Source organism: Sinohyriopsis cumingii, unplaced genomic scaffold (assembly GCF_028554795.1).
Source record: "Sinohyriopsis cumingii isolate HCF-2022 unplaced genomic scaffold, ASM2855479v2 utg000360l, whole genome shotgun sequence".
Taxonomy (NCBI): Eukaryota; Metazoa; Mollusca; class Bivalvia; order Unionida; family Unionidae; genus Sinohyriopsis; species Sinohyriopsis cumingii.
Window position 1 is genome coordinate 2150177 of NW_028315892.1, and position 58281 is coordinate 2208457.

At 36.1% G+C, this 58281-nt stretch overlaps 1 protein-coding gene across 1 annotated transcript; it reads left to right on the forward strand.

The window, feature by feature from the left end:
- The first annotated feature begins 9459 nt into the window (after positions 1-9459).
- LOC149774252 (uncharacterized) lies at positions 9460-47646 on the forward strand. The gene is made up of 3 exons (XM_089945530.1): positions 9460-9616; positions 13646-13778; positions 44769-47646. Exons 1-3 carry the CDS (start codon positions 9581-9583, stop codon positions 44975-44977), a joined length of 378 nt encoding a protein of 125 aa, XP_089801656.1. The 5' UTR covers positions 9460-9580; the 3' UTR covers positions 44978-47646.
- The last annotated feature ends 10635 nt before the right edge of the window (positions 47647-58281 follow it).

Genomic DNA, 58281 nt, shown 5'->3' on the forward strand with positions numbered 1-58281 from the left:
GGGAACTTTCATGTTAGTAATCATTCACAATAGCATTTCTTTCATTATTTCGCTTTGGATCCATTTCTAGATAGCTGAGAAACAGACCAAGCAAATTATTATTATTATTATTATTATTATTATTATTATTTATGTTATTAAAGTGTGACATTTTCATTTCGGGATACTGTGTTAATTAAATTGTCAGGACTAGTTTCCAAGCACTTTTTTCGTACTGTTTAGGTTCAGTTTCATAATAATTGTTTAAATCCACTAAAACGTATTGATAAAATAAATATAAAATATGCCATACCCTGAAAGTTAAAAAGACGTAACACACCACAGCTTACTTAGAATATGTGTTTACTTTCTTAATGCACCCTATAAGGAGGATACTTTTCTGATAGATGCATATGTATTGAATGAGTTGTTTTCATATTGACACGCACGTGCTATCGTATATTTGTGTTTTGCACAAGTTTTTCACATTCTTGTCAAACTATGCATGTCAACAATGATCAAAAAACCCGCCATGCCTATAACGAATAAATTATTTTGCTAAGCATGGCAATAAAGATTGCCAGGTATGTTCATTAATATTCGTCACATCCACATCGACACGCTCCTGAAATTCGAGTTCAGCATACCCCTAAACCTGTAAACGTAACTTCCCCAATGAAACGATAAATAAATAAATAAATAAATAAATAAATAAATAAATCCCTTTAGACCAAAATAATTTGAAAGTTTTAAAATAAATGAAAATACAAATGTAGGGAACTTGATACATCAACACTTTCCCCGGATATGATACCATATGGCAACAATATGTTTAGCACCATAATTTATCAGATAAAATACCCATGGGTTATAAGAAGTTTGACCTGACATAAATCGTGACGATTTTTCGTTTCGTTTTCTCTAATTCATTGTATTGTCTGGCTTTTAAGACTTAGTTTATCTAACATTCTATGTAGCTAAATCTTCAGTCGGCAAAGGAATTAAACTGGCTTTTCCTTGTCAATGTTAATAAAGTATTGATTGAATGTGAAACTCATAGGACGTATTCGCAAACTGCGGCCCACATAAAGCCCATCACGCTTCTTTATTTTCTTCCTTTCTCGTTTTCCCGTATTTTCGTCAGTACATATTTAATGTGTGTTCGAGTAGGGGTGTTGTTATAAGTTTAGAAAGTATACCCGCAGCGTGTTATTTGATGCTAAATATCACTACATACGCCTAACACTTTACTGGGAAAACCGAGAACGCAGCTATGATATCAAATCGACATGTGCAATCTTTTCACTTTATATTGCAATCTGCTTAGGTGTGTAGTATAGCTGAAAACTCAATACATGTTTCGTGTATTAAACTTCCTGTATCCATATACGAATGAATAAGGTACATTGAGTGGTAATGAACACTGACTATCTTGAAACACACTGAAATACATGACAGTGTCCTTAACGTAAATTTGTTCTGCTTTTGTTGAAATTAGTTGAACATCAACTTTTTAAGAAAACCTTGGTGATCTCTTCTAATTTGTAGACATTCTATTTAGAATTTCATGAAGACTCGCAATGTTGACGCATTGTGAATCTCTGTTGAATATATGTTTCAGATCATACACATATTATATTCTACTGTAATGAATCTCAGTTAATTTTGATCATTTTACTTGAGGTAATTGTGCAAACAGTTTATATGTTATCAACATAGCAGAACAGAACAAAACTTCATTTCAAAAAACGTCATCTACGAACAAACATAAGTGGTATACGAGCCAAACAAAACGATTAAAACTGTATTATACATAAAGTTATCATTGTGTAATATAAATAAGATAGTGAAAAACAAACAAAACAGAAAGATATAGATTTGTTGTTGTTATGGGTTGATAGGCTATATATGGCAGCCAGTCTAACTGGCGCAGGAAGATAGGGGAAATCTCCGAAATTTACCGCTGTCAAGCTTTCACATATACCAACACTGGTCCAGCCCGAGGTTCGATTGGGGTTAGATACCAGTGAACAATCGATCATTTATCAATACCTCTTGAGCTGTCAAGCCTAACGCATAGCCTCATCTGGTACGTTAATGCGCATTGGACGTAGGGCAACTCGAGTGACCTACATGTATTGCAAGAATAAAAAACCTGTCACTATAGATCGTCGAAGATCGTAGTAAAGAGTAGCATGCCAGCTTGCGAATATTTGAGTTGAACAATACGTTTTCCTCAAGTACTTTTAAACAATAAATGGGTACCTGTTGCTTTGTGTTACTGCATACTGGCTCTCAACTTAACGTCCCTCCTCCCTCTCCGATAGTAACGATTCAATCAATAATAAACAAGTTAACTTGTATGACTAGCAGCTAACAAAGAACAAAAAAAGACACATCACATATCAAACAATCATCAACGACATGCCTGTAATTTAAAAATTGAAAGTAGAATGAATGTAAGCCCTTTGTTTTTGACGTAACAAGTATGCACCCATCCAATTTGAAACTAATTATATGCTTCTCGACATCGCTTTGCTATTGTATTTAGACAGATATGATGGAGAGAGAGAGAGAGAGAGGTGACTGCGCAGCTTTAACTCTCTTAAAGCCAATTTTAAGCTCACTTAAAGAGAGTATTTCCTTCCCACGTCATGTATTTTAAACTAGAGCACCCCCTCCGACCTACAGTGACTGAGCAGCACATTTCAGGATCGTTTTGCTTTCCTCCATATCATAGGGTCTAAAGAAAGGTGCCTGCTTCACCTTAATCAATCCTAGTTCACATACCATATATCGGTTATGAGTGGAACTCGCGCTGGCGAGAAAGAATAACTCACTGGTGTAGGAGCACGCTATACCTTCTTCTGCAGCAGTAGTATTATGGTAGACCGACCCGAAGCCACTGTCGGGTTTGCCATATATATCAAATCTTCTACAGGACATGAATGGCAGTCTAATTCACACGAGACACCCAATTTCGGGAAGACGGTAAGCACTATTTCAAATGATAACCCTACTATCTGGAGAAAGACATACACTGGTGCACCCACCATAAACAACCCATATGAAATAAAGAACTAGTGATGTGGAGACTTGGAATATCTTTTTGGCAGACGAACCGAAATAAGACAGGCTCAGCATTCTTTGTTACTGTAATCCTAGCGTTGGCACAGTTCAGCTCACAACTGTACTGATCACCAACTTACGTAATAGCAGAATTTCGAACAGTTAATTATATCATATTGGTTTTCGAAAAACAAACAATTGCACTATATATTTAGAATTTGCAAACGGAAGACAGAGGGACAGTGGGTATTCCCTGATGTTTATTAAAAACATATCACTTCGAGTTATATTGTGATTATGGAATCGTAATGGATTTGATCGTCTCCTGCCAGTGTGTGCATGTGTGTGTGTATGTTTGTGTGTGTGTGTCTGTGTGTGTGTGTGTGTGTGTGTGCAGTTGGAGCTTTTTAACAGTGTATGCCTTGTCACGCAAGTTAAGAGAATACAGTCAGATTATTCACCATGTGTCTTAATATCGATGTGCGATCAAATGGTTCCATGCACTTTACTAGATTTGTTTTTGTACATCTGGCATGCAGATAATTATATATCTAAACGATTATCGAAGCGACGTTCGGAATTTTATGAAACCTTCATAACCTGTTAACATATGTTCAAATGCAAACATTTGGTGTAATATTAACTTATAACTCCAGTTGCTGTCATTTCTATCTATCAATATTTCAATATTTCCCTAGATGATCCTACCCCGCGAGCCTAGCCCAGCTTTGAGATGAACGATATCCATACCGATTGTGCGAACGAAACAAACCCAATACGGATGCATATATACCACTAACATCTACACATATTTACATTTATGTACCCTACTATCTCTTACCTATTACGATGTGGTATTGCAATACATGTCAGTTCATGTTTGCATAGTTGCCATGATAGTGACATTTGGAGGGACATAGTTATATTGACCTGTGATATGAATGACTTGTAAACGGGTCTGTACCTAAATTAGAATTTAGTATATATCAAAGTAAATATGCTATACATGTAGACGACAAGTTAGTTAGGCAGATAAGTAAAACTAGATTGGATATTTAACAGTGGTGTACATATGTAACTAGACGAATTTTTCGTTCTTCAAATCGGATGATTGAAGAATGGCGTGGGATTTTGAAGGGAATATGCTTGTTGTATGTAGTACATAACCGCTTTGTTTTAATTTTTACTGCAATACACAGTTTCAAACATTAATGCAACTATATTAATGCGTAATGTCTTGGTGGTGTATATAAAGTGGTACTTCCTACACCTTTAAAATCACCATGCTAATAACAAAAATGATTTTATAATATAGTAGTTTTGTAGTACATCCATCAAACGGTAAGCTAAGTATAAGGCACAACGGAATATATCATTTCCATGTTAAATGGATCCCATATAACATTTATTTTGACTGAAGGAAAGAGTGGGGATTCTGGAAATAAACATACTGCGTATATATTACGTCTGTTGTTCTGAACGATTAATAATTGTATCATTTCTCTAGAATATATTAACACATGATAGGCTCCATGCAAGGTCAACTGTAAGATTCTCAGTACGTTATTTCTCTTACTCTTCGACATTAAGGTAATTATTACAGACAGATTTCATATATTGTTTGAGGATGAAATCTGAACTATATTTTATCTAGAGATGCATACAGTAATAATTGTTTTGTTGTAAGAGAAAATGCGATTAAAATTTGACAAAAATGACAAGTGGCAGACGTTTGGTTCTGTATTTGGGATAGTAAGTGCAAATCAAACAGTGAGCCAGGTTCCTTGTTTGGAATATTTGCCAAAATCAGATAGCAGAAATATATCAACAGTTATGTTGTAAAAGGACAAAATCTTAATAATACAACATCTCTATATTTCTCATTATAAACGCATATGATAAACACGGGTCAACTGCAAATTACAAATGGGATCTTTCATGTTAGTAATCATTCACAATAGCATTTCTTTCATTATTTCGCTTTGGCTCCATTTCTAGATAGCTAAGAAACAGACCAAGCAAATTATTATTATTATTATTATTATTATTATTATTATTATTATTATTATTATTATTTATGTTATTAAAGAGTGACATTTTCATTTCGGGATACTATGTTAATTACATTGTCAGGACTAGTTTCCAAGCACTTGTTTCGTACTGTTAAGGTCCAGTTTCAGAATAATTGTTTAATCCACTAAAACGTATTGATAAAAGAAATATAAAACATGAAATACCCTACAAGTTAAAAAGACGTAACACACCACAGCTTACTTAGAATATGTGTTTACTTTCTTAATGCACCCTCTAAGGAGGATACTTTTCTGATAGATACATATCTATTGAATGAGTTGTTTTCATATTGACACGCACGTGCTATCGTATATTTGTGTTTTGCACAAGTTTATCACATTTTTGTCAAACTATGCATGTCAACAATGATCAAAAAACCCGCCATGCCTAAAACGAATAAATTATGTTGCTAAGCATGGCAATACAGATTGCCACGTATATTCATTAATATTCGTCACATCCACAGCGACATGCTCCTGAAATTCGAGTTCAGCATACCCCTAAACCTGTAAACGTAACTTCCCCAATGAAACAATAAATAAATAAATAAATAAATAAATAAATAAATAAATAAAGAAATAAAGAAATAAATAAATCCCTTTAGACCAAAATAGTTTGAAAGCTTTAAAATAAATGAAAATACAAATGTACGTAACTTGATACATCAACACTTGCCCCGGATATGATACCATATGGCAACAATATGTTTAGCACCATAATTTATGAGATAAAATACCCATGGGGTATAAGATGTTTGACCTGACATAAATCGTGACGATTTTTCGTTTCGTTCTCTCTAATTCATTGTATTGTCTGGCTTTTAATACTTAGTTTATCTAACATTCTATGTAGCTAAATCTTCAGTCGGCAAAGGAATTAAACTGTCTTTACCTTGTCAATATTAATAAAGTATTGATTGAATGTGAAACTCATAGGACGTATTCGCAAACTGCGGCCCACATAAAGCCCATCACGCTTCTTTATTTTCTTCCCTTTTCGTTTTTCCCGTATTTTAGTCAGTACATTTTTAATGTGTGTTCGAGTAGGGGTGTTGTTATAGGTTTAGAAAGTATACCCGCAGAGTGTTATTTCATGCTAAATATCACTACGTAAGCCTCACACTTTACTGGGAAAACCGAGAACGCAGCTATGATATCAAATCGACATGTGCAATCTTTTCACTTTATATTGCAATCTGCTTAGGTGGGTAGTATAGCTGAAAACTCTATACATGTTTCGTGTATTAAACGTCCTGTATCCATATACGAATGAATAATGTACAGTGAGTGGTAATGAACACTGATTATCTTGAAACACACTGAAATACATGACAGTGTCCTTAACGTAGATTTTTTCTGCTTTTGTTGAAATTAGTTGAACATCAACTTTTTTAAGAAAACCTTGGTGATCTCTTCTAATTTGTAGACATTCTATTTAGAATTTCATGAAGACTCGCAATGTTGACGCATTGTGAATCTCAGTTGAATATATGTTTCAGATCATACACATATTATATTCTACTGTAATGAATCTCAGTTAATTTTGATCATTTTACTTTGATATGTTATCAACATAGCAGAACAGAACAAAACTTCATTTCAAAAAACGTCAACTACGAACAAACATAAGTGGTATACGAGCCAAACAAAACAATTAAAGCTGTATTATACATAAAGTTATCATTGTGTAATATAAATAAGATAGTGAAAAACAAACAAAACAGAAAGATAGAGATTTGTTGTTGTTATGGGTTGATAGGCTATATATGGCAGCCAGTCTAACTGGCGCAGGAAGATAGGGGAAATCTCCGAAATTTACTGCTGTCAAGCTTTCACATATACCAGCACTGGTCCAGCCCGAGGTTCGATTGAGGTTAGATACCAGTGAACAATCGATCATTTATCGATACTTTTTGAGCTGTCAAGCCTAACGCATAGCCTCATCTGGTACGTGCATGCGCATTGGACGTAGGACAACTCGAGTGACCTACATGTATTACATGAATAAAAAAACCTGTACTTTTAAACAATAAATGGGTACCTGTTGCTTTGTGTTACTGCATACTGGCTCTCAACTTATCGTCCCCCCCTCCGATAGTAACGATCAATCAATAATAAACAAGTTAACTTGTATGACTAGCAGCTAACAAAGAACACACAAAAACACATCACATATCAAACAATCATCAACGACATGCCTGAGATTTAAAAATTGAAAGCAGAATGAATGTAAGCCCTTTGTTTTTGACGTAACAAGTATGCACCCATCCAATATGAAACTAATTATATGCTTCAAAGATATGTGTAAACCTTGACGTTTTCGTGCGTGTATAGTCATGATGAGTCAACTGAATTACACTTAGATTTGTCAAAATAGTAATTCTGGTCACATAATAAAATCGTCCACCCACCCCTCCCCTTTCAAAAATGAATCATCCATTATTGCATGTCCTATCCAGGACCGCTGTCAGTTTAGGACCAGTTTCTGAGACCCACAACGGTTACGTTGTCTTCTGCTGTTTCAATTTCTAATCCATATAGGCCTATTTGATAATTGTTCCTATTGCCCACTAATCCTGTCCACAACCCTGGTCCAGGGGCCCAGAATGGCCGAGTGGTCTAACGCGCTCTCCGTTACGCATCACTGTCATCTCATCTCTGTCTGCGTGGGTTCGAGTCTCAGATTCTGCTAATGTGGGTATGTGAGAAAGCTTGCCAATAACTTCTCGTGTGTCCGTGGTTTTTCCGTGGTTTTTCCGGGTTCTTCCTCCACCGTTAATACTGGCCGCCATGTATAGCCTATCGTGTTCTCAAAAATTGGTTTAAATCCTGCAACAACAATAACAACAACCCTCGTCCTATCTGATGCAGTTTGTGATCATATCTACTTTTCTGTTTTATGCAGGTTATCGAACTATTCGCTGCAGATTTGCAAACACTCTATGTCTGTAAGCTGTGTACAGGTGTCAGACTTTTATAAATTATCTGAACCTTTCTTCACGAACATACACTATGTTAATGACGATCGCTTAAAAGATGCCCTACGTTGATTGCCGTATAAAAATCGAGATTCGACTTTCGGAAAAGTTATATAAAGTCCAGCACTTTAGACTATTTGGCCAACCGAGGCCCTTAAGAGAAAGAGATAATTGAATATATAATAATTATATGTCAAATAACTATCTAGAGAAACAACATTCACCCTTCAAGTGCTCACTGAGTTCTTTTATATAAAGCTAATATAAGTAATTTAGATGAAAGCTATGTTGATATGTTGATGAGATTTGTTAGCCAAAGTGCACAGGCCTCAGCCTTCCTTGATAGTAACCAAATCAGATTCAAGTACATTGAACTGATTCATTGCATTTGTATACCGTATAAATTGCAATGAATCAGTGTCGATAATGTAACCCCATACCTCCATTGTTGCTTGCAAATGGGGGAATTATTCTCTTCATTCACCCAATATAGCTTGATCTCGCTAGACTTCTTATTACGCGCTTCTCACGTTTACACTGAAGCAATATGCTGACCCAGGATACGAGACATGTAAGGGTTGCAAGTGTACGGCATATTTACGTTATACTGGTGATTTATGGTAGAACCACCAGTCTCGAGTTACTTTATTTAGCTTTGATGAGCAGAGCCAAGCAAAAGATAAATAATGTAACTTTTTTCTGCGATTTCCAAGTCTTGTTGCTAAACGTGATATAGATTGTATGAATCTCCTTGTCAATCCTTAGCTGATTATGTTTATTATATAGTTTTGATCAGTATATATGATAGATTGGTTCTGGAAAATTATGATATTAACTGTTTTCATGCCATTTATATATTGTCTTTCCTCGTCAAATTGAAATAATCGAGTTATTAAGCTACGGTTGTCAATCGTATATACAATTATCGCTGAAATATACCATACTATTCATGAGGAGATAACGACATGTGAACTGAGATAACTAATATGAAGAAAACTCATGAAAACAAAGGAGAATAACAGCAGTCAAGAACAAGTTACACATTATAATATCGTGAGATTTCTTTTGTCATATGGGTGAGAAATTGAATATTTACGATATGTTGTTTAAGAATGTCCCTGATATCGTTTTATGTTGATTTATTGTACCAATAAATCTAATGATAATATTAATATACCAGTCACATCTAAGGTTTTGTAGCATAATATAGAACACGCGCAATTCGCATCAATACAAATTAAACTGAACATGAAACTGTAATAGTCTTTCATACTAATACAAATAAATGTATGCTTTGAAGTTCAGAACTCTTATAAGATTGTTACACATTGCAGGTATAAATATTAATGTCATAACTCGAGTATTTTATGTTTAACCCTGAGAGTCCCACCAACCAAAAACTGCAAGCCGAAAATAGCGCGATTCGGAAATATTCTCTTGGCCTCTCTGAAACCTAACGATTGTGGATATCCTGTAGCGACCATGTACTGGAAGGACAATGATGACGTTTCCAGCACAGTAAGTAAATGAACCCATTTATCGCCTTTTTCTTTTATATATTCAGTGAAACCACGCACGTTAGTTCGGCGGATATGTACTATTACTTTGTTGTTGCTTCCAATGGTTGCATATATTTGATAGTCGGCAAGTCATCTGAGTGTTTAAATGTTGTGCAAGACACCTATTTCCTACATTAGTTGGACGAGGTAAACTAAATTCACTATTGCAAGTAACTACTTCACCTACTAAAATATTGTATTACAATCTTCACCGTTCAATCGTTTGCGCGAGTTTCTAGCATGCTGAAATATGTGTATGCCGGGATGTTATAATAATCCCCAATTCAGACAAATTGCATTAAATATAATTTTTTTTTTAATTGTTTTAACAAATCCTTGCTATCTAAAGTGGTCATCAGCTTCATTGACATCATCATTTTTATAAAATCGTGTGGATGCTGAATTAATTTCGAAATCGATACCAAGACCATTTAAAGAGAAATTTTGCAATTTTCATTATATTCAAACCATTTAATCTATAATGCACTATTTTGTATTTGAAATAGTCCACTCCGATATGAATTTGTTTTTACTGGTCAGTAATATAACTAGATTATGTGTTGTTTGTAATTATGTCTGTTTATCGCTTTGTTCGAGTTTAGTAATTATTTGTTTCATTATGGGGTGCCAGTTTTGGGTACATATTTCTTAAGCCGAGTACAGAGCCAATTTTTAGGAGCAGACGTCGAAATGTAAAGTATTCACTAGACGTTAAGACTAAGACTCCATGGATTAATAAAGCCTTCACCGGACTTCATGATTGCATGGGATAGACTCTTTAAAAATGAACCTTCGCTAATTTCTTAAAGTAGGGAATTATCTGGATATTATTAGGTGCAACTGTTTAGTAATTTGAGACAGGAGTAAATCTTTGTGTTATATGTTTGAGACTTGTTTCGCTGTGTATGGCGTAAACTACTAATCTTCGGCTTGAACACTTTTGCTGATGATTGAAACAAATGTGAAAAAAGAGAAAGGCTGCAGTCTAATACTAGAGTTTCTTGATATGTGGTCATTCGCCCTTCTGGAAGAAAAGCTGTAATTTATGCACCTTTTGCATGACAATGAAAAGAAAACAAATAAATACTAATACTAATAATAATAATACTAATAATAATAATAATAATGATGATAATAATAATAATAATAATAATAATAATAACAATAATAATGATAATAATAATAATTGTAATAATAATAATAATAATAATAATAATAATAATAATAGCATTTAAAGTATCAGCATAGGGGGATATAAAAGTACTGGTGACATTCATGACTATAAGGCAAACAGCGTAACATTGCACACGTTGCCGCTCTGTTAGCACGAACTCTTTCCTCAGAAAGGATATTTGTTTTTTACGTGCAAAGGTCGATACCAACGCACTTGATTACGTGTCGTTTCCGTGTTTGTTCTTTTGTGGTTACAGCAGATTATGTGATTTTATATTTGAGAATGTTATTTTCGTTGAAATATCGAATGTGGAACGTGCTAAGTTTTACTGAAAACTGACTCAAATTTGAAAAACTACTCAAAGCATAATCTTCCATAACCTAATTCATGTGAGAAGTTTGTCAACATATTAAATATTTTTTGAGAAGAAGTAAACATATGGAAGATAACAAATCCACAATTCTCTAATTACCCAAAATATAACTGTATTAAGATATTACCCTGATGTTGAACTAACTTTTGAGAGTGCACTTAACCTCACTATGGATGCCCAACATTCGGACGAGATATATAATACGAATGCCAGATTTACAATCGGTTACTCAGACATATTGCTCATGAATGGTAGAATGATCACCGATGTGTTCGCTTATTGGTACTCTGTGAGGTGAAAGTCCATGGTCTATCACAATCTTTCACTAAATAGATAGGTGAACATACAAATCCGTGATTAGTATTTGGTTCCGCGTGATTTTGAAATGGATATTGCACACGATATAAGACTCCCACTGATACACCGGACATATCATCTAAAGGAAGCATTGATATACATTGTCACGACGCATATATGCCCTGTTACGCAAAAGAGTTTTACACGTTGTTGTTGCGTTGTGTAGATGGATTGATGAGACTAAGAGTGTCAGAAGATGAGTGCAAGTATCTACAGGCATTGTGCATATACATATACTTGACATTCAAGAGGTATTTTTAGACTGGATGCACTCAACGAAATGTAACAGAAAGAACATAGTTTGTGTTTAATGCTGGAGCAAACGGGCAGCCAGTGAAGGGTACGTGGGGGGGGGCAATCTGAGCATCTGTGGTTTTAAATTGTTTAAAGATTCTGATATTGAGAGGAACCGGATAGAAGATAAATACAACAGTCAAGTAGAGACAATATTTACAGGATGATACTGTAACAATGTAAGATGACAAAATCACATCCATGTATATATTACACCCCAATATGTCTTCAGGAGATACGAACACAATAATATCTAATGAGAATAATTATATCAAGGATGATATAGTTCGAATGATTAAGTGGAATTTTGACAATACAATTATAGGTTATATAACCAAATTTTCTTCCTTTATTTCAACCACTACATACAATTTTAAACAAGCAGGGATGCAAAAATAAGTGATATATTTTAAATATAACGAGCTTTCAATATCAAACGGAAGGTTTTGTAATTATAGAAATTTGGACATATTAACCTAGATGAACATTCTGTATTGACACTTTATATTTATATGAACGGTATACTGAAACTCAACCAAGCTCAGAGTCTTAACGGATTTTTAAAATACTGGGATGTAAGAGAAGAAAGAATAATTTTGCGCCAATATCTACGACATTGACATGGGCTAGTAATTATCAAGTATGAAAGCGAAATATATCAGTATTATATATGTATATTAAAATGGTTTCAATCTTCTTATCGAGTAATTATAATTCATCCCTAAAGCAAAAATAAACATTTCAAATGAAATGCATGATTGTTATTGATAGTGGCCACAGCTGACCGATGTTTGTTAGTGCATGTCGAAAGATAAGGATAGAACAGAATACGACCAACAAAGTGTTTAACATAAACCCAGCACAGACATATTAGGAAAGCAATGAAGCAACAAACACGAAAATAACTATGTAAAAATGCACATCAAGATAATTACCGTCTAGCAACTGCATTAGTTTCTTTCGGAAATAATTTCACATCAATCTTAAATAAATCTTTACAAATGTTAGCAACACATTATGTTTTTGTTACGGAAAACAAGACAAGATATTGTTGCATACACTAACATACATCATGAAATGAAATATGACATTTTGTGTCTGAAGACTCGACTCTCAAAAAACATATCAGTTACTTTGTATAGACACTCCGTGGCATAATATAATTAAATACAATATTGATATAAATTTGTGTAGGGTTCTAATAACACATACCAGGCTTAAATTCTTGGATTCTTTGGGGATTCACTTCGCAATATCAAAGTTATCTGTTCTCATTTTCTCTTTGTATTCTAGGGAAATAAATTATTTGTTAAATTGTACAAAGTTTATTGTCGCTCACTCTTCTGTTACTTATGTTTGGAGCATAGGCTCCTAACAACATGTAACATATTACTCTCATACTGTCCAGATTAACAATTACTTAGTGCCTTAGGCAATATACCGTCGATAAGTTGATACGTAACAAGATTAATTTAATCTGTATTTTGTTTGAACGTATTTTGAAATACTGACTGGAAGTCAGAATTATGGATTTTACGAGCGTACACAATTCTTGCGACTGAAAAGAAACCAAAATCCTAAGGATAAACAATATGCACAAAGAATAAAATGATCAAATAAATGCATTTGATAAATGATGCGAATTAAGCAAGAAACATGCTTTGTAAAATTTCTAAATTAATGCCTATTGTTTAATAATTCTTCGCGGCGACTCATTGATATAGCATTGGAATTGATCCACAACATTTGAAATTATGAACCAAATGCTTTATAAATATGTTATATTACAGAACAAAGAAAAGTTAAAGCTTACACCAGGGAAGGAAGCTGGTATATATCATGCCTGCATTGAAGGTCCGTCCCTAGCTTGTGTGAGAAACATAATGCCCCAGGACTACTGTAACAGCATCACAATAGAAGGAAGTAAGACATATGTAGTTCTGTTCCGTCACATAATTATATCACAATGTTTATGCCTGGAGGTAAGACCCACCATTATTCCTAAAACTAGAACAACCTTGATATCACTTCCTTGTTGATCCTTCCGATAATGTTTGTTGATGGGGATGGTGGCTTGTGAAATGTAAGTGCACCAGAAATCAAACCACAGCATGAATGATCCTGACTAATAGGCATTAAGTGAGACAAACGTAATTAAACCGCCTTTGTACAATAAGGTCCAGTAGATTGAAAGGAATATCGAATGCTGACATATTTCATAAATATCATAACACGATGACTGAACTAGTATTTGAAACACATTGAAAGCAATGTAACTAAGCCTTATACATTCTTCTTTTATAAAATCATCGGAATGGAGTACTTTGAAAAGTGATTTGTTCTCTTTGATTTAAGTATTAAACTCTTCTGAACTGTTTGGAAAAGCAAGATACTAGAGCCATATTACAGCAAAACATGAAATCATTTCTAAAACATCTATATAGGGTGTCATGTGTTTCTTTCAGTTTTCTTTTAGAGAATGCTCATTGCTATGATTACGATTTTGATAAATGTAAATTTCCTTAAGAAACTGAAGTCGGAATCGCATCATTGCGCGTACAATATAGCACTAATATTTATCTAGTTTATAAACAAATAAAAATCTAATAGCGTCATTATGATAATACTCTAATATTATAATCAGATGAATTACGTAATATTCCTTCAGACTACTTGTACTTATCCTGAGTGGTAATTGTCTATGGTAATTCATCATTTGCTAAACAGTAGTCAATAACCTTCACATTATGATTTATATATATATATATATATATATATATATATATATATATATATATATATATATATATATATATATATATATATATATATATATATATATATATATATATAGATATATATAGATATATATATATATATATATATATATATATATATATATATATATATATATATATATATTATATATATATATATATATATATATACTACAGAGAAGGGAGAGAGAGAGAGAGAGAGAGAGAGAGAGAGAGAGGGAGAGAGAGCGAGAAACGTGCAAAGAGTCCATCCGTGTATGTTCTGCTGGACATGCACATAAATATAAGTATGTAATAATACAGATATGATTCGGCTAAATAGAACATCTGTGATCCAGGTCGGAATTCTTTTTGCAATACTTCATATCAATTTTGGACTCTTCATATTGTTTACTACCATTTTCCGTTATCGTCATCATCATCATCTTCTTCATTATTGTCGTCATTTCTTGTTATTTTCGTCTTCCTGTTCGTAACAACATTGCGAATCTCGTGGATGCTATAAAGTCCTGCATAGGTCAAAATGATAGCCTGGATGTAAAATCTAGAATCTACAATATGCATGTCAAAGATACCATCTACCGGTAATTGTTAAATCTTGTAAACCTATAATTTATGTGGTTAACGCGTATAAATAGTATGCTATCGTCTAAATGCTTACTATCCACACTAGAATACTATTCTCATCATAAAACTAAATACTCTTGACCTTTTTATGCGCACTATAATACTATTCTTACATATATCATGTAGGTTCTAGGCACAGGAAACCAGTATGAGAGATTAGTAGTGTTTTATTGTAGTTCATCTCCTCGCACCAATTCTCACACAATCATGACTAAGTATAATTCCCCTTGCACATGTGGTATATACGTATGTAGTCGCTGTAGGCTCTCCGTGTTGTTGAAAATAAATCATAAGAACTGTCATGGCAGCTCAAGGTATGCAACACATGTTATTTCGTCGGGAATGGCGCCCTAGAGCTCTCTCTCTCTCTCTCTCTCTCTCTCTCTCTCTCTCTCTCTCTCTCTCTCTCTATATATATATATATATATATATATATATATATATATATATTGTATATCTTGTGGAGTAAATGATATTTGATACTAGGATTGGTGATGTGATGAGCCAGGTATTCACAGTCCTATTTAAATTACTTTTTACTGCATTTTGATATTGTTAAATATTGACTAGATATTGGTGAAAGACGACATACTATTATCTACCTCCAGACCCTACCCCGAAGACCACAACATATTTGGGCTACGAGTGTATAGAAAAATGCATTTTGATCAAAACATTTTTCGTGTCTTAGTGTTTAAAAAAATACAGTTTGTGTCGATATTACTATACTTGATTGAATCAGGTGTGACACCTAATACAGTTGATTCGGATGAAAGTGCGGAATTGGTAAATATAAAGTACAAATAAAATTGAAATGTGATATGCGATGAAAATCGTAGGAACTGTTTCGTTCAGACACTATATACAATGGAAGTGAAATATATCGTAAATGCTGACAAATTGGCATCCTAAATTATTATTCATGGCACATTTTCGTGCGTCAACGAGAGAGATTAAATCATGGGTTGCCTTCAAGAGGGACTGAGTGCCAACTGGCGGAAAGAGATGCAGTTTCCTACTGAAATAAATTAGGAACAACACTGTAAGGTGACTGTGGCAGTGCCAGTCTCAGTATGGTAGCTGTTTTAAGGTATACTGGTTTGCTTCTGCAAATGCATTATACTTTCAGATTCCGAACCCACTGACAGTGTCAGTATAAAATGATGAACTAATTGGGAATTTTACTTATTAGGTCATCATATGTACCAGACATTAAAGGATTATATATACATATGCGCTATGTTTTCTTCTCATTTACAAAAATGCATTAAACATTTCCTTAACAATTCTGTGTTAAATATACTAGTCGCCGTCATCAAGTTAGGGCTCGTTCAGATTTCGTCAGTATGACATAGCAATACAACTCCTCGTGTATAATGCAAGAACTAAAATTATATATATAAATATATATACAGTTGATATATACATGTTGTGGTATTTTACAGACAACTCTTCAATAAAGTCACCTGAGTCATCTGGTATGAATGTCTATATCATTCTTTCTGTATGTCTTGGTATCCTATTCATTTTGGCGATAATGGTGATTGCGATACGTGTCCTAAAAAGGCGCAGAAACAGTAAGTTATAATTTTTTCATGTACTTGAAATAATTGAAATAAATACTGTATTATCTTATCCAAACTTTGTGATACATTGTTCACTACACAGGTCTATTTGCGAATTTGAAAGAGAAAAATGAAAAAAATATTTAAAGAAAACATTCCAGCCAGCGCAAACACTTTTCTGAAATGAAAGGGGTTAGTCATTTTTGATAAGTATTTGGGTCGATGTTGCCATTAAATTGGTGCTAATAAATTTTTAACGCTTATTTGTAATAAAGGAGTGGATTTCTAGACTGCAAAATGGCAACGTGCAGACCCAGCTAAATGATAGTTTCATAAGCAGACTACGCTGGAAATGAAATTTCAACTCATGTGGTTACCGATAATGAAATATTTACAAGGAGCGCTACAAGAACAAGCAGCAGAGGGGCTGTACAGACCGAAACTTTTTGCACAATAAACCCCTCCAGGAAACTATTCCTCGATAGAGGGCTTATTTCGACGAAATAAACCCTTCTATTCAGAATACAGGACAAAAAAAAATGTCCCCCGAAAACTCGAAGAGTTTCCAGGGACAAACTCGTTGAGTTTGCACTGACAACTTGGGTTACTTCAATAAATCTGAAACAGTTTCCGTGGCGGGGTCGTTATTGAAAAATCCATGGGTCGGGTCCATCCCCTCTGCTGCTCTGGGAAATGAGTTTCCAAGGAAAAACATTTTTATGTTGCAAATAGTGTATCAAGTCCAATACGGTATCTTGTTCTGGGATCGTGTAAATTTATTGTCACAAATCCGTGAGGTTTTCTTTGAGCATGACTGAAGAAATTTTTAAATTTATTTAAATCCATATCGCCACCACACCAGGTTTGATGAATATTTCTCAGTGTATGTGTATCAACTCCATTGAATATCGCAAGAAGATTACAATTATCCCTGATTACTTTAGGAATTTGTGTATAACGCTGAGTAACATAAATCACATCAGTGTTTTTGTGACGTCCCCGGGAAAATATTCTTGCGGGATTTTTTTGCTTGTCCAACATAACATCATCATACACTACTAGGTTGTTAATTGATTCATCAAGATCCTCGACGCTGGGGGCTTCTTCGATATCAGTGATAAATTCAACAACATCCTCACCGTCTTTACTCAGCGCGCTTGCACTCTCATTAAAATCTTTTATAACGTTATAGCATCGTTGATCATCTACAGATGGAGCTATCAAATACAGTTTATCCCATTTCATCCACTTCATTATCAAGTTCAGCAACAGCTGTGTTTTACCTGAACCGGATGGCCCAATTATAATCGCGCGGATAGAGTTTGGTAGCACTGAATTATGCTTAACTGGCTCTTTCTTTTTTGTCGCAGAAAAATCTGTAATTTCCATTTGTATATAAAGAATAATAATTATGGATCTATATTGTGTGAAGTGTAAGGCACGAACCCCTACGAATGATCTAACAACCATTACAACAAAAAATAACAGACAAGCACTTTCTGGTAAGTGTACGCGATGTGGCACAAAAAAATTTAGATTTCAAAAAAAAAGCGAGAATTTAGCGGAGGTGACATTGCAGCCAAACTTGGAAAGCTCCCCGGAACTCCCTGGGCAAAGTATCCCGGAGAAAAACATCTCCCAGGATACAATTACTGCGGTCCAGGGACCCGACTAGATATCAGACTTGATGAACAATCTAAACCAAAACCGGGAGAGTATCCGATAAACGCTATCGACGCAGCGTGTCACATACATGATGTTGCTTATCGAAGTAAAGATCTACAAGACAGGCATATCGCGGATGTGAAATTAATTCATGCACTAAGCGCCATAAAAAATAAATCATTTAAGGAGTCACTCGCTAATTGGTTAGTAAGATCAGCGATGAAATCTAAATTAGTATTAGGCGCTGGATAATTAAATAAAAATGCAAGCGATTTATTATTCCCCAATCGGATACTGGAGAGGTAACTCAGCAATTAATAAACTCGCCAACGCGGCATCAGTAACACGCGAGGTTGCCAAAAATTGGCTATCAAAACAAGCAATATGGCAAATCTACTTACCACCACCTCGACAAATCAACTTTGCACATTTTGATGTTAGTGTGCCCAATGAAGTTCATCAGGCTGACATACTATTCCTGCCTCATGATACTGTCCGTAGAAAAATATACAAATACGCGCTAACAGTAGTTGATGTTGCCAGTAGATACAAAGAAGCAGAACCGTTAGCGACTAAAATAGCGTCCGAAGTCGCCTCTGCGTTTAAACGAATTTATCAACGAGGACCTCTAAACTGGCCACGATTATTACAAGTTGATCCTGGCAAGGAATTTCAGGGCGCGGTGTCATCACTGACAAAGCAGCATAACGTTACCATACGACGAGGACATACTGAAATTCATCGGGATCAGGCAATTGTTGAGCGATTTAATAGAACACTCGCTGAGAGATTATTCGGATACCAGTACGCGAGGGAATTCATTTACGATACGAGATCTCGTGAATGGGTTGCAAGACTGCCAAACGTGATAGCCGCACTGAATAATGAAATTACCAGAACAACAAACATGAGACCTGTAAATGCAATCACAACAAAATATATACCCCGCGTCAGTGAACGCGGACAACAGCAACAAAATGTTTCAACGCAGCCAGGGACGCTAGCGTCCCCACTGCTGGGTAATGTCACCGTTAGGTATTTATACGAACCAGGCGAACTAGAAGGAGGAAAAAAAAGAGCAACCGATCCCACATGGAGTGTTACTACACATAAGATATCCAGCATAACCAGATCAACTGGGAGAAACGCAATCTACAGATTAGATTCGACTGCTCCTCAACGCGGATTTAAACGCGAGCAACTTCAGGTGATTCCCGAGGATACACAATTACCACCCCGATCACTAAAGTGATCCGCACTGAAGTGATTCAATCATTTAAATAACTGCAGCAACACCTCTGCGTCGGTTACACTCAAGACAGGTCAACATCACATTTTCACGTGTATGACCGCGACTGCTATCTATTCTATCTACGGTGAATTGCCTTGGGTCGTTTTTCGAATACTGCCACAGCAATAAACAATTACAACTCGCACAGTGATTATTCTGCTGTTGTTGTAATTGTATTACAAATTCAACATCCAAACTTTGTTTGGGATCAAACTCTCTACCATTTTTTTGTCGCTCTGTTTGTAACCGGCTAATTTCTTTCTTATTGTGTCATCAGCGATTGAGCTGTCGTTGACAACATCATCTAATACAATTCTTCGTAACTGACCTATCCTTCTTACTCTTGACACGGCTAAATAAACTAAATTTGACCACTCGATGCGATCATCAACAATCCAAACTGTTGTATCTGAAATAGTTAGTCCCTGCGAACTGTGGATGGTCATAGCGTATCCTAGCGTCCACGGGGATTTGCTCATTTTCAGTGCCTGTTCAACAGCATCAACATCAACTGTGACAATATCATTTAATACTAAATTCTGTTTCTCCGGACCCGACGCAGTCAGGCGCCCTGGAATATCAACATCAATATTCTGCAATCGCGTATCAGCTGGTCTATAACACAACGGCACTGGCAACATGGGAAATTTCTTCTGATGTAACTGAAATAACCGCTGCTGAAGTGTGTCCCTGACTATCTGTCTACTTGCCACAATTAAATCACCTGGTTTCCACGTTTCCCAAAAGTCGCTCAGCGAAGTCTCTGGAATTATTTCACGCATTATCTCACACTGGACATTATTGGTTTGTAGCCTGATCAGTGCCTTAAACTCTTTCAGCGTTTCATCGAGTGCTCTAACATCGTTAGTTATTTCCTCATAATAATCTACAAAAGTTTTCAGCCACTCGTGTGGAGATTCACCTGTAAATGGGGGTGGTTGACCATGATCGCCGCACATCACCACTGCGGTATTTTTCTTTAGCAGCCAATCCAGAAACTGTTTTAATGTATCCAACGGCACAGTGTCTATCTCATCCCAGATGATTTTCTCGGGAATATATTTCGTTCCCATTCGTTCAGGTGTCCACGTGCCGCCGCTGTATTTGAAAAAACTGTGATACGTGCACGCGTTAACATCCCGTTGTCTCATCTCCCTGGCAAGTCTGTGTGTGGGTGTTAGCACAATCATGTCAGAGTTTCTAAATAATTCAATCGCTCGAGTTGTTTTACCAGAACCATCAGGACCGTTCAGATAAACTGTTTTGTGTCTTGTAACAGGATCGTGCACCGGCGGCAACAACGAAGTTGCCCCCGACGAAACCATCGAAGATATTTCTGCGCTGCGATACTCATCCTCGATTTCAACATCAGCCGATTTACAATATCCGTGTAACATTTCATTCTTTATTCTCCACGAGCCCCACGATGGATCATCCGATATAACATTATCCAACAGCGCTGAGTGTTTTTTATCAATATAAAATGAATCCGTTGCAACTCTCACTGCGGCAACAGGGAATCCATTGATCATCGACAACAAATTTATGGATACATAAGCCAGCATCGAAGATCTCAAATGTATGTACTGAGATGATTCTCCGTCAATATAACTAAAAACAGTCCCTAGTTTTTCCCCGTTTGACAGAAACACATCTTTGCGGTTACAGAACATGTTGTTCGTGGCTGCATCAGCGACAATAAGATCCAATTCAGTCTTGTCCATGATTAATCGACTGTGATGTTGTTTATGATCATACGCTCCACCTTGAGTGAATTTCCCTATTATTCTTCGTCCTAGATCTTTTGCTGTGCTTTCATCATTTCTGAGTTTGCTTTTAAGTACTTCAGGAGCTTTCTTGATGATAGCGTCGATAGAAGTTTCTGGATATTCTCGTGACCAATCTTCGATGACTTCTTCTAACGTAACCGGCGTTGGAGTTGGCAACCAAACTTCGGTTTGACGACAATAACATATAATCGCTTCGCTGACCGTCAGCGACAACAGTATTCGACTGTCAAGCATGTATCGCAATAACACTATCGGTGCCCATCGCTTCTCAACGAAATGTCTGCCAAACCAAACATAACACACAGGATGTAAATCCTTAGCGAATTTAAACGACGACACACAAGCAAATCCGGTCAAGTCAAAATCGGGTAAAACACCGTTGACAGCTACTCTTGTCATGGTATTGCCAGCGTGGCCAAACCGTTTAAAATATTCGCTGCATTCTCCACGCCCAAGGAAACTTCCTGGATAACACGCCGTCATGTCCACGGATATCATACCGCGGTGATCATACTGAGTATTCCACAAACCGCCGTGTCCGTATTCGACACAGCTCTGCTGGATATCAGCAAGAAAACTTTTCGGAGTTGGTCTCCATGAATTTCGTTCCCGGGCTACATGCGCGACAACACCCGGGACAGTAAAACAGTGTGTCAGTAACGTATCAGTGTTGCCAGCATGATATTTTTCTGCGAGTTTTTTCATTTCCTGCTGTAACGCCATTGTTCTGTATATTTCCCCGTTGGGTCTCACAAACTGATCATATTCTCCATCTTCGCTACTTCTGAATAACCACACAGACACTGGATCGGTTTTACTTATCTGATAAATAAAATCAAACATGCTCCCAGAATTGCTTTGCAATTCCGGATAATACTTCACAACACGGTCTTGCGGAAATATCCTAACCGAGTCAGTCCAGGCGTGACTGTTATGATCGATAATAGTTATTGGTGTTCCACGGGAATTGTATTTACACTCATACAATACCTCACCGGTTAACGATGAAACCGTTATAGGAAATTTTAGTAATCGCTCTAGCTCAGCAACATCATTTATTGACGCTCCTTTATCCGCTACTCGTGTCGCCCACGCTGTTATTTTAGTTTGTCTTAGCGGTGTTAGGCCGTTTCCTCGCATTGCATTTTTAAAATGTTCCATTACTCGCTCAGCTACACAATTCAACACCGACACCTTCATCGGTTTGAGTTTATCAACGCGTGGTTTCTTCATCGGATAAATTCCATAAACAACTGCGGTCACAGGATACGCTCTGGCATAATATGGTATATCAATCCCAACAAGTACTCCCGGTTTTGAGTCTTTACTTAACAGAACGGTTTTTCCACGAACGCCTCTGGCATCAAGAACAGGGTCTAGTTTGTCTCTGATAATCCACGTTCCCTCGCCGACTCCAACAATAAATTTTATCTGTACGAAATATCTTCTATCGTCGAGATACCCAATTATGTTACGCGCGATTGTATCGTTCATGGTAGCATCAATGATACGGTCACGAGAAATGCTCGCGTTTCCGAGGATAATTTTATACGAAGACCACGTGTGTGCGGCACCATCACGACGAAACTCTTCTTTGGCATTCTTGATAACACCAATTACCTCTGCTAACTCTCTTCGTCGTGGATCAGCGGTTAACCGGTCAAGATCGAATCTAGAACCTGATATGGGTTTTATTCTGGATAGTCTTTCAAAACCCATTATTATAATTAAGACAAATATTTAAATAGACAAATATATTATATGATGAACCAATGCAAGTGGATCAAACTAAATTCATCAGCGCCGTGTAGCAAACCCTGCAGAGGCGAATACTGTGGACAACATGCTCAACAGGTCCGCGGTGGGAGTCTAGGACCGATACCGTGTATCAGATGCGGCATTGGAGTACGAGGAAAAACGCAATTATGTTCAGCGTGTGGTGGAAAACGCTATCGAGAACTAAAACGGTATTATGATAAAAAAAATCCAGACTGTGATAACGCTCTCAAATGCGAGCGTGATTACATAAATAAGTTTTCAGACAAATTATGAATTAGACAATGATTTGCTTATAGTATAATGAATCAAGAATTCGTCCGACATCCAACTATTCCAAATTATGAGGCAAACCGAGATGGCATAGTGAGAAACTACAGGCTGAGGAAACAAGTTGGTACAGTTGATAATGCTGGTTATTTAAGATTTACTGTTAGGAAAGGGAGGTATTTATGTCATCGTTTCGTCTATGAGGTTTTTAACGGAGAGATCCCTAAAGGCCTTGTCATTGATCATATTAACGGGAACAGACTTGATAACAGTATTGAAAACCTTCAAGCGATCACTCAGAGCAAGAATACCATACGAGGAAGAGTTAAATGTAAAACAGCTATAAGAAGAGCAGTGAAATCTGTGAATGTTGAGACCCGTGAAGAAATAATATTTCAATCAATGAGCGCAGCCGGTAGGTATTTCGGTATTTGTCCACCTTCTGTACAGCATGTCGCAGATGGGATCTAGAAAACAGCATTTTCAAAGAAGCTCAAACAGAAGATTTCATTCTGTTATATAACTCTTATCGTTGACACAAACGACGATAACTCCTCCGAGAGTGTGTAACGCTTTGCAGAGTTGTCGTTGCTGGTCAGAGGATTTGCTCCCCCTAAGAAAGCCACCTTGATAAAATATTTTATCGAGTTCATAACATGTAATCATTTATTTACCGTAGAATATATATTTTTTTACAAACAATATCCTCGTTTTACTGAATATATCCGACTGTTTTGCTCTTCTGTGCTTGTTATATGACCGCGCTTAAGAAAACATACAATTAAAATATTTTAAACAAGTCCCGCCCACTGCTAGAGCGAATTTCCAACTCGCAAGTAACAGTTGGGTTATATACGAAATCGCTCCCTAAGACCTTTGGGTCGATCGAAAGTCAGCACGCGCAAGCAAAACCATAAATTTAATCCGCCAATGGCGGGTGTCTTTTGTGCACCATCCAATGGTCGATTCAATGGATGGTTTTGCTCTGCTGCTGACCGTAGAAAATGACCCACCTGTGTATGTTTGTGTCGTCATAGGATAAGGTCTTAGGATAAGTTAGGATAAGATTACATGTTCATTGTGCCTTTACTTGCTGTCATACTCGAATCAGAGGTTAAAGGTTGTCTGTTCTGTACCGTCTCTTAGGATAAGATTACATGTTCATTGTACCTTTGCTTGCTGTGATACTCGAATCAGAGGTAAAGGTTGTCTGTTCTGTACCGTCTCTTAGGATAAGATTACATGTTCATTGTACCTTTGCTTGCTGTGATACTCGAATCAGAGGTAAAGGTTGTTTGTGTTGTCAAATAAATGTTTGCCGGGCCTGCTAGAGAACTCGATCCTAGAAGCCAGGGCTGTCTCGTCTTGTAAATAAATGTGCCTCTGAGTCACTTGGCAGTCAGAGGGGTCCGTCCTTAGGATAAGTTACGTGTTATATGTTTGTCCTTGTCAATTCACTAAACACGTCCTCTTGAGCCTATATAACGTTATTTGACGATCTAGAGGCTCTTGCAGGGGATAAAGTGTTTCGTGTTACATGTTGTATTGTCATGTCGGAAGCAGTCCTCGTGGGGTTCTAGAACGTTATTTGACGATCTAGGCCCTTGCAGGGGATAAATGTTTCCGACTGTCTCGTTTTGTTTTGGAAAGCTAGCGTTTCTCATGCAAAGTGTTTCTATTAAAAATATAAAAATATATAATAATATGAATCACGAAAATATAAATACCATACTTGTTGAAATTAAAGAATTACAACAGCGAGGTTTTAATATTTTACTAGACACTGAAACAATTATGTCAGATTTTGAATCCTTGAATGAGCTATCACGCTTGGGGAAGAACAATCTCCCTGCTCGCTATAGGTTCATTAAGGGTTTGCAAGATCGTGTTTACAGATCACTTGCCGGGATAACTGAAAATCAGGTATCTGAATTTATTCCACTGTGCCGTGCAGTTGAGAAGATTCGTCTTGGATTGTCACAAGAGTATGAGACTCGAAAATTAATTAGCACCAGGGTGAGACGGTTAAAAGGTTATATAAAGAATCTAGACACGGAAATGCCTTGCATTTCTGACAAAAATACTAGTGTTTCTGACTACGAGGCCGACAAGGAAGTATAAACCGCATAGCGTGTGACTCACAGCACAAAGTGAAAGTAGAACCTGAGAACGCTAGCGCCCCCCCCCCCCCCCGCTTGGAGTGTAAAGCACATTTCCACGGGTAAAAAAAAAAGTGTATTATTTTTTTTGCCCTTGGAAACTCAAAAAGTTTCTCAAGTGAAGGGCGCTTTCAGATTTTCAGGATTTGCTTAAGCGTTTCAACATCAATACAGGAATGAGAATAGTTCATAATCTGTTCTCGTTGACACCAAACTATGATCATATGATTTTGCTGTAGCTCTGTTAATTGTGACGGAGTTAACAAGAAGTCTTCGTCACCATACACGTCAATAACTATTTTAACGGGGAAATACTGTTCTGGGAATGTCTGTATTTGAAATGCGGTTTTTATTGCCTCGTAAAGAATTTGCTTATCATGAATATGAACTCGTGCATGAATGTACTCGGGTTGATACATTATACACAACCGTTTTTTTTTAAATGCGTGCTAGCACTTTCAACGATAACTTATGCTGGTTTTGATAGGGTATTTGCACGATAAAATGACGAAAATGGATCAGTGCAGAAAAAAAAAACTATTATAAATATTATGGATCCCTTGACTTAGGACTTCACCAGTAAGTTTATACTAACAGTCTCGTCACGCAGGTCCAACAAATTCCCCCTCTGGTCGGTGAGTTTGAAATTTATCGTTGACAACCACGGGTTATGACACCGTAGATAGACCGGATTGATTGGTTCTTGCACAATCAGAAAACCAGGGGGGTCTCTTGGTGTGAACGTATACAGGATAAACCCCTGTTGTGCCGTCGTAGTATCTGATGCGCTGTAACTGCCATCGATGACGTCACATACAAGATTGACCGCAATAACATCTGTGATATTTACGATCCCGGGTGAGATGTGTCTGCCATCGGATGCTGTACTGTTGTCGTGCTTGAGAATAACAGGTTGTGGTTTTATTCGTTCGTACGCGGCAAGAATATCTTCTCAAGATTGATCGATGAGATCAGAGACTGATTTTCTCAGCTCGGGCACGTTATATCCAGGAAATTTAAAATCTGAAATATCATTCACTTGAATACCATATTTAATTGCAAAATCTGCTCTGGCTATCTGTCTATAATTATCATCGATATAGTCTTTAAGATCCAGTAAAGCCTGAATTATTCTTAGATTTATAGTTTCCATGGCCGATGCGAGTTTGTTTAGTTTTTCTATGGTTGTGATAATATTATCACGCGGACTTGTTAAATTAGAAATATAATCTTGGAAATATACTCGCAGGAGTTGTAGCTGTTGTTTATGTACTAGATTGATCGGAATAAATAATTCAGATTCTATATCATCTAGACGGTAAACACGGAGCTCCTGCCCCCCCTTAACACGTGGAGCTTCTATACTCCAAGTATCGGGCATTAAAGTACTTTTTCTTGCTAGTAATTGATCTGCAAGGAGTAAATAATAATTGTACTCGAGGTCGTGTAGTGCTTCTTTATAGGTCATAAAATCCGATTTTTCAGGTTTTGGTGGACGAGGTTTAACCTCGGGGGCCTTTGGCCATCCTAATAATGTTCGGATTGAGCTGTTATAAATATCCACGGCGTATCCTGGCGTTGAGATTTCAATGACCGCAGACAGCGTTGGTTCATGAGCTGTTATAGATATTTTGGCTTCCTTGCCGGTGATTCGTTTTATTTGGCGTTGTATCTCATTATTGATTTCTTCGATCTGATAACTCCCAGTGGGAAGTGTAATTGTATTCCAGTCAAGTTCACCCTGTTCGCCGGAGTCGGCTTTGCTTTTCCCGAACACGAATGAATTATTTGGCTGCAGACCACCAAATGATGCCGACCTAACATTGGGCCAGCTGTGATACACACTGAGCTTTGCTAACGCGATTTCACTCACTGGAATTGGAGTTCGAAAATTAATACCGAATTCTGGTGTCGTCGAGGACACTGAGATCATTGTGGTCCTTACCGGTGTTGTGTTTGTGACTATTTGTTGAAGCAGTTCTATTGACATTATTTATTTGTTTAGTTTTCAAATAGTCATTGTACGCATCTGACATTAGTTTGAATTCAGAATCTGATATCGTAGCGTCGCTACTTTGCACGTCTAACGATGATGATATCAGCGATGATAATTTCTGATATGCGGTCGTGGCTGTATTTAATTTTGTCGTGTAATCGTGTAATTTTGTGTTAGCACATGATGATATTTTTTTTGCTATGATGCCGAAAACTCCAGCTGTTGTTGTGGCCGCGGAAACACAGATCGTGGCGGCGACTGCTGCAGTTACCGGAGTGACCGCTGATAGTATTGCTCCGGCAGATGCAACAACGGCAGATACTGAATAAACCATAATATCCAGCACTGTTATGCGGCGCTTGTATTTTTTTACTTTTTGACTAGTTACTTCGATGACAGTTTTTAACTCAGATTGCCACTCACGGACTTGATTGTATCGATATTGTTGAGCATCTGGCGTCGTTGACATTATTCAATTACGCGGTAACCAATTGAGGCGTTGCAGCGACGAATTCCAAACAAAACCAGTAAGATGTTGCTGTTAAACTATCGTCCTCGGCTTCAAGCATAAATGTTTCCTCGGTTCCGCTGTTTAGTATTACAGTGCAAACCCCGGAATACTTATCGGTGGAATGTCTCCAAGGATATGTTGTGAAGATTTCAAATTTAGCGGCTGAAAACACAGACAACCTGTAAACACCGGTGGCTGTTGCTGTATATTTGATAGTGTTATTTTGTCGTGACCATGTTGCGAATCCCGATGATACCGTGAATACGATGTTGGTGATATGCCCCGGAGTAACTCCAGTGGGAACTTTAATCAAACTGGTTTTGTTAACGATATCAGGAATACCCGATACGATATCCTGCTGTGTTTGTTTGATCGTGTTAATGTCGGTCTTTACATCAGCGAGTTTTACATCGACGACTGGAGGAGTCCCAAAGAACTTATCCACGACCTCATCAGTTTTTACGAAGTTTCTTCGAAATCTTGTAAACGCGCCCACGTGAACATCATGCTCTGCACGCAGCGTATTTAGTTTACCGTTGACGATGTCCACGTATTGTTTGTTTGACGCATCCTGGTCGGATTCGGGATTCGCTAACGCGGTTATTTTGTTGCCGCTCATGCTGAGTTCGCCTGTCATCGTGTCACCGGCTTTTTTCACACATTTATCAACACCTTTATCAATACTGTCTTTGATGCTTGCGATTGATATATTCGAGTCCTTGATCCGGCCGCCATCACTAAATGCAACGAAGTTATCCTTGGTAGCTCCAAGAACTCTGCGAATTATATCATTCCACTTAATGTTGCTCGTTCTTAGTTTTCCTTGCCTGTCTTGGAAAATAGCAACTTCATCTGGGTCAACTCCAGCTATATTCAAAAGATTATCGACTTCATCTTTGGTCGCATATTTTGAGAGATCAGCATCTGTGCTTGGTTTACCTCCTCGTGTGAAAGGTCTTCCGTAAATATCCACCATTATTCTTATTGCTGTTTTTCAAATGCTAGCATTTCTCGATGCGGTATATTCATACACTACTTTATGAGGAGGAGTTGCTGGATTTCTTGAGATTGCATCAAGAACATTTAAAACCTCCCTCCCACAAATGGGCGGATCAATTAATGTTTGTGTTGGTAACGTCGACTGCCACACTGGAACATTAGAAAATCTGCTGACATACTTGAGAAACTCAACTGGCGGTGCTAAACCGTACGAATCAAAATAGATAATTCCACGTGGATCGATCGCGTAAGCAACCCAGTGAGTTCCCGGACCATCTTTGTTGTCGAGATTGATAATGCCAGTTTCTGGATTATTCGGTCGTTGCGGTAATTGATCTCGCATAAATACGCCTCTGAAATGTTTTACACGCAATTTTTTAACAGCATCGAGTAAATCAAAATTGCTCAACGGCGTTAGAATTTTTTTGGATACCATGATGGTGGAGTTCCTGGTAGTCTTAGACCGCGTCCCTTTTTTTTCTTGTATCCTTTTCCCGTTGCCTTTTTTAGTGCCATTCCAGCTGCAGTTCCAACTGCACCGAGTGCTGCGGCTTTTGCTACGGCTGGTGCTGCCGCGGCAATCAACGCCGGTATTGCTGCGAGAAGAGGAAATATTCCACCGGTTTTAGTCATGTCCTTGATAGCTGCAGCAGAGAAATCAAGTCGGACACCGGTTTTTGCTGTTAGTGCCTTATTAAAATGTTTAAGCTGAGTATTAGTCAACGACAATTTGTTTGGACCACCAGTAATCTGATCTCGTTTTAGTGTTATTGATGTCCCGCACGTGCTTGCGTTCTTTGATTGCAATTTCTTCGTTTGACCGGAAGTCAAGGTGACATTAACATGACTGTATGACATTATATCCTAAGTTTGATTTTAATTGCGTTACATATTCTCGATTGGAGCGTCGATGACCCTCATTCGTCCGCCAACACCTTCAAGCAGCATTGCTTTATCGGAGAGTATGACAGCAATCGCTCTGTAACCACCAGCAGGAACACCTACACGAGCTCGGAAATGTAGGTCGACAACAGATTGTTTAACCAGATCAAGATGTTCCAGCGAAAAGTAATAAATCGGATATAAACTCATAAAGTCTCGCTGTGATATTTGCAGGCCAGTGTCTACATTAAGGTCGCGCCCCATAAATGACATCAGACGATGATACGCGCGTGCGACACGATGATGTTCGAAATCTATTAATATATCCTCAGATGGCTCCTGATGCCCATTTATTCTCAACGAAACTTCAGAAACTCCAAGTGTATCAAATACCATTGGATTTCTTTCCTGGCTATCTGTTCTAGCACGGTATTGAAATGCAATGAAAATATGTCGTGGTGCTGATACTCCTTGTTGCGATGATATATGCCATGTAAACAACCCACCATTATCACCCTGAATAACGTCTGTGGTTGTTGTTTTCCAGGATAGCAGTGATTTACCTCCCGTGTCCATGAAAGACAACAGTCGTTGTTCTTCGGTGATTGACGGAGACAACACTGGCATCCACAACCACAGTTTAGTTAGTATTACCTGACCAGGGGCAACAGCAGCATCTCGCCAGATAGCGTCATTATCATCAGGTTTTCGCACAAGTACAACTGTGTGTTTGGCACCGAATATGACCTTGTGGACATCTCTGCAGAATCCAAAGATGTGAGACAATGGAATCACACCTGAGAACTCTTCATCTCCACTTAACATCGATCTACGTGTTGCAAAACCCAAATTAAAATTTTCGTTCATCGATGCAACTGCGTCACCGGCATTATTCATTGTTACATTCCTGTTCTCGGGGCTGTCGGTTATATCCTTTGCAAACATCATTGATGGTCCGGCTGATCTGGTGTAATCATCCGAGTATCTCGCCAACCCGAGAATTGTTGTGGCAACGTCGACGTTATCATGAATTGTTTCAATTTCTTTTCCATCTATCATGTAAATAGCGGATTTAAATAACGCCATGATGCCGTTGTTAACAAATCCAACTCGGTCGCCGATTCCGTAGTTAGTGTTATCATTCTTTAAAAGCCTACCTTCAACTTCGATGAAGGCCTCAGCGGGCAAGAAGTATCTACTTGTATCCTGGACCTGTAGTTCAATTCTTCCGCGTTGGTTAGGATCACGTGCTTCATAAGAATAATATTGAAAATCACGTACAGAATCATCTTTAAGTACTGGTTTGGACATATCAAACGCGTCATTGGATTTTCGTGCAAACATTATTATTATTTGTGATGATCTAATTAAAATGTTATCGTCACCGGAAACCACTACCAGCTATCAAATTAGCAGTTACACTATCTTGCAACGCTTTGGAGGTAATTCCTGCTGTTGCGATCTCAGCTAATTTCTGATTTACGGCCTTATTTACTACGCTACTAACATTTGCCGGCATAGCTTCAGTGGATGGTAGTTTTACTGGCACCAACCTCTCGACTGGGTTTTTTTTTCGTATCAGGTGTGCTAGTCGATCCTTGATTGATTGAAATGCTTTCCCGGCAAGACTACCAACAGTGCCAATGGCTTTATCCTTGACAACATCAGCGGCTTTCATCGCGAATTGTTTTGCTAACGGTCCAGCTTTCGGAGCGATTCTTGTGACTAAATCCCTAACAACATCACCGACTCCATCTCCGTAAACAACCTCGTATACTGGTAATCGTGAGTTTACTACTCTGACACTTCTTGGTCTGCGAAAAGAATCGTGTAGTATCATTTTATTTAATTATTGTTTATCTAACTGAATTTGCTAGCAAATTTAATTATTAGTCGCTGTGGTAACCGTCTGCGAGTTCATCAATGAGCCCCCGGTAGATGCTGATATCCATGATGCCACGCTGAAATAGTCTCTGACAGATATCTGCGGCTTCATTTATAATTTCCGGAGAATTGTTTCCGGCACGTCTTCCTCCGATGAGAACTTCCAACCGTGATACATCATCGATGATATTATTAGGGCAGGCAATAAAACCGGATCCTAAACCCTCCCCTGTTGATGGTACAATTCTTGGGGATAAAATGTCTTGAGGCAAACTTTCAGAAGATGTTGTTAAGCTAATTATCGGCGACCTAGTTTGTTTGAATTTTTGGCCCCGCGGACTTCCTTCAGATGCAGCCTCGTATTCACTTAACGGAGTTAGGTCAGGATCTATTGCTCTTCGCCGTGAAGGATATTGTTGTCGTTCTGTGTGTTGCAACGGTGATTTTTCTTCTTGAGGTTGCGATGGTGGAATTTCAAGTTTACGTATAGCATCTACAAGTCTATCGTATTTTGTATCGTCCCTGCTGATTTGTTTTTTATTTTCACGTATACGATACGAATATTTGATAAAATTATCATCTGTCATAGAACCGTGTTCTGGGTTTAAAGACACATCTCTTCTAATCAATCCTAACAGTATTGTCTCAGGTAATTTCTCTTCTGGTACATTTTTAAGAAGTTCAATATAATCCGGCGTAAATCTTTTGGCGGGGTCAGTAATTCTCCCTGTTACTCGCTTACCAGCAGGTACTGACACAACAACTTCATCGGGTGGAGGCGGGGGTTTAAGTCCAGCTGAAATATCCTGTAAAATTTTCCTTTGCTCTATTAAAGCCTCTTTGGTAACAGCTGCGGATTTTTCAGTAGCTTTGGTCACGGGTTTAAATAATTCCTCCGTAGTCTCTGCAAAGCCTTCCCGTGCTTGCTGTCTTAGTTGTAATTTTTGTCTGACACTATCACGGACAGGAAGAAATTTCTGAATTGCTTCGAGACGTTCTCGAGCTAATCTAGTCGTATGTGCTTCTCCAATATTTGCCATTATTTATTTGTCAATGATTTAATTCCGCTAACATAAAAATGTTTTTCCTTGGAAACTCATTTCCCAGAGCAGCAGAGGGGATGGACCCGACCCATGGATTTTTCAATAACGACCCCGCCACGGAAACTGTTTCAGATTTATTGAAGTAACCCAAGTTGTCAGTGCAAACTCAACGAGTTTGTCCCTGGAAACTCTTCGAGTTTTCGGGGGACATTTTTTTTTGTCCTGTATTCTGAATAGAAGGGTTTATTTCGTCGAAATAAGCCCTCTATCGAGGAATAGTTTCCTGGAGGGGTTTATTGTGCAAAAAGTTTCGGTCTGTACAGCCCCTCTGCTGCTGAACAAGCAAACATATAAAATTGTAGCTTATCCTAAAAGATGAAGTTTTTATGCTGTAATATAATAGAAGTGTACCTTAAATGTATTTAATGCATCTCCCTTGTAACATGATGCAGTTTGCATCGATAAGTATAGTAACTGACAGGCGTTTAATGTTGTATTAATTCAGACTGGAGAAGCTGTTCAAGCTTAATGTCACCGTTTCTTTCAAAATACGACTCTAATATTTTCTTCATATATTTAGACATCGCCTTCTTTGTTTAAACAGTAGCTTCAGTAGAAATAGTAGTTAATGTGGAAAGGAAGGAAACAAAGCAACAATGCAAACATTCTGGAATATGCGGTGATTTTAAACAACAAGCAACTTGTATGATCTTCATAAGCAACGAAAAAGGTTAAAACAAAGTTATAGTTTCATTTCAGTGGTAATTGCTATGTAATGCTCGTAGTATTCATGAGGGAAACGGATTGTAAATAATATTTACAGTTTTCCTATCTTGAACATCCTCGCCATGTTTATTCTTAAGAACCTAGTATGTATTGTACATTGTGTAAGGTCTTGTAAAATCTTGATGAAGTAACATACTTATGTCTATTTGTATGGTTGTGTCTGCAATACTGGAAATCAAAAGGTGAAACATCAGCAGATATGGTACTTTCATATTTGACAACGTTTTTGGCTCAAACGTGTTTACTGCATATTTTTGCAAGGGTAAAATAACATATTTGAATAACCGGGTAGGTGGATTGATTGTCATTCTTCTGCATTCCTTTTGTCTCAGTAAAGGTTTCCTAGTTGAACATAGCATGTATACACTTTGATTGTATTGGTGCATACATTTAATTTCTTATATTCGCCTGGAACATATATAATGAAAATTCTTCTAATCTCTAAAGATTAATCAACAAACCTGTTTCATCCATATGTAGTCTAGTAAGTGGTTTACAACATACGATGTTTTTGCATAAAAACTGATATTTTCTACTGGTATATAATCAAGTGAGTCTCTCTAGTGGTGAATACTTAACACTCAGATTTAGTAAGATTTGGCACGAAGAGGGAAATTTTTTAACCTTTCATTAACATTTAAGTTTTGATGGAGAAAATTGGATTACTCTTATTTTCATAACTTGCCTACCTCCTCTCCCGAATAAACTGCAAAATCCTTGTAAGAACAGTTTTATTTGGTTCTGTAGGTTTTCATTTTGCCTGATTAGGTCAAGTGATAAATGTAAATATGCCAAGATTGTATTGTGAAAAGCTTCGGTGCATAAAGGTATAAACACCAACTCAGTAAAAGGCTACTGAAATTTACACAAGACATCATGGCATAAAGCCATCTTAAGTTTGTGGAGATGATGCCATTCAACAGGTAAAAGTTGAAAAACACGCAGGCAAGTAAACGAAATCATGAATATTAATATACCAACTATGAAACAAATCGTCCTTGTAAATGAGTAATTTAATAAATCCTGCTTATTTTCATCTCTTCGATGTCTAGGTGAATTACAAAAAATAAAAAGCATTTAAATGACTTCTCAAAACCGGTCAAACAGAAAATAATCAATATTTTACAGTAAGTATTTCGTCACGAATGGAGTTTAAAGATTGTAAAAATAATGCCGAACTGTAATCCGATGTAACCATTATTAGGAAAAAAGTTTAAAACATTGGAGACCAATTATTCACGAAAGCCAACACTGTGATTAATTTATGCAAAGCCTGTTCAGAAGACAGCACTTTACCATCTAATATCACAGCCTTCAACAACATAAGCCGACTGTTAAATGCAAACTCAGGCAAATGCAAGATTGATGATTAAGGAACAAAGAGGATGATATTCAGTACTACGCAGACGGCCATGGCATGAATAACCTATGAAAGGCTGCTTTCTAGACATTCTACCGGCCACAGTCATCATGAACTTTGCCGACACTGAGTGTTGACAACGCCATACTGCCCACTCACAATGAAATATTCTACAATGATCGCAAGATCATTTCCTCAAAATCTCCGACCAAAACTCATACATCAGTCAAGATCGGGAGTGCCTCAAATAGAAATCAGCATATCACATGCTGATCCCACCAGTTCTGACAGAAACGGAGAGAACAGTTGCTGTAAAGTGATAAAGCTCATGGAGCAGACACTATAACAAAAGAAATATACAAATTCTAATGATCGCACATTGCATAGCTACTGACTGAATTATTCCAGTGAATGTGGATATACGTTTACGTATATGTTTATCTTAATGTCTGCATGCATGTACATGGCTGTAATATGCATGCGTGTGTCTCTAGACCTATATCAACCTACCTAGTCATCTTCATTATCTCGAAACGAAATTTTTGTCCACTGTCAGCATGTATGATAAATGAAATGTAATGTCCGGTCTTACTGAGTTTATTGTATGCTCTGTATCTAAAGAGAACTTTAGTCAATATGCATTGGACATGTTTAGCATACAGTTTTAACACTGTATTAAGTCTACGTTTCTACGTTAAAGTCAATATCTGTTCCAGTTATATGCAGTTATTATTTCAATGACAAAATAACTTCAAACATGCTCTTAACTATTGTGTTGTTTATCCTTATCAACTCTTGGTCCGGGAATAATGGCGACAATATTGTTGCACCATCAGGTAAACACAAACACAGATACACACATATGTATATTTTACCTTCATTTGTTCCTTTCTTAACGATAAATCGAACAGGGAACATCGCCTGCAAATTATTTTCATAATGATTTTAGATATCTTCATAATGCAGTCCAAGGTACCCATTGCGGCATTCAACATGAATATTCCCTGCATTTTATTGAATTTCCTATTACTAATTCTTTCTATGCTTATTGCCAAACAAATAATAGATCGAGGATAATGAAACTACCTTACTTTACATAAATATTAGAAACATGTGGGACAACGATATTATTTGGAAAGTATAGCCTGGATTTAAAAAAATAAGTTGCTTTTTATACTTTAGCAACTGATCGTGTGGATATTTTAAAGATCGATGGCATAAAAATAACCTTTTTGAAAGGCAGAAGTAGTGAAGGAGGAGTCAAGGCATGTATTTCCCATGAACAAATTAGCAAACGTCTAAATGATTCAGAGGTGGGCTAAAGTGCCATTGCCACTGGGTTGATCAAAATGATGTTTCTCTGGCCTAACTTAAGGTAATTTATAGAGAAGACTACTATCCTATTCCTTGACGGGAATGTTTTTAGACTTAAATTGGCATCACAGGTGACACGTATACACTTATAATATGATTGGATAAGTTAATATTGATTTACTCATATCTTCTTGTTCAAACAAACCCAAGCGAAACAACTAAAGGATGCTATGTCAAGGTTTGGGGTTCAATTTATAGTAACAAACCCTAAGCGAATTAGTTATGATATGGAAACCTTACTTGGCTGATATTTTAGAAGTTGATAGGGACCCTGATCCTCTAAAAGTATCAGTCAGTGTCAACGCCAACCACCAAGCAGATTATAAATACAGTGTATATATTTACACCAAAACTGATTTGAACATATTCAACTCTGATAGGATCGCTTTGCTCATACTAAATTATCTGATATCAGTAACTACATTTTAAATATATTGTGCTAACCTTGAGAGACGCAGTGCTACAAATGACATATCTGTCACCAAATTATTATAATTCACAACGCTGCATATCCCGTCTAAATCTCTAACAATTCGCTCAGCTTATAAACTTAGCTTAATTTTTTTATAGGATAAAGATTCTTGCACGCATATAATAATGACACGGGTAAGCCAACTAGCTCCTTCTTGCATTATTACGTGTTGAATTATTAGCCGGATGATTATATAAATGTATGGAAACACGAATATGAATGATGTCAGACGAATGTAGCTTATATATCACATTTAATAAAAAAAACGCAAGTGATTTTACTAATAGACAATGTAATCGTACTTATATTGCATGGTATGGAAGGATCATTATATCTATAGTCTGTATGAATTTAAAGAACAAGGAAATGTCACCTATTTTTTAAGAAGAATACGAATTTTGATAGCTGACGCAGGAAGCGAGGCAATCGTTGTACTTGTGAATTTTGGCATATTATGTGTCATTATTGATAATCTCAATGGAACCAAGCTGGAAAACATTGCATGGCGAAGTAAACAACAACCACAAAAAGATTGCGTGACAAATATCGAATCTGACTGGCAAAAATGTGTCCTCTATGTTTCGAGCACAAATCACTTTAGGCATCAGACGACGTTCCATCCTAAAATTAGAGGTCATATTAGAGTAGTTATACCTGAAGTCTTTTCAATTGACCATTTGAGAGAAGGATAACTACTATCTGAGGATGTCTGGTATACAGGTAATTCGTCTATAATATTCAAAAATGTTTTAGGATGAGATCAAAGTGGTGGTCTATGAGGTTATGACAGACTAAATGAAACTTGTTTTGCATCCACAAGTTCAGATTTATTATACGCCGCTATATGATATCGACCCGTGAAATATTGTGATCTCTGACTTTGCTTTCACTTTGCTGCTGCTGTTAAATTCAACACAGAGTAGAGATCGTGAAGTTATTTTTGTCATCTTCATCACAAATTGCGTTTACATGGTGGAATACGATCGAAGTTACTAACTTCTAACATGCTCTATATGATTTGCTCTTCACAGTTAGCACAGCATTACAATTTTAGGATTTCTTAGATCCCATTGTTAACGAAGACGACTGTGTAAGCGTGAACACATCTGACATGCTCCGGAAATATTCTTGCAGAAGATTTATTAGGATCGCAATCGTCGCCGGATATGTGAGAAGGTAGTGACTCAGAATGGGCATTAGTTATAAATGGCACGCGTGTCTTATCACAGAAATTTCAGATGGCACTATGTTATAATTTTTTCTGGCATAATTGCTTTCAAGACGTTCGCCTAGTCTCAGTAGTGGTCAATAAGAGTTGCTTCAATTTAAAAACCACGTGGACATCTGCATTATTACTGTATGCATTTGTGCATTTTACATTACCCATTCATCAAACCAGGGAAAATAATATTTGGTCCAGCGGCCTTCGTGTTGTCGTTAACCTAAAGCAAGTTAATTTCACGCTCAGTTGCCACTGAATGAAAATGTAGCTGGCAGATGAGTTTGCTGTCGCTAGTGCCAAAATCAGTGTCTGAGATATTATTTAGTATCGTAAAATTTAGCATACCATTAACTTGCACCGATAATTGTATACCAGAGACACTCAATGCATTTTGATAATTATGTGCTCACTTTGCTGTAATTTTGTTGCCCAGGATATATTGCAGGTACGGCCCATACAAAACATTTCACGTCAATCTGTTGCACATTGATATAATTCTGTCACCAAATACAACCGTTAACGCACATGATTATAATATGACGTTGATTCCTCATATCATGACTTGCTAGACAAACTCCAGCTAGGTTAGCCGCATTTGAACACATCTAAATTGTCTCGGAGAAGACTAAAACTACTTTTTATATATCTGTTGTTATCAAATGCTGGCTTATAAATAAAGCTTGCTTCGTTTTTAGTGTCATCGGTGTACACACCAGGCTAACATCACCAGGACACTTTATATAATGACTCAAACGTAGCTCAATCGACAAAATCTTTATTTGAATTGACTCGGCTGTCATAGTTGAAATATCATACGGCTGTAGCTTGCGCGGTTTCATAACAAAGTCGTACCCACTGAGCAAGAAGTTCCTGATTGTCCTTATTCTATATAATGTGCAAGCTATTTTTCTAATCAATAATTCCTAAGGCAGCTAGAATAATACTTTACTTCATACAGGACGTAAAGAGCTACATCAGCATATTGTTGTTCTAGCAACAACAACAACAAATTGGCCGCGTCAGAGCAGCTTGATTTGTTGACTTTGTGCAAACAAAACTGCATAGAAAATGGTTCGGCTTATGCAGCTTGTGTGGTTCATGATTTCCGTTTGGCGACACTGTAATAATGTATATATATATATATATATATATATATATATATATATATATATATATATATATATATATATATATATATATATATATATATATAATTCTACCATGGCATCGATCAGCATTTCCAGCAGCTTCGAGTAGAAATCTGCAGTATAACACATATTATCTGACAATGTATAAACTCGTTTGATAAAAATCCATTACTCAGACGAGATTAAAGTAGCAATTGCTCGCGACAGTAACGATTACAATTACGTCAAGAACGCGTAGATGCATTATAAGACAAAGCAGCAAAGCATATATTGGCCAAAACGGATCATATCAGAAATATATGAGCGCGATTTAATTGTGTTATGAAATATTGGTGCGATTTAACGAAATCTTTGACAATTTCGTCACACTCATCTTTCCAAGACGGTATAAATTTGTCACGTTTGATTCCGCCTTCCAAACATATTTCTGAGGCTACTTATTTCAAACAAGACAGCCATGAGCAAACTTGTAACCTGTAGAAAAGTGCTGGCAGAATAGTACAATGCGATTTCATAGTACCTATCTGTCATCTGGTAGCTATTATTGTTTTGCAGATTGAAATTATGATTATTTCCAAAAATAAAATGCAGGCATTTTACTTGTTTGGCTTGAGTCACGGATATGCTGCTAATAGTTCTTGCTCATAAAATGTTCCCGAAATTATTTCTCTGCTAAGGTCTTAAACATTGTAGGTCACAAGAATTGTCTTTATAATTTGTACACAACATTTATTTTGTCCAGTACGTCGCATGACCTCTCACATCTATTATCTATATCTGCTCAGTCCAATTCGGTCGCCAATACTAAAATTCAGTTTAAATAATAATTTATTACACATCATATTGATTTTCTTAATCATTCAAATTCAGCTGGAGGCATTCGAAGCCTTCTGTGTCCCTAATTATTATATTTGTACTCTATTGACTCCAGTTTATTTTGATATTATTTTGTTCTATTTTTTAAAATAACTCCAGCTTTTATTCTCCAATTCCCTTTAAATATTTCTACAAGAACTGCCCTGCCTACATTGAACGTCGAATATTTATGGATTCTGATTTTCACAAGCCACATTTCAAACGCATTTGTTTTACAATTTTCCGCCATGATTACCCAAGAGTTTTGCTGGTTAACGTGACCAAGAAGCAGACACGTCTTCAATAGCAGCGCCTGTTTTGTTTTATATTGTCAAGCTCCATGCAAACTTGCGAAGGACATTAATCATACCTAGCAGATGCCTTTCTTCTCCATAAAATATTATTTCGTTTGGGTTAAATCTGCAGATAAGATATCATCAATGCCAGTAGTAATAAATCTTTGCCTAAGTCATAATACTAAGGTTTTCATTCAGAAATGGATAAATGCACGATCACATTGGGCATCTTATTTACTTTTACATCACTGTCATCACTATTTATTATAATGTGAGTAGAAGTACGTCGTACCTTACCTAGATTACATTATTTTCCAATCCGAAAGTAATGCATCAATGGTATACATATCTTGCTCTTTAGCATACTGTGTGCTGTTCATTTTATTCCTTATTTGTTTGGTATTTGTTCCAATCGATTCGTCAACCACTATTGTTGGCAAATAGGAATAAAATACAAGAGCACATCATGCATTTCCTTAAAACTTGAGTGTACAGGCTACAAGCATCTTTCTCCAGAGACGATTATATAGCGATATTACAGGAAAATGACTTTTATATTGCTCATTATATTCCCTCTGTGCTTGTAACAACGCACGGATTTGTGCCCCACTGATGAGACACATTTGTTTCCATTGAACTTCATTGGAGTCTCTAACAATATTCTCTTGGAATAAATCAAAAATATCAAATTATACATATACTAACTTGTTTAATTAAAACCTCACAGCAGTTTTTTTGGGATACACGAATTATTAGGAATTCTAAAGATAATACAAGCATATACATAAGCGTTGCCCCCAGAAGATACAGTACACTCCAATTGTTTTCTTCGTAAGTATGAGTATCATCTGTTTCGCCTCAATGTCTATCATAAACGGTGAATTAATAAAAGCCAACAGTCGTACCCACGATACCTTTAAACCTTAGAGACAGAGTCCAAAGCATAAATCATCTCGGCTACAATCTCCTTAAAATTTACCCGTTTAAAATGTGAATGAAATATGTCTCTCAAAGCAAACAACTAAAATCACCTTGTATTAATTGTGTTTAATATGCTTTTGCCATTTGTCTGCTCAGTAGATATTTACGTGAATATAAAATACTAGCTTAGGAGATGACATAACTTATTGATCACGAGTTCTATGAATAGTAACGGTTGTCTAGATGTGTAGCAAGCTCTTTTCTGGGTCGAAAACAACATTATAAGCCCCTGAACTTCTGGAATATGGATATAAGCCCCTCAGCTTCTGCAGGATGGATGCTAAAGCCGAGTAAGAATCTAAAGACCACATAGACAGATTGTAATGGCTCCACGTCCACAAGCTTGGTTAAGCCAATCTACAATTAACCATAATTATCTTCTTTCTGTACAATATTGGGTCTTTTTGTGCATCGTATGGGTGCCATAAAGGAAACTTTCATGTGTCAAGGATGAATTTGGATGCCCTTTGCACAAGGGAACTGCCTAAACTGAACATGTGTAATACATGCTAGACTAACTCAGGTATTTTAAACTCATGCAGTACGGTATGTTATCTCAGCTTTATGATAACAAGCCCAGTAGGACCCTTATAATAATTTGCGTGATATGATTGGATTCTTATTTATGTAATCGTTCTCTTTTTTTCATCAACTAACGTACAATATGGCATATAGGGTGACTGTCTTGACAAATACATTCTCATAGACAAAGCACAATGATAGCAGATTGATTAAAACATTACAAACTTAATTAAAAAATAATACAACTACTGAAGTTCACATGATCTTAGGACACACTTAAATAACACTGAATGCAAGAAAAAGGTTGAGACAGGCAAAATGCTGTTCAAACAATCCTTTGCAATTTTGTCTCACAATTGTATAACCTTAATCAGTGAACTAAAATTGTGTTGTCAAACTGATCACCAATGTGTTGTTCTTTATCATGGAAAAACAGTAGAGATCTGGTCTGGAACATTGATTCGAGAGAACGTCGTTGTAAATCATGTAAAGTTGTTCATTAACATTAAATTGTGAATAATATTGAAGAGCTCATTGCGGCCGTAACTTCTAGCAGTCTTCGGCGATGCATGAAACATGTTTGTGACATTATTCTTAGTAGCTTCAATAATTTGCTTTAAATGTAAAGACTGGATTTAAGCCGAAACAATTAAACCTTAGAGCAATCCATTTTAGCAATGCGTCACTGGTCACAAACACTGATCACCCACTGGGAACACGTCCGAACGGATGCTATGTATTATGGTAATATGATATGATTTTGGAGCAATCAAGGCAAGTACATAAAACGTTATTCGTCTGTGGGAAATTTCTCTGTTTTAGGTTTGCTTGAACAACGTTTAGTAATTGGTTCATATGTATCATAGGACGATTGTTCTTAATTACAAACAAGGCGGAGGACTGAGGACTGACATCATGAGATGTAATATTAGGCTAAGGTAATCTGATGCACGTTTGTGGGAAACTAATTAAGACTGTACATGAATAAAGTAGTATAATATGTGGTCACGTTTGTTGGTTGCTTGGCTCAATGATTGATAGACCTTAAAAACGTGAAGTGTTTCCACGAGTTTTGATGTACACAAAACAACTCTCTTGTAACATATTTATCATAAGTGTTATCATCAGTTTGATGCAGCTTATTACATACCATCCATAACTTTACATCGGTAATACATTTACTTTTGGTAGCATCAACTTCATTTAGGTGACAAAAGTTTTATATTTGAGTGTCGTCAACATGCAATTTGCGAGACCATGGACTTTAATTATGCCAGTTGAAAGTGGATGGATGTCCAGAGTGAATATGTTTTCCTGAATGAATATTTCTGCTCATTTGTCAGAGTCATACTTTCCAAGACAGTAAAAATAAAAGTTGCAATATCCACTTTTAATTAGATTGCAGCGTGATTGAATTTCCGTATACCATTTTAGAAAAGGGCATCCACAACATAAATTTAGCCAGCTTGTTTATTTAGGAGGGTTTACATTAACAATAGCAATCTCTTTTAAATGTATAAAGTAAGTGCTGAGAGAAACAAAATTCGTATTTATTATATATTTGTACTTCTGAATAACGAAATTTATAATGAGCTGATTTATAAGTATCCTCATTAATTGAATTCCACAACTCTCAATGCATCACTGCTTGAAAATGGCATTATCTGTAATTATTAATGTAATTTTCTAATTCTCAATATACGGATATAGATAAACATTTTCAAACAGTTCTAGGTTATGTTTTATAACCGTATGTATTGTATCATACTATTCTACTTTAGCAAGCTTTAGAAATTTTTCTCATTAAAATTCATATAACTCGTTTTATTATGTATCGTTATCTTACAGATGTGCTGTAAATATTACAACATTCGTTTGTAATCTGTATCAGTAAAAACTTTCTGTCTTAACGTTATTTTCATTCTCAATGATAATTTTTTGCTACTTATCTCTTCATAAGGGGAATCAATGTAAATGCACTACTACTACCACTACTGCTACTATACTACTACTACTGCTACTATTACTACTACTACTACTACTGTTTTAGCAAGTAGCTAAGCCACGGACAAATACCATAATCAATATTAATGTAGTTTGGCACATATATACAACTGGAGTTAGCCATGGTAGAGGCTAATCTGTTGTAATGCATGACTTTTCTAACTAATACGTGGACTTCCATGGTAGGGTAGTTAACATCAGCAAGAAATTCCAAAACAGCTGTATTCAATTATGTGACGGTTGATGATACAACATGGGTGCCCTTAGATATAGTGGACTTCCAGTTACTTAATTTCGTGTCTCCTTTGACTACTACGAAAGAATATAGTTGACAATCCGAAATTCATATTGCGCGTTCTGCATCTCTTTTTCGTGTGTGCTGTAATGGGCGACGAAACGAGTTCCCATTCCAGTGCTTCATGGATCTTGGTTTCCATATTGCTACACTGGTCAATGACGAACGTGTTCGCTAATTCATTGTTACGTGTTTGTATTTTATTCATAACATATATTTAATAAGCTACTCAGTTACATTCATACTTGCTAGGAAATAAGTTTGGTATGTAGTTGTTCCTTGCACTGTTCTATAGCGAACGTTTGATTTAAGGTTAGATAACATTTCTATAAAAGCTTGTATAGCATTTTGCTTCCATTGTAGACCCAGAAAATAAGAAAAAAGAGGCATCCACCGAGCTCCAAGCATTCATCAATTCAGAAAATATGACAGGGCATCAGGAACTGCTTTCCGCTGATCAGTCTATTATCTTCAATGACAACAAAATGAGCGCAGTTGTTATGCCTTGTAACCATACAGTCACGTGTGCCAGCTGCAATATTCCGGTAACACCCCCGCAATATACGGAATGACCTAATTCACTATTGAAGTATTTAATCAGTATTCATTTTTATTATATGCTCAATTTCGTCTCTGTTAACTTTACATTGTCAAAATCGTTAAGTATTACCCGAAACTGCCTCGCGCATTCACGTGCATAAATAAACTACTTTCTATTGTATGCAAACAGTGGGCGCAGACGCCAGAACTTTTTATTTGTAAACAAATCATTCACACTCGCAAAAGAGGCGCTTTAGGTTGTGGTTGTTTAAATTTGTTTCTGAAAGAACTATAACGGATGTTTCGTGGACTGCCACACAGTGACTAGTCATATGTCTACTTTAGTTGGTGATAAGAATGGCAAACATTTGTACATATAGTTTTTTTTCATCCTGAATTTCCTCAAAATGTACTTTTTTAGTAATGCAAATCGAATTGCGTGAGCCATGTTTTAGGTTCTCAGTCTTGATTGCACGTTTCGCAATTGTACTGTAATTTAGATGATAAGTGCAATTACATATTCTTTACTGCACTCAAATTTAAATAAGCATTAAATTCCATGGGTTCTTTTTGATAATTGCAAGTGAAAGACTTCATATTTTTCCCACATTATGATTTCAAACATTCAATGACAGAAACAAAAACACATGTGTAGATATCAACAGGCTTCTCCCTCGCTTCTTCGATCATATTTATTTCATGTGGAATTGTCATATAAATCCTGTCCATAATCACGGAATTTCGTAGAATCGAAAAAGATACCAAAATCTATTTTGTCCAGATCAAATGAAAAAGTTGTTGCAATGCGCATTCTTTCACAATATGACTCCAAATTTCAGTTTTAGCTAGACACGCTATTTTCGTTCGAAAGTTACGTCCAGCGCGCGACTGAGTTTAGCTTCATATCGGCAAAAATACGTGATCAGTAATACTGTTGTTATTGTGTAATGATGAATGTGAGCTTTTGTATTTAGTTTGGAATGCGGCATACATTCAGTTACTTTGTTTCGTGTAGTGTATTTTGTTAATATAATTAAGCATTAGGTAGAATAAAAAATAGCATATAATTAAACGGTTGCTGCATTTGTATGGGAAAATATGAACTCGTTTTGTCGGATGGATATACTTCACTCCCACGGTCGTGTTGTATTTCCATTCGAAACACTCGTTCATATTTTTCCAAACAAATGTAGTAACCTAAAAACATTACATTCTATTTGGCAGACACATGATGCACATTAATAAACAAATGTTTGCATTAATATGAAAAATGTGTACATGAAGATAACAATTGTCTTAAAAACCCACCTAGAATTTTGAAATAAACACATGTTTGATGTACAGCTAACCTGGATAAGGGCTAACGGTGATGATTATTGTGGGGTAACATCTTTGTGCATCATGCGTCGTTCACCTGTCCGTCAACACTTGCTTGTGTACCCTTGAGATGCTTCATTTTGGATCAGATTTACATTAGCCTTGCAATCTTATTTGGTATCATCAAATTATTTGATGTGTTTATCAACAACATATATGATTCTGAGATAATCTTGGTACCGATGGCTGGAGCTTGTGAACGCCCTACAGGCGATATATATAATCCGATTTGGTATTTTAGGCTATTCTTCAAGATCTCATATAAACGTGATTATGCACAACACATTTGCATATTAGTGCGATAAACTTGCGTCGATTGGCAAAGATTACAGAGGCCATGTTTCCTGTTAGATTGTAATCATACCTGTACAATTCAGGCTGATTAGACTGTGCGAGCCAAATTAACACACGTTTTATGATAACTATACTATCTTGACCACTGTGTCACCGTACCTGTATTGGATGGGCTGTGCTTTCAGGACGGCGCGATAACCTATCTTTGTGTCATGAATGGGGACCTATTCGGGATTCATGCTAGTATATGCCTTTCACATAAAATAATTATTCAAATCATTACTGCAAATACTGGCCAGGAATGAATGGACTGCATCTGTGTATAAACCATTGGCACTATATAAATCATTTAAATGAAAATTAGTAAATTTTTAATTTTCATAGTAATACAGATATGTCCGTAATATAAGTAAAATTATTGCACTGAATATATTTATTATCATATTTGAATTTGTTTTCTATGTTCCATGAGTCACATTAAATCTGGATTTGTTTGGTTATTCGTTTGTAATTTTGGGGTTATTTCTTGTTACATGTTTTTACGAATTACAAACTTTTTTTGTTTTTTACATAAATGTTGAATGTAAAACATTATAAACGTCCATCTGATTTTCAAATGTACGGATTGATACAAGTGCAGCCTAGCAAGAGTTCCTGCAAACATCTTCCACCAGGAATTTACTGAACGTCATCTGTAAACCTGGTATGCAGCACTACTTTTTCATGGCGCATTTGAATTGTGTTATCTATTTATGTATATATCAGACCAATAATCTTTTTTATATTTGAATTTTCCTATACCTTTGAAGTTTTATTAAACCCGTATATGCGTTTGTTCATAAAAGTGGCTTAAAATGATAAGTTTATTTATCTTTAGAACATTGCATGCCTTTAAAACTATTTGATAAAAGAGGTGTGCAACATTGTGTAATATTTAATACTTCCAAACCGATAGATTACCAAATGCGAGACCTCGAGTATCTGTGTATGCTACTCTATTTGCATATTTGAATAAAGAAACACATTTTCCTATAGGTCTTCCTATTTTTGTGTCCGCTAGGAAGCAGATTCATGATCAATTTCATAAAAGGTTCGAATAACAAGCTTACTCGTACATTCGGGTGTTTTGTTTGGAAAATACGTGCAACGCATAGCCATTAGATTCAACATATCACAATATTAATATTAGCTTCTGCCAGAAATAGATTATGAGAGATAATACAGTGGGAATGAGAATGGGACAGATTGGGTCGGAGAATTCCATTAGAATTATCGAAGTTACAATTTTCAGAGGTAAACATTGAAATAATTGCAGCCTGTAATTATTAGTTTATACTAGTCGTTGGACTACGAAATTTAAACATTGACTATATAAAACGAATTAAGCAGATTGCACTTTATATATGAAGAGTATCTTCACGTTAGCATTGTTCTTAGTATGAAGATTTAAGTGTTTTTTCCAAGCATTTATTAATTGTTTTTAAAATAGTGACATTAGAACTGTAAATTTATTGCACATTGCTGATTGTTTTAGCTCATCTGATCATATGATCAAGAAAGCATATTGTGTGGTCTAGTATCCGTGAATCATATACTATGATCCCTGAAACTAAAAGAAATTACTGTTTTAAACGTACTATAAAAGACCAAAACACAAAACACCTGTCTAATTGTGACTAAATTTCGCATAGAACATCTTTGCATAAAGGGCTTTTATAATTGAAACGAATGATGCTTATCAGCTAAATGTTTTGGCTATTACTAAGACGAAACCATTAAACAGAATTGGAAAAAATCTGATAGAAAGGATCATGGCAGGAAGTCTTTTCTTACATGTACAAATGATATATATATATATGTCTTGAAACGTGCCACCGTTGCAAAGACTATGCAATATGCTGCTATTAAACATCGATATATCATCAAGTTGATAGAAGCAATCTCTCACAATTACATTTACACATTGGAAACAACATGCCTTTAAGCATTAATTTTGGCCGCTATGGTTATGAATGGAAAATATAACATTAATGACTTATTCAAAACGAATGCTTACCATAGAATGACAGGACTCTATAGAAAGTATATATTAATAATCGGCTTTCAATCTTGCAGAAACAATACCAGTCCGCCACGAAACGTAGAAAATATTCATAGTAGTCATTTACTGATGACATGATGTACAGAATGCGACTAGCAAAGCAAACTCGCATATGGGCCTTTAAAAATTAGGGAACTTATACTGATGTTCCATCAAGTAAGGATAAAGATAGGGCATGTGAAACTTTATAGCAATTGTTTCATAGAATGCAAGCAATAGTATTGAGAAAATGTCAGTATAATCCATCCTACTGTGGCGTATCTTTTGGCCAACATCCCATGCATTTGACAATTAGGCAGATATCAGAGAATTTAATTCATCTGAGACATAATTGGACTTCTTGTTTTAAAATGAAAACGAATTTATCCTGTATAATGTAGAACTCACCTTAAACATATATAACAGTTTGTTATATGGACGAATTAATAAAAAAAAATCAAAAAAGCTTGTGAACAATACAGATAAAGAATGGAAAGAAATTCATTGGTTAAACATTCAACGTGGCTGTATGTCTGTTTTGATTTTCAGTATTGCCGTGTGTCTGACAACATGAAAACACCACGTTATACATTTGCCGATCGAAACCAACATTTGATTTAAGAAAGTATTGTAGCAGAATTGCTGTTTAAGCAATATGTCTATATAAGATGAAAGATGTGTACAAAATCATATTTGGAACCATTCATGCTATTGTACACAGCGTTTTAAATGTTTGGCATATAAACCCATTGTTTGCAAAGGTGGTCAAGCATTATATATTTGTAACACAAAATCCAAGAGGAACATAGTTAAAAATGCTGATCATAATTACAAAGGTCCTTTGTAATGAAAAGTGACTTATGTTTCATGCATCGCTATACACAAGAAGTACTGTCCACATATTAATTGGTACACTAGGAAACATTAAATAAAGACAGGATGACAACTTTAGACTTACTTGATGCATGCATAAGGTCCATCATGCCAGTCAATGAGATATATTGATTCCGGCCTCCCAGTTTGGGCACGAAGGCGATAACAGTTTGCGGTGGATATCAATATGAACCTACAAATGTACATAATGCGAGTGTAATTATGGCTAACAATGCTACGAAAATCTTCACTATGAAACCTGAACATATATGGGCAAGTTAATGGGCCACAATATGGACTAAAGATTGCAATAATAAAATAGACAATGGTAAATTTGTGACCGTACATTACATATTTAGGGTCTTAAATGCACTGAAATACATCTGATGAACGACTTGGGAGAAGACATATCTACTAGTGATCCATTTTATGCATGCTGTTCGTGTACATTACAATTTATCAAATATCTGAAAGCAAACTTCATCAAGTTTGTTAAAATTCTACAACTTTCATTTAGGCCTTTTGGTCCCTGAACATTAATATTAATGATGGGAATATAAGTAGCAGGGAAAAGAATGTAAAACAACAGATATAAAAATTGTTTTGTTTTTTATAAGATGACAATAACACTCTAGGTTTTCTTAAACTATTTCATAGGTTCCAAATATATAAAAATATGCGCTATGGACGAGGAAAACTTTGCTGAGGCAAAGTGTTATGACGAGAAAACCCTATGCAGCACTAGCGATGATATTTCATAAAGAAGACATCAGTCCTAGACTTGCTGTTATTGTTGTTGTGATGGCTTTAATGTCATGTTTAGCATAATATAGGCTATACATAGCGGCCAGTATAACTGGAGGAGGAGTAACCCATGAAATCCCAAGAAAGAGCTACTGGCAAGCTGTCTCACGTAGCCACATTAGCCGACCCAGAAACTCGAACCCAGGCAGAAAGCGGTAAGATGAAAGTGACCCGTAGCATTCATACATTCATACATAAATGCATACATAGATACATACATAGATACATAGATACATACATACATACATACATGCATATACATACATGCATACATGCATATAATATTAATACAGTTCAATGATGTAACACCCAGTGGTTCATCCATATTTAGGAAGCATCTTAATAACCGATGAATAGGCGTTTGCAGCTACCCGACTATGCGTCATTCTGACGGCTTATATTAGATTGTCTTTTATCGCTATTAATCCTCAGTGAATGTTAGCGTTGACAATGGGTTTTCAAGAAAGATTTATTATTATGTATAGCTGTTCGAAAGAAACGAACTGATTGTCCGGCATATAACAATGCCACCATGGCAGTCATCGTTGATTTGTACTTGGTGCGTTTTCATATAAGCAGATAGTGGATAACATTTGATCTTGCTGAAGCCCCACTGAATAGATCAAGGGAGCTTTGTAATTATCTGAAAGTTGAAGTTTATTGTAATTGTCGGCAGATTTAAAATTAAGAGACACTTTTGTGGATGTCTTTGCAAAACCAAATTCCCAAAATGTATGGTGATAATTGAAGTCGCCAAGTAAAACAAAGTGATTGTTGGTAAATGCCCCAAAGGTAATCAAATTAAGACTGATTGATCAGAATGCACGTATGGAAATCTACCTATACAATTGTTAGAAATTTGCATATAAATATAAGAACACCTGTAGCATGTAAGGTTGAAGGGTTATTAATTGGGCTGTGAGGAGTTTTACTATTTCTAACACTCATTTATAAGTCGTACCAGCTAATGTGCTCTACGATGTTTTACAGATAAAGGTTGTCATTTCTTTTAAACAAAAGATTCCATGAAGGAGACACCTGTTAGATATTGCTCTTTAAGCAGAATCATTGATACATCAGCAATTATATTTTACAATGTTCTTAAACATAATCGTAGAAGTACGAGGCTTCCATGAGCTTTTTGAAGGGTGCTCTCAAGTGTTCATATTCTCCAGACTCACGCTATTACGAAAAAGTTTGTTAGAATCATCAGTTCATTTTTGGTAGTATAGTTTATTCTTAATTTTTGTTCTTTATTTGGTTTAGAGCAAAGGTTTTTACTAACGCCAGCGGATTACTGTTTTAAGGTGGTCTGTAATAGATCTGTAGATTCTCTGTAGTAGATCTGAGTAGTTTACTGTACATTATGTTTTAGGACCGCATGCACTCGTGGTTTGTTGTTCTTTATGCTGCTTTATTTGAATTATGTTATTGATTGTTGCAGATAAATTATTTCTACAACGTTTTCCTCGAATGTATGTATTGCTTCTCGCTACGTTTCGATAGCAGCTGGCATGGGTCTCGGGGAATGAATACTTCTAATGTTGTCCCGCTTTCCTGTCATGAAAGGTTTGCCATCACATTGAGTCTATATGTGTGGAAGGATCGTTTCTAGTGCAGGCACACTATCATGTGCTTTCTTGGAAGCGTTGAATGGAGCGCAATAGCTTCCACACGGGAAAATGCATATGTTCCTCTTGTTTCGAGTGTTGCATGTCTTTAACTTGTTTCAACGTAGGACAGACATTAAAGAGAAAATGTCAAAGTCAAGGATGATATATCGTGAACCTTTTGCTCTCATCTGGGGCAGATTGGTTTGCATTTTGCAACCATCTTTGTGAAGGACATATTTCTGGCATAATTGAATGATGTCAAAACGATTAAGTAGAGCTGAATTAATTGGGATATGCAATAACTAGGCTCTGCTTACTGGCCGAGTCTAACTGTCCATTGCAAGGGCTTTTTGACAGCGACTTGTCATTATAGTAAATGTTGAGTCGTGAAAATATCAGTCTCGCTGCAGCCATGTGAATCTAATTGTATTATCTCAAAATAGGAGCTGAGACATATGTGGGGGAATATTTTAATGGATATCTTCTCAAACTTGGTTAGAGAGAAGCAGATTAATGCTAAACTCAACAAGTACTTTTTCCGAAGTAAGTTTATTTCAGACTCTTTTACTTTCCATTCGATCCCCGAAGTACCGGTAGCTATTACAAAATCCGACAGCGTGCATAGCTCTTTCGCTGTCATCGTTGGATTTAATGCAGAATATGATATACGATTTTGCTGCCTCGGGACAGTTATTTCTAGGATATTGAATTAATTTTACATAGACCACGTCTCATAGCATTTGTTGATATGAAAGTTTGGTTGATTTTCCAATATTGTAATGCTAAACGTTTCCTTCTTCATAGTATAGAAGGGATAAATATTTACACTAATAAATTTCGTTTTTTATGCCACATAGATATGCTTGATCATAGGATGAGTCATGTCAGAGGCTACATCTACTTAAGTGTTCCTTTGACTGCAATTGTGACCTTTGAAAAGTATGAAAATCATAAAACCTCAGTTTTCAAAATAGCCCTTGAATAGCTGATTGATTAGATCATGCTTTTGCAATCATCCGTCTAGCTGAAGATGAATCCAAAGTAGTATGTAACATCAGATTGCATCGATCCTTTAACAAGTGTCGGGTTCCTTTTCACCAACGACACGTGACTCAAACCACGACATACCGGTTTTCTCCACGCAGTCGCTTATTACGACAAGCACATAGGATGCATCATAATGTTTTGCAACCTAGATCACGAAGAAAGGTATTGCTAAGAGACGTAAGGTTCGTCTATTATTAGCCTAAATATGTCGTTACGTAAATAAAAATATGTCGAGCGAAATAACACAGATAATCAAAACAACTGGCCGAGCGAACTTAATGTCAGACTTTATTGTTACATACATCATGCTATGAAAAAAGGGACTGAATTTTATAATTTTTCATCCATCAGTTATTGATATTGATAACATTTATAAGTAGACGATTGATATTGTTCTCTTTCATTTAACAAGGCCATGGAACGTTTACCTAAAAAACTGTCAAATTCGCGCAGACAAAAAATATAGTTATGCCGTACTTATTCCAATAGACACCCACTTCTAACAAACTCACCACCTTTTCTCACACAATTGAAATTCAACAATTGTTCCTGGATATAGGCCAGCCTCCTCTCTGCAACATTCATAGTTGTCAACAAATTTAGAAATGTCCATGAGAAAATAGGATGTTCTACACTTAGACCCAAATAAACATGTTACCTCCAATGATATGAATATTTAATCAACAATGAGATCAAAAATTTTCACTATGCATTATGCTGCATTAAAAGTAACTGTCGATCGTCAGATACACAGCGCACATGATCTTGGACAAGGTCAAGCACTATATAATATGTAACTTATATTCATTAATGAATTCCAGGAAATACTACAATTTAAATATACATAAGTTCCCGATCCTAGAGAAAGGACAATTTTATCCACTATAAATTTGATTAGCTATTTCTGTTAATTATTATTTTGATTTCACATGCAATTAAAAATTTTGTACGATGCTTTCTTATGAATGACTCAACTTATACATTAATTAACATGCTACTTGTATACACGCGAAAGTGCATCTGCAGTTATACTATCTTTTCCCTTAATATGCCTGATTTCATTATTGTATTCCTGCAATATCAGACTGGACCTTAATAATTTCTGTTTTCGTTTTTCATCTTCCTAATGAATGAAAGGGGATTGCGATCAGTGAATACAATAATCGGAGAAGGAGCTGAACTAATATAAACATCAAAGTGTTGCAAATCAAATATGAAAGCTAAATGATCCTTTTTTGACAAATAGTACACTGGTGATGATTCGTCAAGGGCTCAGCAAATATATAAACATTTGAGAAAACTTTATTTATAATATCCAGTCATACCCAAACATCGCATCAGATACATTATACTGATATACACAGGGAATTTAGTGATAGCCTTGATCTTAGCCTACGTAGGTTTAACTTGCCCCTGTCCCACGATATGTCCTAAAATTGTGACACAAGCACGTCTTTATTCAGTTTGACTTTACTAGTCATTCGATTCACATCACTTAGTTTATAAAGTATTTTACAATTGTCTCCATGTGATCTTTCGAGCGCTCGTTGTCAATGAGACGTCATTGGTGTAAAGCCTCACAATGTACCAGATCAGATTTAATCATGTCCGTTAATCTTTGTAAAAGGCGAACCTTTCATCCCAAACGGAATCACTTAATATTGATATAGTCCATCTGGATTGAATTTTGTCAAAATTGGGTTTGCCCCTTCTGTTAGTAGTATTTCGTGTAATTCACTCAATGAGTCAAATTCGGTGACATATTTGGTATTTCCAATTTTGTCAATGCAGTATTCGATTCTTGGAAACTGAAATGAATCCGTTTTGGTCACACTGTTACCGACGGTGACGTATAGAGTCTCCTGGCTATTCAAAATCTTCTATATTTTTTAAAATGAGGAAACTATTTGTCTACTTATTTTATCCATAAAATGGGGCACTAACCTAATATTTCCGTAACATGCAAAACTTAATTTGTGTGTATTGTGGGAATGTTTTGCACGTGCCTGTTCTGTTCTTTTAATCTAAATTTAAATTACCTTTCTTCCTTTGCTCGTTCTGTCTGCATCTGTGTTTATCTCTATTCTTTTTTGCGGTTTTTCTGCATTTATATTAGCATGTCTTATCATTCACTCCTCTCAATTCCATCTTTCTCTTAGTTTTTATATACGGTAGGTTTCCCTGAGAATAAATTATTCCTACTCGTAAATACTAGTTTCACAAAAATCATCTTTAGTTTCATTCATCTGAGAGGGTTGTATATTTAATAAATTTACTAATTGGAATTACAAGGTGCTTATACGTTTTAGGACTTAATATCTTTTTAGGAATTAGTGTGAATTTATTTAAATACATTTTGAATAATATCATTATGATACATCAAAGTTAATACAACATGAAACTATTCAATACTATTTGCGCATCAATGTGAAGATAATTTACATTTTAACTTTAGCAGCATTTTGTACATACGTAAACATTGTGTGTAATAAATCAAGCTGTGATGTAACAGGATCTAGCGAATACAGTGAAAGTACATTTGTGAATGAGATCTGTATTTATAATGCAATTGAATGAGGAAAGAATTTGACAACATACTCGGCGCATAAAGTTCAACATTGTATTTAACATAATGTTGCACAAGGTGTTAAAAAACTGATATAAGGAAACTATATAGTCCCTAGCTGGGACAAATCAAATCATGGAAGTTCAGTGACAGACTAATGAATATTGATAAATTATGAACGCATACGTTCCCAAAACAAACGATTTATTTAGGTCTGGCAACTTTGGGATTGTTACACTGATCAATTCTTACTTAAGAGCTGTAAACACTCTTTCCTGACTTGTACACCAATTACCTTTATTGACTTGATCTTTCCCAGTAATGAGCTTCAACGAACTTGCTACAGCTGCGAAAAACACGGAACGGTCTAATTTGTTTCTTGGTTTATGCTATAGACGCATCTCGTATCGAATCAGTTCTTTCTTGTCAATGTTGGTTTCAACCGCTCAGGCCTGCTTAATATATGGCTTAAGCAATCCAAGTTAGAATACTTGGTGGGTCTTGCCGTGAGATTGGCCTTGCGAAGATTGTCGAACAGGTGGATTAATGCTCTAATATGCTCGTCACAAATAAGGGTTTGTAAATGAAGGTACGTTTTCCATGCCTTTCAACAATGTACCTAATAATGTATATATACATATCTATATATATATATATATATATATATATATATATATATATATATATATATATTAGCTACATGTGATGTGATGTGATTTTGATTTTTAACGTAGCTTTAACAATTTTTTAGTCATATCGCTACGATGTCTGCAATGTGGCAGTTTATATTGATGTCTAGCACTGGGGCATCATGCCGCAGACATGTAGCATGATGTCCCACCCAGTCACATTATCCTGACACCAGGCCGACCAGTCCTAACACTAACCTCTTAATGCTGAACGCCAAGCGAGGCAGCTGTTAGTACCATTTTTTAAGTCTCTGCTATGACTCGGCCGGGGATCGAACCCACGACTTCCTGCATCCGAGGAGGACGCTCTAACCACTAGGCCACCGGAGCGGTGCATTAGCTACATTGTACAGCAACTATCAGCGATACAGTTCAGCAACCATTTATCTCAGCAAATGCTATATAGTACACAATATAATTTTGCACAAGACAAAACAGTAAATTACCATAGGATATGGGACAAAGATCTTAAAAAATTACTGAAAGTGATGCATATTCACAAAGAAAACAAAATGTGCTAAACAAAGGACATTTCTGGGTTAAGCACCTTATCAATTTCCCCATATTATTCACAAAAGAGTTTAATCGAATACTTTTAATTAACATTTTAAAAAAGTATTTATATAACACGCTTACAGACACAAACGTACGTAAATCAGCAATACAGATAAATATTATTGATTTCATTGACACATGTGCGTATGGGTGCACCACCTGTATGACCCTTTCAGTGTTTAATCCAAAGTTTATATCTTGGCCTTGGACTTCAGACAATTCCAAGAATTTAGTTTTGCTAGAAACATTTATTGCTTCTAGATGACAATTTGCTAGACAATTCCGACAATCATTTATGCTGCTAATCACGGTAAAAGATACCCACAAATTGCTCTTATCTTCGATGTTATGAGTAGCATAAATACACTGGATCTGAACGAACAAGTTTTGCCGATATACCAACAAAACCAACATAAAAGAAAATAAAATAATTGGATATAACCCGAAAATGTACATTTCTAAAAGTATAATCGCATTTAATACATTACAAAAAAGGAGATATTAGAGAATTTATGTAGGAAATCTGTGTTATTGTTACAATCATGCACAATTTAACCTGGAGAGATGCGAATAAATTGGTTGACCTATGCATGTAATACCTCTGACTTCTAAATAAAATGATATCAACCTCATTTACAATTAGGCTATTGTTACACCTTAATCAGCATTCTGAATGTATTATGTTGCAGATTTGTGCGGTCTCCAAGACAAATTAGATATACTGTATTATTTCAGTTTGCTTTTGGCACTGTTGGTGAAAACTTGGGGTCTATGAATTGTTATGTATATCTATATTTTGTAAGTCTTTGTAAATGACTGTATTACATTACACCTGTATCATATGTTCATCATTTAAATAGCAATAATCATCTATAATAAAAATATTAGTTAATTGATGTTTGTGCATTGGTATAAAAATCTATTTCAAGAAATTAAGAGTGCAGATTGTGAATGATCTTTATATAGAATTGACCTACGTGTTTACGATCATTAATACTAATATTAATAATAAAACTATTTGAAAACTGTGAGATAATCTCTCATTATCTAGTGCGGTCATCTGAGTTATTAGAAGAATTAAGTTATTTCCATTGAATACGTTACGTCAAACGGGTTCCTTTATGATGTGGGATATTTGCAAAGGGTCGCGTATCTTGTAGTAGCATAATGCGATTTTACCCTTTATGTTTGTATATAAGAACCTTACGCTAGACTTTTGTAATCAGCCGCATTTCTTTCGTTCTTGTTGTAGCATCAGTTTTCAGACGTTCTTAATGTTGTTCTTATATATAATTTGAGATGCATTTGTTTAGAGTATTCATTGGAACTACGAAGTGTTGATTCGTCTAAAGTATTATTCTGAGACTATTTTCGATTATTCAAAGGAGTTCTAGAAATTTCCATTTTGATACATCAGGACTATTACCAGACCAGTATA

What these genes read in the sequence shown, in the direction of transcription:
- LOC149774252 (XM_089945530.1), top strand. Translation starts at nt 9,581, where the DNA reads ATGTACTGGAAGGACAATGATGACGTTTCCAGCACA. An exon ending in ATGATGACGTTTCCAGCACA is followed by an intron (nt 9,617 to 13,645) that starts GTAAGTAAATGA and finishes GTTATATTACAG; the next exon opens with AACAAAGAAAAGTTAAAGCT. An exon ending in CAGCATCACAATAGAAGGAA is followed by an intron (nt 13,779 to 44,768) that starts GTAAGACATATG and finishes CTTCCATTGTAG; the next exon opens with ACCCAGAAAATAAGAAAAAA.